Source organism: Anabrus simplex, chromosome 1, assembly GCF_040414725.1.
Source record: "Anabrus simplex isolate iqAnaSimp1 chromosome 1, ASM4041472v1, whole genome shotgun sequence".
NCBI classification, from domain to species: domain Eukaryota; kingdom Metazoa; phylum Arthropoda; class Insecta; order Orthoptera; family Tettigoniidae; genus Anabrus; species Anabrus simplex.
This window is the reverse complement of record NC_090265.1, coordinates 930,580,142-930,652,230: the sequence shown is the minus strand read 5'-3', so window position 1 is coordinate 930,652,230 and position 72,089 is coordinate 930,580,142.

Genomic DNA, 72,089 nt, shown 5'->3' with positions numbered 1-72,089 from the left:
ATTGCACGTATCCCTGGAAATATGTATGCGCCTTAGTTGCATTTGAAGGAGAGTTATTACGGTAGGGCACGTACGTAAGGGAGACTGTGGGCTCTGTGTGTTCATTGAGTGTATGTGAGAAATAGATCGTTTTTCATTACTGTATGAAAGGTGTAGTTTTAAGTATCTGATTTGGTTTTATTCATTTTGTTTTCTGGTTTCTTTTCTCGTCCGTGTCCACCACTTGGGGTTTTAATGTCTATACTTTCGACCGACTCTGTAGTAACCATATTTGTTTACCTTAATATTTTTAATCTCGTGGCGGCTGCCATATTGCTTTCGTCTTATGCGCTAGTCACTGCTTTTCCTCTCTTGCGTTTGAGACCTTCTGTGTCGTCAGTTTTTCCATTCATTCACCAAATTATTTCTGATTATAATTATTAAATGTGGGAGTGCGTGCCTCTATTGATTTTTTGGCGTGGGTGTAGTTTTTGCCTTGGCCTTTTCAGAATATATTAACTTTAAATTCTTGGTTACAAATCATAATTTCGATAGAACTGTATTATTATTATTATTATTATTATTATTATTATTAACTAGCTGTAGTACCGGGCGTTGCCCGGATAGTTTCTGAAGGTTTACCTTTAATATTTGTATTACCAGTTAGTTAAGTGTGAAGTGAATACTTATAGAATTCTTTTTGAGATGTTGATTTTTCGACTTATCATGTAGTTTTAGAGTTTTTTAGATGTATCTGACTTCAAGTTTTAGATTATTTAATATCGAGTAAACACTAATTTCGGTCATTTTATACTATTTACGTTTAAGCCCTTCTCAGCTCCTGCCTCGATTGAGGCTGAACGTGGACTTAAACGCTATCCAGAGCGTCAGATTTCGTATCAGCGACACATGAACAATGGATTTCGACATTAATATTGGTTATTTTCCTTATTTTTGCACGTCATCCCCTCTCATTCCCCAATACCAGGGGGGGCTAGGTGTATCTGACCTCTACAGTAATGTTTTCTATATAGTAAGTTAAGTTTGATTGAGAGATATGCTAGAACATACACACATACATCCTTAAACTCTGTCCCTTTGGACGTTTTCAATTTTTTACCAGTTCTCATCCGCCTGCCGAGTAGGACTGAGCTTTATCTTAAACGGCATCCAGAGTGTTACAGTTCATCTCAGCGACCCCGAAAACTATGGATTAGACACAAATTTCAGTCGTTTTCGGTTAATTTTTACATTTCGCCCCTACTTTAGAGGCTAGGAGTCTCTTACCCCAGACAGTAGGTCCAGTATACACACATGCATCCATTCTCTCGGTCATTTTCGAAATTTTGTTTTTCACTTTTTCTCACCGCTATGCGAAAGGAGGCATAAATTGGGCTTCAAAGAAAATTGGAGCGTTACTATTCATCTCAGCGACCCCGAAAAGAATGGATTCGACACAATTTTCGATTATTTCTACATCTCATCCCGTCGTAGGTGTGCTAGTGTTGTCATACCTCCACGCACTTTGTCTCCTGATAATAAGTCATAAGTGACCAAGTTTGTTTGAAATTGTTCCCGTAGTCCCGAAACGTATGGATTCAACACTAATATCGGTCATTTTCAGTCTTAATTACATTTCGTCCCATTATCTAAGGCCTCTAGGGGTGTCATTCCCCCTTTGTATTTTTTCAGGTAGTAGGTAATGTTTGTATTAAGTTCTGCTGACAGTTATACTGGAACGTACAAAAAACATCCTTAATCTCGGTCATTTGGATATTTTCTGTTCTTGACTCCTTCTCACCCGCCTGGCGATTGGGGATCAACTTGGACTTAAACGACAACCGGAGTGTCACTCCTCATTTAAGCGACCCCTAAAACCATGGATGTGACATTATTTTCGATTATTTTATATCTAACTCCCTTCCTAACCACCCACCACAAAAGGGGCCTTAATTTGGACTTTAAAAGTCCATAGTGCCACTATTCATCTCAGCGACCCCGAAAACTATGGCTTCGACACTAATGTCGATAATTTTATATACCTCCCTCCTTCCCCGATGGGGGCTGAACTTGGTTTAAAAAGACAATACATTCGATGATTTTTATATATCAGCCCCCTCGCCCCCCCCCCGCTCCTAAGGGCGCCTGGGGTGTCTTACCCTCACGTGGTTTGTCTCATGATACTAAAATTCCGGACTGCCCCTATTCATCTCAGCGACCAAAAAATCTGTGGATTCGACACTAATTGCAATTATTTTTATATATCACTCCCCCTTGCCCCCCACCCCAAAGGGGGATGAACTTGGAATTTAAAATTTCCCGGCATAACACTGTTCATCTACGCGACCCCGAAAAGTATGGATTCGACACTATTTTCGTTTATTTTTATATATGACCCCCCTCGACCCCCGCCACTAAGGGTTTCTGGGGTGTCTTACCTCCACGTGGTTTGTCTCCTGATACCAAAAATCCGAAGTGTCGCTATTCACTTTGGCGACCCCGAAAACTGTGTATTCGACGTTATTTTCGATTATTTTTATATATCACTCCCCCCTCGCCCCCACACCAAAGGGGGCTGAACTTGGACTTCAGAAAAAATTGGAGTGTCACTATTCATCTGAGCGACCCCAAAAGTATGGATTCGACACTATTTTCATTTATTTCTATATATGACCCCCTCGCCCCCGCCCCCAGGGGCGTTTGAGATGTCTTACCCCCACGCGGTTTGTCTCCTGATTAAGTCATAAGTGTATCAAATTTGGTTGAAATCGCTCCAATGGTTTGGGAGGAGATGTGGTACAAACCCACCCACTCACATTTATATATATAATAGCAATTGTACCCGTGCTTCGCTACGGTATTCCGGATTGTATACGGATATCGAAGCAAATTACTGTACATGAAGTTAATAATACATTTTAAATTGCATGTAAATTGGCGTTATCCGAGAAAAAGCATAGGGAGGTCCGCAGACGATGTTTCCAACGTAAAGTGCGAGTTGTGGAGTTGTGATGATAACGACAGGTGCACTTGTCTACCACAAGTCATTATGTTTTAGAAACGTTCAATAGGGTGAAATTTGTGTAAGATTTTCACACAGTGCATTACTTTTCAGCTACTTATGTGACAGCTTCAAACATAGAATTTGGCTCACATATGGCTACTGGGTTGGCCAATATTCCTGTAGAATTTGATGATCCCATCTTTCCTATAAGTGAATCAAACCATCAATTATACGTGTACAAAGTGCAAAATGTAGGTAAATCCAGAAATAGAGAAAAATTTAATGTATAAGGGATAGAGATACGACAAAAGGTCATAGGACCGAAGTTGTAGATCACTCTAAATTGAACGGAGAATGTGCCATCCGTTTTATGTTACGACTTACCGTTTAGCCACGAAATACATCGAAAGGAAGGACTGCACCGTCATTAAAATTTCCTCCATATTTCGATATTTTTCGGGAGTAAAAAAAAAATAATCATCTCGTAAATTTTCCGTCGGTTACGTGCTAAAAGCTATAATTTTGCAAAATTTCAATTTTCTAACTTGTCTGGAAGATTGTGCTGCGATCTTGATATGGGGGAGTGGGTTAAAAATCAGGACTTTAAGGAAACTTTGAAGCCCATAAAACCTGTAGGTATGTCGATGCGACGTAAAGCTCCTGGCAAAAAAAAAAAAAAAAAAAAAAAAAAACTCTAGGTTCTGGATAAATATCACCGACTGTGTTCTTATGCAGGTTTGAAACTCCCAGCATCTACCCCTCAGAGAATTATGAGAATTTGAGATTTTCTAGGGATCCTGAAGACCTCAGGTTGTCTGGTACCAAGTTTTAAATTTCCGAGATGCCTAGAATGGTCTCACTAATTTACGTCTTTTTTCATTTTTGTGCCCTAATTTATATAGATAGTACAGTATATAGAGATCGCGCCAAGCAGACTTCCATTTATTAGTGTGGATAATATTTTACCCGCTTCCCTAGTGGTTCTAGGGGCGTCTTACTCCCACAGTACGTTTTCCAGGTAGTGAATCATACTTGAAAGTCATACTGGAACATACACACGTCCATTACCTCGGTCATTCCTGACAATCTATTTTTTCACCCTTTCTCACCCCCTATGCCAAAGGGGGCTGAAGTTAGACTTTAAACATCCGGAATACCGAGCTCGATAGCTGCAGTCGCTTAAGTGCGGCCAGTATCCAGTAATCGGGAGATAGTGGGTTCGAGCCCCATTGTCGGCAGCCCTGAAGATGGTTTTCCGTGGTTAACCATTTTCACACCAGGCAAATGCCGGGGCTGTACCTTAATTAAGGCCACGGCTGCTTCCTTCCACTTCCTAGGCCTTTCCTATCCCATCGTCTCCATAAGACATATCTGTGTCGGTGTGACGTAAAGCAAATAACAAAAAAACAAAAAATCAAAAAAAACATCCGGAATGTTACTATTCATCTCAGCGACCCGGAAAACTATGTATTCGGCAGTATATTCGATTACTATTATATCTCACTCCCCCTTCCCCCACCCTAAAGGGGGCTAAGCTTTGAGTTTTAAAAAATCGGAATATTACTGTTCATCCCAGCGACCCCGAAAAGAATGGATTCGACACTACTTTCGATTATTTGTATATCTCAGTCCCCTTGCCCCCCTCCCCGCCCCTAAAGGTTCCTGGGGTGTTTTACCCCCATGAGGTTTGTCTCCTGATTCTAAAAATTCGGAGTGTCACTATTCACCTCAGCGACTATGTATTCGACACTGTTATTTCTATATATCATTATTATTTCCATATATCATTCTCCCATCGCCACCCACCATGAAGGGGGCTGAACTTGGACTTTAAAAAATTCCGGAGTGTCACTGTTCATCTCAGCGACCCCGAAAAGTATGGATTCGACACTATTTTCGATGATTTTTATTTTTCAGCCCCCTCGCCCCCCCTGCCCCTAAGGGTTCCTGGGCTGTCTTACCCCCACGTGGTTTGTCTCCTGATACTAAAAATCCAGAGTGTACAATTCGTCTCGGCGACCCCAAAAACTATGTATTCGACACTATTTTCGTTTAATTTTATATATCATTCCCCCTCGCCCCCACCCCAAAGGGGGTTGAACTTGAACTTTTAAGAAAATCCGGAGTGTTACTATTCATCTCAGCGACCCCAAAAAGTATGGATTCGACAGTATTTCGTTAATTTGTTTAACTGACCCCCCTCGCCCACCCCCGCCCCTAAGGGTTCCTGGGCTTTCTTACCCCCATGTTGTTTGTCTCCTGATACTAAAAATCCAGAGTATACAATTCACTTTGGCGACCCCCGAAAACTATGTATTCGACATTATTTTCGTTTAATTTTATATATCACTCCCCCCTCACCCCCCATGTGAAAGGGAGCTGAACTTTGGCATTTGAAAAATGGGGAGTGTCACTGTTCATCTCAGCGACCCCGAAAACTGTGGATTCGGCACTTTTTTCGATTATTTTTATACCTTGCCCCCCCCTGACCCCCCCAGCCCTAAGGGAGCTACGGATGGCTTACCCCCACAGTGCTCGTCTCCAGATAGTAAGTCATAAGCGTACCAAGTTTGGATGAAATTGCTCCAGTGGTTTATGAGGAGATGTGTCATTTACACACACACATACTTGCATACATCCATTTTTATATATAGTAAGAAGAAGAATATGCTTGCTTTATTATTACATAGAGAAATTTTATTTTGAACACTGCAGAGATCTAAACTTAAACTGTATATCCGAAGAAATTATTTGAATCCGAGGAATGAATATTACTTCGCTCGCGGCATGCACAATCATGAGAATGGCTTCAATAATGTTAGTCATCAGCTTCAGAGTCGTGTTCATTGCAGAGGGCAGGATTCATTTTCTTAAGAAGGATAATTGGTGCCACAATCGTCCGCTCTAAGATGTTCGAGGGTGCTCCAGGTGACTCCAAGTCTTTCGAAGCTCTGCCGTGTAGTCGATAGACTTGTAACTGTGTAGAACATCGGGTAATTCTTGTAAAAGTTGCTTATTGAAAAAAATGAATGACGTGATATATTATAGCAAGAAAGAAGAGGAGGAAACCCGGCGCCGGCACATATGCCACTCCTCTTTAATAGCTCAAGACTTAACGTCCCGATCCGACGGACGAATCATCATCAACACCGTCATATGCCCTCAAACCATATAAGACCAAAAACAGCTTCCTACGGCTTGGACGTAAAATGGCTCCTTGAATATTGTGTTCTCTACCTATCTTATGTACGTTGCCTAGCGACAGCGACTCTATGCATTTAATCTTGGTGACAGCACGTTGGATTGTCATATCCCAACGCACGTTTTCCGATGGTTTTTCGTTCATAACTCACCAACGAATGCGAAAATGAAAATTCCGGCTTCGAGGTGCATTCGGACCCCTTTCCATCTACCTATGTTCAAAATTTCAGATCTCTACGTGCTGTAGATTTTGCTGCGCATCGCGCACAGACACACACACACACAGACAGACAGACAGACAGACAGACAGACAGACAGACAGACAGACAGACAGATAAACACTTCCTTTTATAATATTATAGACTAGCTGTAGTACCCGGCGTTGCCCGGATAGTTTTTGAATCTTTACCTTTAAAATTTGTGTTACCAGTTAGTTATGTGTGAAGTGAATCTTTATAGAATTCGTTTTTGAAATGTTGATTTTACGATCTATTATGCAGATTTAGAGTTATTTAGATGTGTTTTATTTCAAGTTTTAGATTATTTAATTTTCGTGTAAAACTTTGTGCTTGTGGGAGCTGGAATTGACTCGGAAGTATTTAATCTGTCAGAAAAATATGTATTTACCCGTCGCACTATAAGTAATTATGATGTACACGATTTCAACTGTCATTTGGATTATCAACAATCAGCCTTGCAACACCCAAAGCAGTGGATTAAAGACTAATCTCTGTTATTTTATACTATTTACTGTACCCTGATGAGATAGGCTCTATCTTTCATGATTTGATTTTGATACGAGAAATACTGATAAATAGGAATATTAAATGAATACAGTGTCAGTTTTGTGTGGACGGGATAATTTCAACATAGCTAGACATATCGCGACTGTCCGTCGCCACAGTGTAAGCTTGTCATTAAGGGGAAAATGTTTCTTGGCCAGAAGATAAGAGGATTAAAGCTAGAGCTCACAACAACGAAGTAATGACTTCGAGGAAGTGAAAGAGTATATATTTCGGACCAAGGGCGAGCGTATGTATCACCAATACCGAGAATGTGACGTGCCAGTTTTTCCACGCCCGAGGCATTTGGTGTTGTCAACGTTACAAGGAAGAGATTTCAAACTAACCGAAGCGGTGTTGACCAATGAGAAAATTTATCACAGGCCCGCAGATAAACCAACATAAGAAAAACTCAGAGTGAACTCCAGTTAGCTTCTCCGATAACAAATATTAAATTATTCCAACCACATAATTGAATAGAGGGGAATTTTGTGATATCATTCCCATGTTGATTAATTGTAATCGTAATAAATTCAAGTAATGAATTCGTGGAAATGACCCACGCTATCTCGCCATTGGTCGAGATGAGCACGCCATCAGGGACGCCGAGTTAGCGCGCGAAAGGTGGAGGACAGAAATTAAGTGATATTTCCATGATCACCGAACGATAGGAGTTCAGAATACGACACATGAATGTGTATCGCCAGTGTATTAAGTAGAATAAAGCAAGAGATCCAAATCCGCCTGCTTATGCCGATTTAGGATAACCAACCCCCCTCTCCAGGAAAAGACCGCGGATGACCCCGGCGGGAAATCATATCGTCCATAAAAGTCCAGAAGCGGACCTCACATCACTCAGTTCTTACCAGTCACCAGTCGTTATCGGTCACCAGTCGTGTCAGTCGTAATGAAGTAGTTGAGACTCTGACACGTTGACTCTGTAAGTCAGTACCTCGGGACGCATTCGAAGTCAGTTAAAGCTGAAAGTGCGTGAATTATTAGGAGAATGAAGACGAACAGTGAAATTATCCATAGTACCGAGTGTAACTAATCAGTACAACTGTATGTTGAAGTTAATCAATGTCAGATGATTAAATAATAAATAACTAACGGAACGCCGATAGTACCTTTGGAAGGCAGTGTGCGGAGCCTGAAATAAACACCTCAAGATAGACGGTGAATAACTATCCGAGCAGGGAACCATAGGAGCTAGGCGATTATCAAGACGGCTTAGAAATAAACCAGGAAGTGCCGGTTGAAGACGCGATACGCGCCGGTTCAAATGAACGACATTTCGTCGTAATGTGTCACGACGTGTGTTTCGGGCGTATATGAAGATTATATTGTGCGAGTGTCAGGGATCTAGGAGCACCTATAAGTGTTTTTTTTTTTGTTATTAGTATTCCTGTGTAAAATAGTGTAATAAGGTATTAATCATGGGTAGTCACCCAGAAGTGTTTTATTGTGTTAAATTTGTATTGTGCGACATGATGGACGAGTAGATCACCATGAAGCCGTAAGGCCTATATCTCATCTGCTACGAGACAATGAAATTCTACATAGGAATGAGTACACAATTTTGATATTGGGGGATGTTATCGCGACTAAACGGGGTTCAGTGTAAATTAATTATGGTTACTTAACATGGTCCGCTTCCCGAGTCCATGATTTTATTTTTTTGTTAGACGGACGAACTAATTTATATTAACGTAATAATGGGTTAGATTAATTAATTTGAGTATTTGTTTGTTGTATATAATGTAAATATGGGATATATTTCTTTCAATTAATGCATGCTGTTTGTAATACTTTGAATTGAGTTCATTTCAAGTGTTAAATTCTTTTTTGTGCTAACCCATTTATTTGAATTTCATTCACTGCGGTGATCATTTGTATTTTAATTAGGAATAATTTCTATTAGACAGCCAGATTATGAAAGAGCCAGAGTATGGAAGATTTGTGTTGCGTACGGAAGGTAATTAAAATACTAATAATAATCATGTTTGTGAGTCGACAAAGGAAAGTAAAATAATAATAATAATAATATTTGGGCGTGTGCAAGTTAAAGTATAATAATAATAATGACGGTGCTTCGCGAGTTAGCCAGTGCAAATATAATAATCAATGTGGAGATGACATGTAGCGTTAAAGACTTTCATTCGCGTAGTCAGTTTGATTTTACGTAAATTTTTGATTTTACGTTTTTGGACTTTAATTTAACCATTAAAATTTTGTTTAAAAGCGATATAGGCACGTGAATTAGGATGGTCACGATATGTTAAAAGCCCAGAATGATTTGAGCCCATATTTAGAGTTGGAAGTCATGAGGGAAGAATATCCGGCGTGAAATAAATTGAGCCGTATTGTTTGTAATGATGAAATAGATGAATCTCAAGGCCTAAGATGATATAAATGCATATGCCGGTGTTATTAGTGGTAGAATCCACGCACCGAGGATTATTTTATGAATTAAATGTTTGAAGAGTTCCGATGAAAGGAAATGGACTTCAAATTTGAAGGAATAGTTTAGCAATCGCCGGCATTGGAGGTATTTGCCCAGCCGCGATGTGCCATAGGTTGTGAGATGTGTCTTGGGAGGACAGGTGTCCCCATATAAAATTAACGGCAGTACGAAAGTGAAGGTACGGTCCCGAATACCGTGTTGTCCCGACCGATATAAAGCAGATCTTAGTGGTTCATAACGGGATTTAACATATGTGACTAAATTCTAAAGAGTGGAAATTAAAATATCATCTTTCCATTTTTAATAATAATAATAATAAATAAAAACTAAGCTTTTTTTTTTTGAAGAATTTACTTTTTTTATATTTTGGACATAATAATGATGTTGGGAGTAGAAATGGAAAATTTGAGATTTTTAACTAATAATAATAATGAATAAAATATTTGAAGAAGGAGAAGAAGAATAACCAATGAAGCTACTTTTTTAATTTTTTTTTGATGAAATTAATAAGAGCGAGAAGTTGAAGTATTATAGCAAGGATGATTACGGGTTACGATAATCACGATTTCCACTAATAATAATAATAATAATAATAATAATAATAATAATAATAATAATAATAATAATAATAATTGAAAGTTGAAGGAGCAGAGGATAAAGAACTTGCAATAATAATTTGAGAATAATAATTATGATGAAAGGAAATTAAGATATTTAATGGGCGATGATTCATTGTTACGAATATCATAATAATAATAATAATAATAATAATAATAATAAAAATATTTATGAGGAAGCTGATCATTATATTGTGCGGATAAATTAGGAGGAAGAACGACCCTTCGTTTGAAACGTCGGCAAGGGTTGGCATATAATCATCCCGGATGACAAATGATAATAATCAAATACAGGATTATAATTGAAATTAATGATAATAATAAAATTAATTGATGGTAGTCAAAGAATATGATCATGATCAGATAAAGAATGGTAATGATATTATTTAATAATCATAGGAGGATATGCTAGGGACAGTCATCCTGTGTCGAACTGCTCCGAACCAGATGTTGGGTTTTCACGGGGAGATTGTTAGCAGTAGATACGTAAATAACCCACGGACGACACATGTTTTCATGCTCAGAGCATAGTAATGAACCTTTCCGTACGTCCTGTCGTATTGACAAGTGTAAATATTAAAGTAGCTTTTGAGTTAATGAACTCTACCTGGAGTGTTTGTGAATCTGGAAATAATAGGCTAGAGTTTGTCCGTATTATAAATTCCCGTTTTTTTCGAGGCGATAACATTTTCTACGGTGGGTGTCCGGCTCACCAGAATGTACATACCGGAAGTGTCTCATGTCCAAACGGAACGAGGAGACGACAGTAAAAAGTTACTGTCGTGCCTTCGTCTCCGAAAGAAGATCTCCAGCGGTGAAACGTCCAATCATACGGATGTGAATTCGATCCCCAGTAACCAATTGGGGCGAATTCACCAGATGTTTTACACTACCAGAGTAGTGAGGTAAAATCCAAGTATTATGTCATTTATTTTTCAGGATGAAACTGTCCCAATGTAAAATTGTCATCATGTGTAGTATGCAAAATAAGTGAATAAATTGCTCTTCATTGCAATTTCTATAGGAAACAGTTTCCATATCTTTTCATTGTAGTTAGTCCAGTATGCCCATGGAATTTAAGTTGTCACTTCCCAGTCCTATTGTGGAGTCAAAAATTTGTATCCATGAATGAGTCGTCCCCCGTAACCTTAAATTTGCATGCCCCGTTCATCCCTGTGTTCATTTGATGCGCCGATATATATTTTTTTGATTTTCTTTAGATAATTTTTTTTTATCGTTTTCGAACTGATCACCCCTGAGATAAATGCTAGTCTGGGACTCAGGAGGTGGGCGGGTGCTATTTACTTTTAAGCCTTTCTCAGTCCCCGTCTCAATGGAGGCTAAACGTGGACTTAGACGGAATCCAGCGCTTCACAATTCGTCTGAGCGATACATAAGCAATGGTGTCGACATTAATATTTTCCATTATTTCTACATGTCGTCCCCTCCCATTCCGCACCCTCAGCGCGGGTTAGGATGTTTCATCTCAATATTATTTTTCTCCACATGGTAAGTCATATAACTACCAAGTTTTGCTGTGAGCTATTCTGGAACATACACACATACATCCATAACCTCGGTTATTTTTACATTTATTTTCACCCCTTCTCAACCTTCATACTGATTGCGGCTGAAGTATGATTTGATCATCGAGAGAGTCAGTTCAACTCAGCGACCACGTAAAGAATATATTGGACATTAATATCAGTCATTTTCATTTATCCTTATATTTTACCACCTCCCCAAGGAGTGCTAGTGGTGTTTTAGCCCAACAGTATTTTTTCAGATGGTAAGTCATTTGAGTACCAATTTTGTATGAGTGGTATGCTGGAAGAAATACAAATACATCTGTAATTTCAGTCATTTTGGACTTTTTCTTTTCTACATTGTATACGTATTTGTACGTAATGAACTTCACACGTTGTAAGAGTTAAATGGCTCTTAGCGTTTCCCCAGGAACACCACGGGGTTGGCACCATACGTCATTTCTCATCTATAAATCCGCGTTGCGGAGATTTCACAATAATGGCAGGCCACCTTGCCTAATCCCTGTCACAATCGAACTGCAGAGTTCTCATTGAAAAGGCATACAGCTCTTCTTAATGCCTATCACCATCCAGTAGGGGAATTTTCATTGTAATGACAGGCCCTTGCCTACGTGCAGTCACAGCGGAGTTGGGGAGTTTTGATTAAAATGGCAGGCTCCCTTGCCTACTGCCGGTATCAGTCAAGCTGGGGAGGTTTCATTATAATGTCAGACCCCCGTTCATAGTGTCAGTCACAGTCGAGTTGGGGAGTTTTGATTCTAATGGCATGCTCCTCCTTCTTTACTGCCGGTCTCAATTAATTTGGAGAGTGTTCACTATAACGCCAGGCCCTTTTGCCCTCTACCAGTCAAAATCGGGCTGATAGTTTTCATTATAAAGTCAAATTCTCTTTCGTAGTGCCAGTCACAGTCGAATTGGGGAGTTGTCATTAAAATGGCAGGCTCGCTTGCTTACTGCAGGTCTAAATCGATTTGGAGAGTTTTCATTATAATGGCAGGCACCTTTGCCTACTGCCGGTCATAATAGATTTGAGGGGTTTTGATCATAATGCCAGATCCTCTTTCCCTGTGCCAGTCAGAGTCGAGTTTGAGAGTTCTGATCATAATGGGAGGGCCCCTTCCTTACTGCATGACCATCAAGTTGGGGAGTTTTCATTGTAATGGCAGGTCCCGTTACCTCTTGCCACCCAATATCAAGTTGGGAGTTTTCTTTATAATGACAGGCCCCTTGCTTCGAGTTCGAGAGTTTTCATTCTAAATGCATACATCCTGCAGTCATCGTCGATTGAGGAGTTTTCGCTTCAATGGCAGTATCACATCTAGTTGAGATGTTTTCATTATAATGGCAGCCTGTATTGTCCACGACCAGTCAAAATCAAAATTGAGTTGGAGAGTATTCATTGTAATTACAGCCTCATTAACCTCGAGTCACTATGGTGTTGTGTATTTTAATTATAATGGCAGGTCCACCTTTCTTACTGCCAGTCGCAATCGATCTGGGGAGTTCTCATTATAGTGGCAGCCCCCCTTGCCTGCTGTAAGTCACAATAGATTTGAGGAGTTTTCATCATAATGTCAGATCCTCTTTCGTAGTGCCAGGCACAGTCGAGTAGGGCAGTTTTAATCCTAACGGCAGACTCCTTGCTTACTGCTGGTCTCAGTCGATTTGGGGAGTTTTCATTATAATGGCAGGCCCCCTTGCCTACTGCCAGTCACATTCGAGCTGGTGGGTTTTCACTATAATGTCAGATCCTCTTTCGTACTGCCAGGCACAGTCGAGTTGGGGAGTTTTGATTCTAAACGCAGGTCCCCTTGGTTACTGCCAGTCACAATAGTTTGGGGGAGTTTTGATTATAAAGGCAGGCCCCCTTGCCTACTGCCCGTCACAATCGTATTGCGGTTGTTTTCATTATAATAAATGGCCCCCTTGGCTACTGACTATCACAGCCAATTTTGTGAGTTCTCTTTATATATCAGATCCTCCTTCCTAGTGGCAGTCACGGTTGAGTTGGGGAGTTTTGATTATGATGGCAGGCGCCCTTGTCTACTGCAAGTCACAATCGATTTGGGGAGTTTTCATTATAACGGTAGTCCCCCTTGCCTACTGCCAGTCCAAATTTTGTTATTGAGTTTTCATTGCAATTGCAGACCCTTCCTTACTACCACTCGCAATCTAGTCGGGGAGTTTTTATTATTATGGCAGGCCCCCTTGCCTACTGCCAGTCATAATCGAGCTGGAGAGTTTTCCTTATAATGACAGACCCCCTTGCCTACTGCCAGTCAAAATCGATTTGCTTTCAAACTGCAATACAACTCAGTTCAAGACTGCAATGGCTTAGACTATTCCAATGCTTGCTTATAAACAACATTTTTTGTCTTTCCTCCTGGAGCTCGGATAAAGAGGTGCTTGGGTGAGCCAACCCTGGAACATGCTACATAAAGCTGACCGTGGGAAAAACAGGGGGATTCTAGGTTAACTCCACACCACTTGACTGATTGTACTTGGGCCTTGTTAATTGTGATGGCGAAAGCAAGCCTTACAGGAAATTGTAAGCGCTTCAAACCGAATGGTAAGTCGGTTGGGATTAATGGTATCCGAGGAATGAAAACGTCCTGACCCTTCTCTTTTCCTGTTAATATTGTAGCTTCTATGATGTTAGCTGCCAGTCTTCTCACACTGAGCCTGGTACCATTGCAAAGTTTTGGTGGATCTAAATTACGTAACAGCATAATGACGGAACCGATTTTAAGCTGGAGATGATGTGGTGGCATACCAGGAGGGTCTAGTGAGCTCAAGAATTCAATGGGAAAATTCACTGCATCACCATTGTCGACTATTGTATCAATAGATCTATACTCAGTGTTGGGGCCTGTTATCATATCTTTAATTCGGCTGTTCAAGTCGTGCACAGCTTCGTTTTTGGCTGCAAGAATATCTCTCTCACATAACCACTCGTGATTCTTGTAATTTTCGACTATGCCTGGATAGATATTGTTGATCAGTTCTTCAACCGTTTCTACCTGAGTGCAAAAGTCATCCGGAAAGATAATGTCACCGTTTGATTCAGTTGGAAATGTGCCTTCACCGATTTGTTGAAGTGTATATGCAAAATTATTGGCAGTCTCATCTCCAAAGAGCCGAACCCTCATGTTTGTTTTTAACGTGAATCTTTTAACAAACTTCCATAATGGTGACGTTTTAAGGCAAGCGTTGATCTCATCCGCCGGAGTCGATTTTGGTATAACTGGGAGAGTTTGTCGGAAGTCACCAGCAAGTATCAGCAGAGAGCCTCCTAGCAACTGATCATTCTTTCTTAGGTCCCGCAGTGTCCTGTCAGGCTTCCAATGATTTCTTATGGGCCATTGTGCATTCATCCCACACGATAATTTTACACGTTTGTAGAACTTTTGCTTGCCCACTTGTTTTGCTAATATTGCAAATGGGATATTCTACCTCATTTAATTTTAGAGGCAATTTTAGTGCCGAATGCGCAGTCCGTCCACCACCCATGAGAGTAGCCGCTATGCCAGAGGAAGCCATCGCAAGTGCTATATTATTTTTTGATCGAATTTCGGCTAGTATCAAATTGATTAGAAAAGTTTTTCCAGTTCCTCCTGGAGCGTCTAAAAAAACGAAACCCCCGTTTTCTTTGTGCACGCATTCCATGATATGGTCATTAGCCTTCTTTTGATCATCCATCAACAATGGTTTATTGAATTCAACAAATTTTATCAACTCTGCGGTATTGTAATTCTTTTCGCGAAGAAGGTCTGCATCAATTGCATTGTCAAGATTTCTTTCCGGAGCCTGAAGACCCAACTGCGACAGACTTTTGCTACAGACTGATAGACATTTGTCTTCTAGAATAATGAGAACTTCGTTAAATATTTCTGCAGAGAACTGTATGTCGTCATTGACGCTGTTTCGGCGAAGTGTGGCAAGGATGTCTTCACTCATACTTTCACGGAATTTATCCCAAAAAGTACTGGGATTGGATGGATTACAGCTAGTCAGTATAATTGCAAACATATTTCGTATTTGATGAGGAGCTGATGTCAACGTTGCTTCGGAGATTGTTTTGTCCCAGTGTTCATCATCCTCCAGCAAACCAAGTTTTTGACAGGCTTCCTTGAATGTGTTACACACGTTACTATTTACAGTCTTAATCATTTCGTAAGAAGTTGGTCCTTTAATTGTATGAAGCAGCATTCTAAGGAAAAAGCATTCGGCATTATTTGGATGAACAATGTAAACACGTCCTAAAGCCTCACTCGCTACAACATCAGTGCCTAAAACAGTTACTCCGTTTTTTCTTTTAGAAAAAGCTTTCCTTCCTGAATCCCAGGAATAGTAGCGAGGAACTTCCGAATACAGCAATGTCCTTGCAAATGGATCCTGTTGACATAACTGAAAGAAGGCTGTCAAGGTTGTCCTGGGTGGCTCAGCGGCAACTGCTTGTGCATTTTCCTTCGTGAAATAGACTCTTTGTCCGTTCTCTAAGTGCACGCTAAGATGAACGACGGTAGGATGCCTCTCATGAATGGGAAAACTTAGTACTCGCCAGACAGCCTCGTTACTGCTTATGTATCGTCCCAACTGATAATTTGATACCTCATCATGCATATTTGCCTTCGTTAAACCAAAAGTAGCCATATCCCTGCCCTTGTTAATGTACGTACTTTATGGATTTGACTGAATTGCAGTATTCGACATTTATATGAGCCTGGAACATTTTACAAAGGAGAGGGTTGTACGCAACATCCCATTTGTTGTCGATTTCCTCACCTCGAATACTTAATTTTACTGTGTATCCACCATCTTATGGACTCCTCCTCCTATACTTAGGGTACCCATCATCCCCAGTTTGAGTCTCCTTAATCAGTTGTTTAGTGTATTTCTTGCTACATCTGCCATCCTTCATGCAAGGTGCATTCAGGTTAATGTTTCCACATGGCCCATGTATCATGTTTCTTTTCACTATATCCGTAAGAACTTCGTCCACATTTGGATTCGGTAACTCTGAAGATATAACATCATCTATTTTGTTAGGATGGATTTTTTTCTTTCAACCAAATTAAGTTATGAGAATGTGGAAGACCCCTCTTCTGCCATTCAATAGAATACATCCAACATCTGGTTTCCCCAAATATGTGAGTCTTGGTCAACATATTTATTAACTTTTGTTGTTTTTGTCGAAAAACTCTGGCTAATAAGTCGTGACGATCAATAGACCTCTGCCCATGAGTTAGTTCTTCCTTTACTTCTGACCATGCTGGATTACATGTAAATGTAATGAATAGGTCAGGACGTCCGTATGATCTGACGTAGGTCATGGGATCTTGTGCGTACTCATGCATTTGCCTGCGACTCCCTGTGAAAGTGGCGGGCAATATCACCATTTTTCCAATATCGTCGACATTCCTCTCTCTGGCAACGGCATCCCTTAAATGAATGTATTCTTCAGCTCGATACTTACTTTGATTAAGTCTGATGTAAAGGAGGCGCTGCGCTTCAATTTTAGCGTAAACGTCAACAATAAACTGATGAAACAGCCGCCGAGCCATTAAAATGAAATTAGTTGAGTTGTTTCGAATCATTATTCTGTATGCATAGAAGTTCATCATTGAAACTTTCTTGTTAACTGCGGACTCTGTATTGGGGTTATACTGCATGATGTTAAAATGATATCCGTCGGCACCCTGCCAAAATATAATGGGATACTGGAGAGCATCATAAGAGCGGTGCGTTTCTGAAATGCGTTGCAGCGGACCACCTCGTTTTTGAATAACTATGTCCCTTCTGTCACAGTCATTATCTGCTACGATGATTGCCACTTCATTTATTTGGGGTCTGTTGAAACGTCCCTCGTGCTCGCCAGCTGGCCTTTTATCGGCACGGATAACTACTTTACACTCATCTGAAGGCATGTCTTCTAAAGCTGTCTTAAATATTTTAATAAGCTGATTATGTTCTTGAAACATTCATTGAATATTCAACACAATATCACGTCTCACTCCTGCTATATTGTCACATCGTTGATCCACTTCCAGTTCTTCGTCTCTGATGAAATAAACTTGTAAAAACTTTGCATGTTCTCTTTCAAGAGGGAGGAGAGAGCCCGCTTTATGGTATATTTGACCTTGCACTCTGAACGTGGTTTCGAAAGCACTTTGTTGAACAGCGCATGAGGTCCCAAAAGAAGTCATTTGAAAACATGAATTGTATCCTGACATTCTTGAGGAAATGTTTCGATCCTGAAGTAGTCCCTGACATGTAAGGAAGTAATGGCTCAGGTGGCATTTCGAGTTCTGGTAGACGGACTTTCCCGTTACAACAGCACATGCCTGGAGGTTCGCCTTTATATCTCTTGGCAAAACAGTACTTACATATTTGGTCCATTCCTCCAGTTAACACGATGTTATGTTTGCTGTAGTCTTTCCTAGGATCGTAATGAAAACCTTCGAGAAATAAGCTGGAATGCCAGTTAGCCACCCGCGAAGTGGTAGCTTGTGTCCGCATTTTTTGTACACGATATTCACGTTGGAGTTGAGATTCAGCTGCCCGCGAGGTGGTTGCTTGTGTCTGCAATTCTTGAAGACGACGTTCACGTTGGTCTTCAGATTCAGTGGCTCGCGATGTGCTAGCATAGATCCGCTTAGCTTGCAGACGACGTTCACGTTGGTCTTCAGATTCAGTGGCTCGCGATGTGCTAGCATAGATCCGCTTAGCTTGCAGACGACGTTCACGTTGGTCTTCAGATTCAGTGGCTCGCGATGTGCTAGCATAGATCCGCTTAGCTTGCAGACGACGTTCACGTTGGTCTTCAGATTCAGTGGCTCGCGATGTGCTAGCTTGGTTCCGCTTAGCTTGCAGACGACGTTCACGTTGGTCTTCAGATTCAGTGGCTCGCGATGTGCTAGCTTGGTTCCGCTTAGCTTGCAGACGACGTTCACGTTGGTCTTCAGATTCAGTCGCTCACGATGTGCTAGCATAGATCCGCTTAGCTTGCAGACGACGTTCACGTTGGTCTTCAGATTCAGTGGCTCGCGATGTGCTAGCTTGGTTCCGCTTAGCTTGCAGACGACGTTCACGTTGGTCTTCAGATTCAGTCGCTCGCGATGTGCTGGCATAGATCCGCTTAGCTTGCAGACGACGTTCACGTTGGTCTTCAGATTCAGTCGCTCGCGATGTGCTAGCATGGATCCGCTTAGCTTGCAGACGACGTTCACGTTGGTCTTCAGATTCAGTGGCTCGCGATGTGCTAGCTTGGTTCCGCTTAGATTGCAGACGACGTTCACGTTGGTCTTCAGATTCAGTGGCTCGCGATGTGCTAGCTTGGTTCCGCTTAGCTTGCAGACGACGTTCACGTTGGTCTTCAGATTCAGTGGCTCGCGATGTGCTAGCATAGATCCGCTTAGCTTGCAGACGACGTTCACGTTGGTCTTCAGATTCAGTGGCTCGCGATGTGCTAGCTTGGTTCCGCTTAGCTTGCAGACGACGTTCACGTTGGTCTTCAGATTCAGTCGCTCGCGATGTGCTAGCATGGATCCGCTTAGCTTGCAGACGACGTTCACGTTGGTCTTCAGATTCAGTGACTCGCGATGTGCTAGCTTGGTTCCGCTTAGCTTGCAGACGACGTTCACGTTGGTCTTCAGATTCAGTGGCTCGCGATGTGCTAGCTTGGTTCCGCTTAGCTTGCAGAGGACGTTCACGTTGGTCTTCAGATTCAGTGACTCGCGATGTGCTAGCTTGGTTCCGCTTAGCTTGCAGACGACGTTCACGTTGGTCTTCAGATTCAGTGGCTCGCGATGTGCTAGCATAGATCCGCTTAGCTTGCAGACGACGTTCACGTTGGTCTTCAGATTCAGTGGCTCGCGATGTGCTAGCTTGGTTCCGCTTAGCTTGCAGAGGACGTTCACGTTGGTCTTCAGATTCAGTGACTCGCGATGTGCTAGCTTGGTTCCGCTTAGCTTGCAGACGACGTTCACGTTGGTCTTCAGATTCAGTCGCTCGCGATGTTCTGGCACGTTCCCGTACAGCCTGAAGCCGCTTCTGTTGTTGATCATTAGTTTCATCAGCTCGCAAAAGCTTTAACTTCTTCGTTTTCTGTTGAATTTGACCGATTGTCTTAGATTTCCTTCGACACTATTTTCGATTCTTTAATATCTCAATGCCCCCTTGCCCCCACCCCAAATGGGGCTGAACTTGGACTTTAAAAGTTCTGGAGTGTCCCTATTCATCTCAGCAATCCCGAAAAGTATGGATTTGACACTATTTTCGATTATTTTTATATCTGACCCCCGCCCCCCACCCCCGCCCATAATTGTTCCTGGGGTGTCTTACTCCCACGTGGATTGTCTCTTGATACTAAAAATCCGAAGTGTACAATTCACCTCGGCGACCCCGAAAACTATGTATTCGACACTATTTTCGATCAGTTTTATATATCACTCTCCCCTCGCCCCCCACCCCAAAGGGGGATGAACTTGTACTTATAAAATATCCGGAGTCTCACTATTCATCTCAGCGACTCCGACAATTAATAAAATATCCGGAGTCTCACTATTCATCTCAGCAACCCCGACAACTATGGATTCGACACTATCTTCGATTATTTTTTTATCACTCTCCCATCGCCCCCCTCCCCATGCTGAGCTGAACTTGGACCTTTACAAATTCCGGAGTGTCACTATTCATCTCAGCGACCCCGAAAAGTATGGTTTCGACACTACTTTCGATGATTTCTATATCTCAGCCCCCTCGCCCCCCGATCCGCCCCCTAAGGGTTCCTGGGGTGTCTTACCCCCCCCCCCCGTGGTTTGTCTCCTGATACTAAAAATCTGGAGTGTCGCTATTCACTTTGGCGACCCCGAAAACTATGTATTCGACACTATATTCGACTATTTGTATATATATCACTCCCCTTCGCCCCCCCCCAACCAATGGGGGCTGAACTTTAAAAATATTGGAGTGTCATTATTCATCTCAGTGACCCCGAAAAATATGGATTCGGCACTATTTTCATTTATTTTCATATATGACCCCACTCGCCCCCCGGTCCTAAGGGTTCCTGGGGTATCTTACCCCCACGTGCTTTGTCTCCTGATAGTAAATATCCGGAGTGCCGCTATTTACATTGGTGACCCAGAAAATTTCGACACTATTTTCGATTATTTGCATATACCACTCCCCCTCGCCCCCCCACCTCAAAGGGGGCTGAACTTGGACTTCAAAAAAATTGGAGTGTCACTATTCATCTCAGTGACCCCGAAAAGTATGGATTCGACACTATTTTCATTTATTTTTATATATGACCCCGCTCACCCCCCCGGCCCTATGGGTGTTTGGGGTGTCTTACCCCCACGCGGTTTGTCTCCTGATACTAAGTTATAAGTGTATCAAATTTGGTTGAATTTGCTCCAATGGTTTGGGAGGAGATGTGGTACACCCACCCACCCACCCACCCACCCACCCACCCACCCACATACATACAATGACTTATATATATATATATAGATAGATTGTTTATGCAAACGAGGTGAAATGTTGAATTAATGCGCAGTGCCTGCAAGTTTGTAATATTGCATCACAAAAAGGAAGTTTTGTACGACATGTTGATGCTCTTGTTGGAAGAAAATGAATGTATGACTGAGTAGATTACCTTTATCCTAATAATACGTTTTAGATTTCCTACTCTGATTCATTTCTATTTTTCCTTTGAATTTGTCTCAATAAACCTTATTTCCTCCCTTTATTATTTCCCTTCCTTTTAGCTAGTAGAGTAATTGTTACCCGTTTACTGGTTCGTGTCTTGATTTAGGGGAAAGGGTTCAACCTCAAACTTTTCTCGTTTGCTCTGGTCGGCGTCCATTAACTTGTGTTTTTAACGCAAACCCCTACAACGCTCATGCCCCTGGTGATACGGTTACATTATACCACTGCGTATCATGCTATATTCTGTCAACTAATTTTTTATAAGTGATTCTGTTATTGTGCACGATGGATTGGCTCAAGTTAGAGCAAAAGAGAAAAAACTTTCCACAACAGACTTGGCCTGGGGTAGTAAAACGGGATCTACATAGGGAAATAAGACAAGAAGGATAAAATCACGGGCACGATGAGCAAAGGCAGAGCTCACTTATATGGTCACCAAGGCTCCATGGCTAAATGATTAGCGTGCTGGCGTTTGGTCACAGGGGTTCCGGGTTCGATTCACGGTAGGGTCAGGAATTTAACGATCATTGGTTAATTTTGCTGGCATGGGGCTGGGTGTATGAGTTGTCCTCATCATCATTTCATCCTCATCATGACGCGCAGGTCGCCTACGGGAGTCGAATCAAAAGACCTGCACCTGGCGGGCCGAACATGTTTTCGGACACTCCCGGCACTAAAAGACATACGCCATTTCTTTTTACCGTCACCAAACGACGGATGGACGACTCTCAATGGGCAAAACGCATGTTTAATCAATTAGACTCGGAACCAAAAATTAAAATTCTCCCGTACGTAACGTTAAGAAAGACCTCGAAGGTATGTGTCTACAACTAGAAGACGTGTACGAACGAGACTTTTTCGGAACAAACGTCGTGATTATTGGGATTTTCGGAGATGAGAAACGGACAACTGGTGCAAAATGGTTGAATGAACGCTCTGATGATGGGAATGAGACTGTGTAAGGAAATTTATCGTTGTCCTAGATGGTCGATTAGCGAATAATAAATAAATAAATAAATAAATAAATAAATAAATAAATAAATAAATAAATAAATAAATAAATAAATAAATAAATGCATCTAGAAATATACAGTTACCAGGCTTAGAGGCTCAGACGGTGGAACGCAGGCCTTCTGTGTCCAAGTTGGCCGGTTCGATCCCGGTTTAGTGTAGTAGTTATTTGATGGTACTCAAATACGCCAAGCTCGTGTAGGAAAATTACCGGCACGTAAAATAAAGCTTGCCGGAGAAAGCTGCTAAGTAGTCAGTAGGACGTAAAATATATAAAATTATTCATACCACAATTGCACGTTCGCTAAGTTTGGATTCAATCACCGCTTACATGAGCTCATATCTATGTGTAAAATAATATTACGTTACGTGGAATCTATGTACACGATGTATAGCTTCGGGCATATGACTGATTTGATGGCTAACCAATCAAATAATATTCCAGATGTCAGTGCTTTTGTGCTCGCAGCATTCACACCAGTTCTTCCCACCAATGTTCCAGCAGCGTTAATATTATGATTGACATATACTAGATATACTCCCAGTTCGAAATAGATTAACTGAATGAAATTCGAAATTCATTCAATAAAGCAATGTCAGTTCATCTCCAAGACTTCGTAGCACTGATGTGCAGTTTTGTTGAATGTACTGTTACATCCAATAGGGTTGTCTGTAATTCCATCTGGAAAAAATAGCTATCCGCTAATTAAACGTTTTAATCACCTGATGTATGTAATATGGGCTGACTAATAGAGACGGTATAGGCGTTCCCGATTCACCCCAAAGGGCATGGGTTAGACTTCTCGTCAGAAGGTTGAAAGCAGGAACAAGATTTCTGCTTTTTGGGAAGCACATAGGCCTGAAATTCACTCTGATTACAGTAAAAATGAGTACCATAGTCCAGACATAGAAGTAACCAAGTTTTTTCATGGCCTATATTAAGACGGCTTCGACTTTTCTATATGGAATTACCGGGCAAGTTGGTCGTGTGGTTAAGGGCGGGCGGCTGTGAGCTTGCAACCGGGAGATAGTGGGTTCGAACCCCACTGTCGGCAGCCCTGAAAATGGTTTCCCGTGGTTTCCCATTTTTACACGAGGTAAATGCTGGGGATGTACCTTAATTAAGACCACGGTCGCTTCCTTCCCACTCCTAGACCTTTCCTATCCCCTCGTCGCCATAAGACCTATCTGTGTCAGTGCGACGTAAAACAAATAGCAAAAAAAGAAAATTATACATGGAATTGGAACGGCTGTCATTAAAATTGGAATTACAAATATTACTGTACTGTAACTTTTCAGACTTAACAGATACATTTAGGCAATATATATGGTGAGTACTATTACTTGTTGCCGGGATCAAAAGTTCAGACGGTATGTATATGGCTGAACCCTTGAGTTTGCGAATTCGATCCCAGCTCTGTCCAGTGGTATTTGCAGGTGCTGAAATATGTCGGCGTCGTGTAAGTAGATTTACTGGAACGTAAAACACATCATTCCTGAGAAATTTCTGGCATTTCAGTGTCTCCGAAAACCGTGAATATGTAGCTAGTGCAATGTACAACCAATAACAGAATTACAATTATTATTGTTCCTTTCTTTCTTCTTTCTTAATTCGCTTACCCTTCAGGGTTGCCTCTTCCTCGAATTCAGGGAGGGGTACCACCTCTACTGTCTCAAGGGCAGTGTCCTGAAGCGTAGGACATTTGGTCAGGGATACAACGGGGATGGAGGATCAGTACCTCGCCCAGGCGGCCTCAACTGCTATGCTGAACAGGGGCCTTGTGGGACGTGTTGGGGGGGGGGGTATCGAAATGGATTGACAAATAAGAGCGAAGGAAGCGGTCTTGGCCTTATGTTATGTAGCATTCCGGCATTTATCTCGAGGTGAATTGGAAAACCACGCAAAACCACTTCGAGGATGGTTATGGGGAAATCGATCGCCTCTCTACTTAGTTGATCCCCCAAGGCTGAGTGGTCCCCGTTCCAAACCTCGTACCACCTTTAAAATTTCGTGGCAGAGCCGGAAATCGAACCTGGGCCTCCGAGGATGGCAGCTAATCATACTAACCACTACACCATAGAGGCGGACATTATAATAATAATAATTGTTATTATACTTATTATTATTATTATTATTATTATTATTATTATTATTATTATTATTCTCAGACTATGCATTCTCATAAATACAAAGCAATACATTTACAGTACTTATAGATTGTTCTTGTGTTACAGTGTTATTTTATTGTCAATCAATGACATGGATTTGAAGACAAACACACTTTTCTTGTTTGAGTATTTGTAGAGTCTTTCGTGTCATTGACCTGGATATTGTTGTTTTCCACGAACGGTAGTTAATGCACTCAAAGCAATTGGCTGACTGACGCAGTCCCTTTTAACGTTCTCGGGCCCAATCAGGTGTAAGCCGCTTGGCCGGCGACCGCAGCTCTCACCACGCCGTGTAATCGCCTTCTCGACCAAGCCGCAGACACCACGTCAGACCTCCCGGCGAGCGGCGGTGGTGGTCAGTTAGTGTGGAGTGCGCAGTCAGGTGGTGGCAAGAAGCTTTCATCAGCCTTACATACTCCTTCTGTTGGTCATATAATAACAATGGGCTTTGTTCATAACATTTGATTTGTTACAGAAATGCCTAGTCTCCTTTGATATTGACTTTAGAAAAAGACACTCTTCGAAGTAGTTTTGTTTGTTTGTTTGTTTGTTTGTTTAATCTGTTTACCTTCGAGGGTTGCTTTTTCCCCCGGACTCAGCGAGGAATTCCACCTCTACCGCCTCAAGGGAAATGTCCTGGAGCGTGAGATATTTGCTCAGGGATACAATTGTGGAGGAGGATCAGTACCTCGCCCAGGTGGCCTGAACTGCTATGCTGAACAGGGTCCTTGTGGACCGGGAGTGGGGGGAGAGATCGGAATGGATAGACAAGCAAGAGGTAAGGAAGCTGCCGTGGCCTTAAGTTAGGTACCGTCCCGGCATTTGCCTGGAGGAGAAGTGGGAAACCGCAGAAAACCACTTCGAAGATAGCTAATGTGGGAATGGAATCAAACCCTCTCTTCTCATTTGACGTCCCGAGGCTGAGAGGACCCACTTCCAGTCCTTGTACCGCTTTTAAAATTACGTGGCAGAGCCGGGAATCACACCTGAACCTCCGGGGGTGGCAGCTAATCATGCTAACCACTACACCATAGAGGCGGACTTCCTCGAAAGGGCGCTGTGGAAATTATTTCTTCTGACATTCTTCCTTCTGTTCATGATTTTCTTCCTTTCTAACATTTCTTAATTATTTTGGATCAACACAACACACGGATTTGGCGCAGTTTTAAGATAGAATACCCTTCCTAACGCCGAACCATATGGAGGGATATATCGTCGTTGTGCCTCAAAATACCGCTACGTTACCATGTTGAAGGGAGAAATACTGACCCGCAGCACATGTATCACTTGTAATGGTTCGTTGTAATAGTGCATGCAATACTGAACCTTATCTAACAGAACCCTGAAATTCTTCCCCCCTTTCCGGAATACCATGAGTATTGTGTTGTTTTTGTAATGAATGAACTCCAAGACAATGCAATAAACAACAGTTTGGAAATCAACAAAAACAAAACATTACAGATGGTGTTCCGGAAAGGGGGAAGAAATTCAACCATAGACTACAAAGTGAAAAGGAAGACCTGTGGGTTGTGAACTCATTTAGATATCTGGGCATCACGCTCCAACATACAAGCACTTCATTTCAAAGTCACTTAAGAGAGAGATCCTTCGCAGCTATTAGAAGTATATACGACATCAAGGATCCTACGAGATTTTCTTTGAATACGGCCATGATGTTATATTGCGCCAAAGTCCTTCCAGTAATAACTTGTAGGCTGGAACTCATTTGGGAGTTTCTGTCAGTATCGGATCTATGAGTTACTGAAAATGTTAAAGCTAGGTTTTCGGAAAAAATCTTTGGATTTCCGAGACGTCTCTTCAAGATTGGCATATGAACATGCTTCAGAAACATTTCTACTGGAGGACTTAAAATTCAGAATGACACTCCTATCTATGAGGCAGGAACAAGAGCTTCTACATAACAGGAAGAGGAAACGAGTTGATATATACCGAGACTTCTGCTCTACAGACGCTCGATCGGAGATGGACAGAAAATAACAATATTGTGAGGAGTCCTTTAAATAGATTGGCAATACAAGGCTTTCACCATATGCTGTGTACCCGATCGGGCTTCCACGAATCGTCTCAGCGATTTGTATGTAAGCTTTGTAAAGCTTTGTGTAAACGATACCATTTCAGCAAATACATCAAAAGAGGATATTACAACTCTTAAAGACTTTCACAAGATGCCCAATCAAATATATGTCCCATTAACATCATTGCAACCAGCAATAGATAAACAAGTGCTTTGGCAGTGACGAACCGTAAAGCGCATTCTAAAGGTTCAACTTTTAATTGTTTACTCATATCCACAGCGTATCTTGGGTCGAAGATATTACGTAAATATACCCATACTTAAGAAATTTAGTATCAAAGAGGGATTTCTGGAGAATCAAAAACTAAATATTCTATCATAGCTAAACGACGAAGGGGGAGAGTGGAAAAACATAATTTTCAAAAGCGATGTTAGTGAGGTCAGTGTGGTATAAGGGGAAGTTTTCAAATCTTACGTGCACTCCACGGGTAATAAAACTAGGTGGATTCTTCGTATACAGGTTGGCCCACAATTTTCACCTCAAATATCTTCAAATTCATTGATGATAGCGATAGGTAGCTTTTACCTAGGTGAATAACGACACTATGAACACAAGAAGGAACTTGCATTATGTGTCCTGTGCTTCAATACACAACACGACTGCGATACCAAATCGTTTCGTAAGTGGAAATATCCCCATTTCTGTCACATAGGACTAAATAGTTGATCATAGGTAGCTACATTCAGTGGTACAATTATTTCCACAGTCAGACATATTGTAGCACTGGCGAAAATGAGTATTCGAGGGTGCACTTCTTCAAGTGTGGTGATGTCAGGAGTTACTACCCGCACGTCAAGAAAACAAGCGCTAAATAAGAACCATGCCTCGTTTTGATGTCATCGGAGAAAGTAACATACAAACCTCCTCCGACACATCACCCTTACTACGTTTTCGAAGTTTAGAATGTTGGTGCCACATTAGAAAGATTGCAAACTTCAGTACTTCTTTCCACCAGTACTAAATATCTGAATGTGGAAATATCATCCCTAAATGTGACTGCTTAAGTATAGCTATATACACGGCATATTTGGATATACTTCCGTATTAAAAGAAAGTAAGTTGGCATTGCTGCCTTGGCACTTATTTAAATATGGTGCATATATTATACGTACTTCTATGTGGCACTTATTGTTGTTTTTCTAGGCGTAAACTTCAACTTGTCAGAAGGAAAATGTAAGGGGTAAGGAGAAAAGCTGACGTGGACCACCATGTGTGCGGAACTCAATATGGCAAAATATTGGATAGAAATAAAGGAAGACCGTTACCAAGAATATGTAACTAATCAAGTTATTTGTATCACAATACCCTAAAGCAGAGTTAAAATTAGCCGGCCCCGTGGTGTAGGGGTAGCGTGTCTGCCTCTCGCCCGGAGGCCCCGGATTCGATTCCCGGCCAGGTCAGGGATTTTTCTCTCGACCTGAGGGATGGTTCGAGGTCCACTCAGCCTACGTGATTAGAATTGAGGAGCTATCTGACGGTGAGATAGCGACCCCGGTCTAGAAAGCCCAGAATAACGGCCTAGAGGGTGCGTCGTGCCGACCACACAGCCCCTCGTAATCTGCAGGTCTTCAGGCTGAGCAGTGGTCGCTGGGCAGGCCAAAGCCCTTTCAAGGGCGTTAAGTGCCGTAGAGGAGAGTTAAAATTACAGAGAAAGAGGATAACTCTGATTGGGGAGATAAACCTACATTACCCTCAAGATTCCTTCGTAAGGTGAACCGCTATATCTAGCCGATGTGCCTTGTTTTATTCATCCCGTTATTGGATTCGGAAGATAAAGAGTCCTAAATTCTTTGGGAACTAAAATAACTAGTAAATAGAAATGATATCCGACTTTAAAGAAAATAGAATATCACCAAGGGACGTCGGGCTCAGAAGATCTTATCAATATCAAAAATTAAGTTCCCAAAAGGGAGCTGTATTTTAAATCATCGATTGCGATTACTAAAACATTTACGAGCGCTTCACCGCAGTGTGTCAGACAGTTCGTTAGATGGATTGCCGGATCATTCCAACAAGTTGGCGGCTATTGTGCCGTTGAGACACCCCTGTAAACCTCCTTCGTAAGACGGGGCACTTGTATAAGTGCGCTCAAAATGTTCTTCTAGTACAGTAAAAGTTGGCTCTTCGCAAAGGGACAATCTCAGTGACGTGTATTTAGCCGTTTTTCCTTCTGTTCCCAAGGAAGCACGTTCGATCGAGGTTGAGACCGGACGTGTTTGATTGTGAATAAATGCGAAACATTCGTGTCGGTCGTTTCCGGCACGTTTAAGAACTCACGCAGTACTGTTTTCCAACTCTCTGGCATCTCTTGAAATCTATAATAGTTCTAGCGAAGTGAAAATAAATAACATTATTAACTTCGTAAAGAAATGAATACTGTAGAGATAAAGCAGAAATATTTCCTCACTACCGGGTGAGTTGCCCGTGCGGTTAGGGACGCGCAACTGTGAGCTTGCATCCGCGAGGTAGTGGGCAGCCCTGAAGGTGGTTTTCCGTGGTTTCCCATTTTCACACCTGGCAAATGCTGGGGCTGTACCTTAATTAAGGCCACGGCTTCTTCCTTCCCACTCCTAGGCCTTTTGCTATCCCATCGTCGCCACAAGACCTATCTGTGTCGGTGTGACGTAAAGCAAATTGTAAAAAAAAAAAAAACCCACTAATACAGTAATACATTATCGATTCCAAAACACCATAACAGTGTATTTTTTCTGCTTAAAGGATAGCACTTCTTTCGCTATTACTTGAAGGAACATTAAAAAGGAAATCAAGTTTAAGTCCTCGAACATTAAAATCCATGTCAGTACATCATCAGACAATGGCTGAGTTGTGAGCGTCATTTCCTTCGGGCCACGCGTCTCAGGGTTCGATTCCAGGCTGTGTCGTAATATATTTGTACCGGGCGGTACACCTCCACGCCGCTAATTTAAAATGTGCGCCAGTTGAAACTCCTCTGCTGGAGGAAGTCTAAACTTTATTGACGGTATTAATTTTCAAGTTTCTCAGAAGATGTCACTACCTGGAAATTTTAGAGTTTTTGAACTGTGTCATTTTCGACGTATTTTTGTTTCGCTTGTAGAAAGAAGTGTGAACTTTCTCTTCTAGAGGACACTACTGAAGATCAACAATAGTGCACCCTAGTGCGGAGTGAAAGAACTGTTTTTTTGGAGAAAATTTTTATTTCAAAAGTTTGTTTCTTGTTAAATTTCTTTCTGTTATTGTTTAAGTTGGCGGTATACCCCTCTCTTTCCCCTTGTTTTGTATTTAACCAATCCCGAATTTCTTTTATTAATTTCTGACCAATCAGAGGTATCTTCCCCCAACTTGAATATGTTGCTGTATCCTACCCAATAAAGAGTTTGTGGGAGGGTGTTTTCATTCCCATAACGCCTCGAACCTTCCGCGAGAGGATATAAACTGCTGATTTTAGGGTCTCCGGGCCACTTCTGTTCCATCTTTCAGTGTGTAATGTACATAGCAGGGGGCGGGAAGCGCCTCTTTCTTCGGCAGCGGTCAACAACTAGGTAATGGCCAATTAATAACTTCTTTCTTTGCTAGCTCAGCAGTTTAACTCTCGGGGCGGGTCCGAAGTTTTTTCATTATGTAACCTTCTTTAAAAATGTAAAGAAACTTGTATCTATTCTATCTTTTAAACTACGTATTGGGATAGAGAGTGCGTAACCCTCTCGAGCTCCCACACATATTGTTTTGAGGTGAACTTATTTTCTCAACCTATTCTTCCTTAACATTATGTAAATTTGTTCTTTTCTAAAGTCACCTCTGTAGTGTGGGATTAGCCCTTGCATTAGTGGCCTAGAGCCAGATTAGGTTTTAAAAACAAAGTGTATTAGGAGTGCAGATCGCCTCCTCTCAAATTGTTATTTTGGAGGTCATGTAATTACCCCTTTTCATTTAATAGACCTCAGTAGGTTGGGTATTTTACCCCTGTGTCTATGTCCAGTGAGGACAACTTGAAGGTGGAGTTTGGTGTGGCCTTTGAGAGGCTTAAAGTTGAGAGCATGTGGCTCTTTTTCGAAAATTGAGTGTTGGATGCCTCGTGGAGGCTTTTCGGTGTAATTTGGAGCAAGTGCTCCTGAGCATGAATGGGGTTTTCTGCCCCTCTGTTAATACTCATTTTGAAGTAAGGTTGGGCTGATTGCCCAAGCATTGTGAAGTCAGGGCTCGAAGCCCAAATTCTGTAAATATTGTAATTACCCTTTTGACTTGCTACTCTGTACCTGCCATGTTTGTTATTTCTTTATTTTAAAAAGAAAATATAACCTTGTTAAATTTTACATTAACTTTGATTCCGTAGTTTGAGACCCGTTCACGCCCGCACCTTCTTTCACCTCTACCTACCACTAAAACACGGTAACAATATTAATCGCAAACACTTATTCCCTTATCTCAGGGATCGGGTGTTCGTATTGCCCTCAACATTTCTGAAACTCATACAATACACACAACACTGTCCGTCATCACAATAACGTGCTGACTCCTATACACTGCAGACACCGCCCACCCTCATCGGAGGGTCTGCCTTACGAAGATTGGAATGTAAATAACTATTTAAGATATGCATCCCAAAACTCCTTCAGTCCACCTGCAAACAATTTTAAGTTACGGGTAGCAATAGGTCTCCGAAATCATATTCTCTCATATTGTCAGAAAAAAATATTTTCGTAAACTCGGTCCCTGACTTTGAAATTCACATTTGAATTTTCCGATGAATCCGTAATCCGTAAACCGTGTCAGTCCATTGGTCAAGACATTTAAAATTTCGTCCAGTCTCAGTGCTGAGTCAAGGGTAAACCACCTTTCTATTTACCGGGCAAGTACATTGCCTAAAATATATTTTGATAAAGCATAGAATGCTGAGAATTTGATGCAGTTTTGTATTGTACGTAATTCCATAAGAAAGTTTTACAATGATAATTTTGTCTGGTGCAGGTACAATTAGGGGCTGCCTGGCCGAGGAGGTAAAGGCGTGATCGGTTAGCCCGGAAGGACGTGGGTTCGAATCCCCGTCAGGAAGTCGTAAAATTTAAGAAACGAGATTTCCCCCTTCCGGAGGTGCATTTATAGCTCTGAGGTTCACTCAGCCTGCACCAAAAACGAGTACCAGGTTAATTTCTGGGGGCAAAGGTGGCCGGGCGTAGAGCTAACCACTCTACCCCATCACGTGCCGAGGTAACGAATGGTGGAAGCCTATACCTTCCACCCCTCCAAGGGCCTTCATGGCCTGTACGGAGATGACTTTGGTTTTTTGCAACTCCGATATGATGGTGTATGAATAAAATCTGTGTAATTACTGATATCCACTGCCGTTTGACTCATAAAATAAATTTTCGCAGAAAAACTTCATAAACTGAACTAGTTGTAAATGTTACGGTGCAAACTATGTTGGAAATTGTAAAAGCTTGTTTTTTAGTTCTGACATCCATTGACTGTTAGTGTGATGATCTAAGTTCTGTGCAACAATCATTTTATTATCTCAATCGATGGCTAAATGGTTAGCGTGTTTAGCGTGTTAGCCTTTGGTCAAGGGGGTCCTGGGTTTAATTCCCGGCCGGTTCGATGATTTCAAGCTTCATTGGTTAATTCCGATGGTTCGAGGGCAGGGTATCTTCATCATTAGAATTCATCATAGGTAGGATTCCATCCGTACAGACGTGCAGGCCGCCTATACTAGAATGACGTGCACGAGGACTCTTCGGAGGCCACCTCCTATTATTATTATTATTATTATTATTATTATTATTATTATTATTATTATTATTATTTAATTAGGGCAAATAGCATAGAACATCCGTGGCTCAGGCGGCTGTGCACTGGCCTCTCACCGCTGAGTTCCGTTGTTCAAATCGCAATCATTTCATGTGAGATTTGTGCTTGTATTAGCAGATGCGGAACAGGTTTTCTCCGGGCACTCCAATTTTCCCCGTCATCATTCATTCCAGAAACACTCTTCCAAATCATTTAACTCCATCTGTCAGTCATTAAACATTGCCATAGAGCAGTGCGAGAGGATTCGGCAGCCGGCATAATTCCTATCCTCCCTGATAGGTGGGGGCTTCATTTAACCCATTTCTGTCCCGGTCGAATGACTGGAAACAGGCTAAATATTTTGTTTTGGAGCAAATGGACTAATTCATCAGTAACAGTTTTCTCAGATTTCCTGGAAATATATTTGTCTGGAATAAAGGGTTCTGGGATGCAGTGATTCATTTCTTAAATATCTACGACTCATTCTCAAAATGATGTTTAGTTAAGAACTAGTTATAATATTTTGTACTATTACAGAGTCATTTCTGATTTAGAACTCCTACAGTGCATTCTAGTGTTACAGCATTTCCTTCATCTAATGGATTACCATCGTTGTATTAAGAAAATCATGCTAGATTAGTGCTAAAGTATGAATGTATGTCATTATGCTCCAAAGCCAGAATCTATAAAGAGTTTAGTTGTATTTTAACGATGTTTATAATAACACGTAATACATTATTAGGTAGAGCCCTATAGAAAATTATATTTCCTCAAAAAATAATTCAGGTTTTGCTTGGATTAAATGATCACTACAGATATATTAAATTTAGATGAGCCCTAGATGATTTTATCGTAATATACGGTACTGCATTTCTACCAGATTTCATTTTTGTATGTTTATATTTTTTAAACTTACTCTGTGGGTTAACGCATGATTTGCTTACGTTTCTTTAAATGAATATTTTGATGTTTGGTTCCGTACATTGGGCCTTAAGGTTCGATTCTCGACAGAGTCGTAGCATTTTCATTGTGAATAGTTAACTCTTTTGGCTCTGGGAGTGGGTTTTTGTGCCGTCCTAAATATTCCTGAAATTCATACCACACATACACATAAAACTGCCTTCCCACTCTATTAATTCGTAGTTTGCCACATACCAAAGACGACACCCAGACCAGGCTAGCAACAGCGGCACAATATTATTATTATTATTATTATTATTATTATTATTATTATTATTATTATTATTATTATTATTGAAGGGTAATTCTAAGGAACATGTTATATATAATCATAGTTTATTGATTATGCAGTGAAATTTTTAAACAATAAGCGAAATCATCGTTATTTTCATCACTATCTTCACTGTCAAAACCTGGGGTGAAGTGACAAATTTATTTTGCATTTTTCAAAATACTACAACATTTTTACAATAAAAGAATTCCAGTACCGCATTGGTGGTTAAGTTTTAGTCCAGAATAGAAGCTCATATTTCCCACATTTTAAAGACTGATTTCAGTATTAGAATTGAGTGTAGTGTTGACCAACAAATTTCCAAGTTTAACGTGTACCTCAACTTGTATGCTTTATTTGCACTTCGATGTTATGTTATTGACGTCATTGAAACGAGTGTTTTGTTCAGTCTGGCACAGAGTTAGCCTGAAGCAAAATTCCTCCATTGTTTTAAACAGACCTATCAAAATATTGGCACAATCAATGAGTGATACACTTTATAAGTGCTATCAACTCGCATTTAGTTTTCTCGTAGAAGACCTGATATTCCTCTTAATCCCACGATAGTCATGTGTTCAATTCTGGAAGCTAATAGAGCGTTCTCTCCATCGTACTTCATTTATGTTTTTATTTATTTATTTCCTCATTAATTAATATTGACTTTTCATTTATGAATAAAAGGGAAAGTTCTTCTTTATATTCCTAAAATTAATAGTCTCCTAGTATGAAACATTCCCAAAAGTGTTGTAACTAAAATCGAATGCAGAATATTTAGTGAGGGAAAAATTATAACAAATTTTACATGTTAGTGATTACGTTAATATTGTTCACTACTGTAGCAAACATCTAACTTATTGGTGGACAGTCTATGACAAGGAAAGCACGGATTACAACGTCGAAGTACGACTGTAAAAGGGAAGTTACATGCGTTACAGAAAGAACATGTTCATGTCTCTCATTCATAACATAAGTCTCTACACTGAAAAAGTGTGCCGTTACTGTCTGCCGATTTTCCTACTATCCTTATAATGTTCAATACTTAAAACTGAACATCGAGCTGTACTATAATTAGTTAAATGGTTAAAGAGGGAAGAGTAACTGCAGCAGTGCATGTACAATTATAGATGAATTAAAGATAAATAAAATTTTCATCATACTGATGTAATATAAGATATTAAAGGCTATATTATAGACATCATATATGTATTGAATAGGTATGTAAACATGATATTACAAAAGGGAATGAAAGATCTGACCAACGTACCAAAGATGCTACAATATCCTCAGACTCACCGGTAATATCTGATAAGTTCTCTAAATTATTTAGCAAAAAGGCATTGTAGACTCATATGAAAAATAAAATATATAATATTCATGGATGTTGAGCACAAAACGCGAATGGAATACCGATTTGTGCTTCCAAAATACTAAAATCGACTGAAAATTCATAATACATCTTCATTATAGACTGTTATGCCTGTTCAATGTTCAGTTTGCAAGACGCTGTGAATTAACTAAACGCTTCCACAAATCTCTATTTTAAACTCACATTTCAAAAACATCCCAATTACAGACACTAAAACTTTTCGAGAGAAACATTAACTGGATTTTATTAAAATAGTTACTGTAACAAAAACATTTTAACCCCGTATAATAGTCATCCATGCCCACTTCCTAGAAAACGGGATTAAAAAAAAAGTTTTGTCTGTGACCGTCGGTGAGTGTACAAAGCAAGTGGGCATGAATGTTTTGAAATAAATGTTCCTTATATTTAAGAAATATGAGTTTTAGTCTGCTTGAATAGTTTTTATTGCAAGATTGTGCATTATTAAAATAAACAGGAATAAAAATTAAATACTTGTACTGCTGTTCTGAGTAGACTAAATGTACACCAAATAGTTTCAAACATAGCTTGTGCACAATTCGCAAAGCATTACCTAACCATAGAATGAATATCCTGGGTCCATAAAATATTTCAGCAGTTCTTCACTCAGAACTCTCGTGCATCTGTATATTCTCTTATTATATTTTCGTTGTGTCATCCATTGCGAAGTAACACTCCATTTGTTTCTTCTTTGGAACAGTTTAATTGATTTGATTTTACACGACGAGTTTACATAACATGGGTCCGTTGAGCCCTTATAATTCTTGTTGTTATGGTTCCAGGTATGAACTGTCTTGCCACCTACATTCATGTTGTGAACTACTAGAAGGTGATGTGCAAGAATGAGCGATAGTAACGGTCTCCTTATGCATTTTTTTCGCCTACAATGGGATAATTACAAACCTTTATTTGAAAGGAATTGTGCTTCGGTTTTTGTCTTGATGGTTTGTCACAACCTTACTTTGTTTCACACAAAACCAAAGGAGGCGTGGACGTAATGGATCAAAAACTAGCCAACTGCAAGAGAAAAATTTGTTGATCGATGACACTGTGGTGTAATATTTTGGATGGGGTCGGCGGATGCAGAGGGGGTCTCGGCCCACAAGAGGCCACGCCTGGTCGGTGTACCCACAGCTCTGCACTCCGACCGGCCAACCGAGCAGAGGAGGGGTGGCCGCGGCTCTACCGTGGCTCTACATCTCTGTATTTTGGAGGTGGAGAGGAACAGGTCCATATCGTCGGCTGTTCTGAGACTGGTTTTCCGTGGTTTTCCATTCTTGCGTACTGAAGAGAATGCTGGGGCAGTTCCTAGTTTAGGCCGCGGCGACCAACCCTCTCACCTTCTCCGCACATCTCCTTCTCCGATACAAATTCTTGACCTGTAGTAGTAGTAGTAGTAGTAGAAGTAGTAGCTTGAATGTGTCATTTCTGAATGCGTCCATTCTTTACTGTGTGCTACATCTCTCGTACCATTAAGGTCTTTCTTATAAAGGGAGATTGTTCATCAATCATCTCTCAAGCGAAATGATCATGCCATGCATAATCCTAAAATCTGCCAATCCGGTTATCCTGAAATCTGTTTATTTGGATATGGATAAATGTTTTACCATCCCTGCTTTAGCAGATTGTGACAGGAAGAACCAGCCGGAAACGTGACGTTAAGATGTGCATACTGTCCATGAAAGGCAAGTGTTCCAAGTGTTCGAAGAGCGTGTGCTAGGAACATAGCTCATTAATGTGCAAACATTACACAGGATGAGAAACTGTAATCGAGCTGGAACGTTACGCGCCACACTGCATGGGCGTCAAGTAAGTCAGTTACGATTTTTAGCAATGTTAAGCAGTATACAGTAGCAGAACTGTGATGCGACATTTATTGATTTTAAGGTATGTGAAATACTTCGAACTAAAATAAATTTGTCAATGCATTGTACCTGCCGGGGAGAGTAACTGAACCTATTCATTATATACCTAATACCCATGTAAAGCAATTACTTACGGGTCCAACAAACCCGGTCTATGTAAATGTGTAGGAAAGAGATGGTATGTACACTAGGGATTATTCCTTCACGACTTTTCTGCTACAGAACCATAATCTCCGCCCTCGTCTTCGTTACATGGTTGATCAGATCCAACAAGTGACTTAATGAACTTCACAGCATATGGTTATATATACTTCATCAAAAACTTAACGCCATCAAGTTTACTTTTTCTTATTTGTGATTGCTTTGATGTAAGCCATACATTCAAGGATTATCGGCTTCATGTTAAATTTTAAGATGTGGAGGTACCCTGGCATCATTCATCTCATTATTTTATCTATGCTAACGAAGTTGTCGGCATGGGACCAAGAGTTTGGTACATTTTCAATTCCTCAACATGGGATTCTCTTGAAATGAATAAAACATTCAGTTGCCGTTATACAACGCAGTGAAATGCGAAGTTAGGTAGTTTCTCTCATCGCTGTATGCCGTCCACTTCATACAACAACATGCCGCGGAAAATTCACTGCGGTAAAAACAAGGACTGGCGATGCTTTAGAAACCACCGTTTCATTTGTAACTAGTTCTGTGGTCTCCTATAGTTCCATACTGCATATATCCCAGGTCTCGACAGAGTACTATGTATAAGATTGCTTCACAAATATTCCATCGGATGGAAATCTTATGGATGAAGAACTTCGTAAAATGGAATCCGGGCATCCAAGTCCCATTCTCTCTACTTTCAACCAAGACAATGGCTACGCTCGAGAGCATACGGGTCAGTGGTCCTGTTCATTAAAGTAATGCGCACAAGTAATCTAAATATCTTGAAAGTAGGGCACTATAATAAGTGGAATACGCTAATCTACTAAATGAGAAGAATAGATTTTCCCAAATTCAAAATCACAATTATAATCACCGAGAGAATCATTTTTGAACATTTTTTACACACGAGAAATGCCATATAATGCCTGTGTAGCAATTTTAAAACATAATTGATTGAACATTATCGTATGGGTAATGCCATAAAATGTCTTTATCAATCGTTGATCACTCCTGAATCTCATTCTGGCATTCCCAAACCAAATCACTAAAAACTGAGTATATACACTTTCACTATAAATTGACAGGAATCTGTCCCTTTTACCTTAACACTGATACTACGTGAATATCCACTATATTATAACATAACTTAGATAAGGAAAAGATGGCATTCTCGTGAGAAAATAAAATATTTTAGATCGTTATCATGTTATTGAGAACCTTTGACACGTACATTCCCTTTCTTCTACATAATTATCTAGTCATGAAAATCACGTCGTCACTTTTCATTGATAATGTCTACATTATCACATTAAATATTATCACAATATCAGTTATACATGTTCCCCGGCGGTAATAACTTACTGTAATATTTACAAGGTGGACACACGACGTTGGTTAGCCTGTAATTCCACTGAGATCAACATACACTTGCACACTACACAAGTATTAACACATAGTATGGTGGAGAATTTTCCCTGTAAATACGCCATAAGCACACTTTAATGCTCTTCAGAAAATCTGTGACCCCTTTCACGATTCCTGTTCTCGATATAAGGATATGTATACCAGTCGGGTCTCAAGGCAACTGAATGTGTATCAATTTTAAAACATAATACACTGAACTTTATCGTATGGTTAACTCCATCAAATGTCTTCAATTCGTTGATCACTCCTGAATCTCATTTTGGCATTCCCAAACAAAATCATTAAACACTGAGTGTATACACTTTCATTTCCTTTCATTTCATTTTAAGTTGTAATTCATCCATAAGATTTCCATCCGATGAAATATTTGTGAAGCAGATCTTATATTTAGCCCTCTCTCGAGACCTGGGACGTGTGAAGTATGGTTCTATCTGAAAACCCCTATTACGATTTTATTTAAATACCCTAATTGGAGGAGTATATCAACTATCGACTTTATGAAACACAGCCTTGCGATCGTAAAACAAGATATTAACAAGTGAATATTTCAGTACAATGTGAAATGAGCAACAATCTATACAGGTTACACTGTGCAGGCTGCCTAAATATATCTAACGGGACAAGCAGCTTGGGGTCTAGAATTCACTTTCTTCTTCCCTCCATTCTACAGTCATAAAGCAATTGCTTCGAAGACTGCGGAGCTTTCCGACGCAGCTGAGCAGACACACACTTTCGTCGGGAACAACACGTAATTCTTAATTCAATTATCGTGGGCTTTCCGGGCATATACCCTCACGAGTACTCTTCACATATAATAAGTTTTATCTCAATATCTCGGCCAATTTCAGTGCTGACTATTCTCAATATTGTTATCATTATTCCTCATTCCAGTCCTGCGCGATATCACATATCTCCTTTACCCTCAATTTCACACACATGTACATAATATCCACATTATTCAGTCACATTGAGATGATCTTAACGACAGGGACTTAACATTCACACGTAACAAACTATGAGACCTTATACATACATTACACTAGTTCATGCAAACTCCCGGATATAACTTTGTGATTACCCACTAATCACTTATAAGACAAGAAATATAAACTAATAAAAAAAAATTCTACCACAACGAAACTCGTATATACCCTTACCTACACATTATGCTGCTAAATTTTATTTACAATTTTAAATTTACATCTTAATTCTACATGGGCTGATGTTCATTCTAAGATATCATTGGAATGTACTTATCATTTTGGTGTGTAACCTGCTATCATCTGGCGGAACCCGTATGGATTTAGTTATCCGCATTTGCCGTCTTGCTAGTAGAGGGTCCTGAGTTCATCTCGTTCCGTAATGACTCCATGATATCCTGGAACTTTTACCTCTAGACGCTGAACGTTCCCCATTGTCTTCACACAGGATTTCCGCAGGCACACAGGCACAATCTCGATGCTGTGAATCCTGGGTTCGAGGAGCACTCACATACGTGCGAAAAGAATGAGAAGTTGGGTTATTTGAAGATTTGTTTATACGACTTCAAAATAATGCGACACTGGTAGATCCACTCATAGACTCGAGATGGACTACTACAAGTATCGATTACTGTCCCTAAAGTCCGCCACTCGATTCCCGTTGGAGTCTTGGACGTCTGACCACAATATAATTATTCAAGAGACCTTAAATTGTTCCTAATATACTGTTACAATCTCGTACACAATATTATTTGGAAAATATACTCCATTTCGGCTATTTTCAATTACTGTATGCATTAATTTAAGATGTTGCTTTGAACTGATAGCTGTGTTAACATTTAGGCTAAAAGCCTGAGGGAGAAATTATGTTTGAATTTGAACGTTCAAATGATAAAGCGTAGCGGAATGTGATATCGGTGTTTGATGTTTTATACGGACGTTTGATCATTTGTACTTCCTCTTAGAAGTATAATCGCCACCAATAATTTCGTTGGATTAAGGGGCAAAATCCAAGTTTATCGTCATATCTTCCTTCATCCGCGAGATCTTGGGAGTCTTTATTTTCGCACCCTTCGTGACCCCCTTTCTTTTGCAAATACCTGTATTCTACGTTTCATTAAGGAATGACATTAGTAGACGAATACATTTGAGTGCTGATTTTAAAAGTAGGGAAGATAGGGAAGATCACAATATAAAGATAAAGTTGGAATTAAAGAGGACAAGTTGAGGGAAATATTCGTTTATAGGAAGAGAAGTTAGTGATTGGAATAATTTACCAAGGGAGATGTTCAATAAATTTCAAAATTATGTACAATTTTTAACATAAGGCTAGGTAAAGAACAGATAGGGTATCTGCTACATGAGCGTCTGCCCTAAATGCAGATCAGTTCTGATTGATTGATTGATTGATTGACTGATTGATCGATTGATTGGTTGATTGATTGATTGACTTGATTGATTGATTGATTGATTGATTGATTGATTGATTGATTGATTGATTGATTGATTGATTGATTGATTGATTGATTGATTGATTGATTGATTGATTGATTCCTCAAATATACCAATATATCAATATGCTTCCATTCTCGCTTCCTTATGGTCGAGCTTTCACAATCATATGTAAGGGTAGCTATGGGAAAGACTAATGCCTTAACCATTCTGACTTTAGTATGCAAAGATACATACGAACACTTGAAGATCTTATCCAGGTCTTTGAATGCTACTCTTCCAAGGGGAATTTCTAGACTGCTTGCGCCACTTCTATTAATGGATGATCCCAACAAACAGAAACCGTTCACCACCTTCATTAACTCATTATTTTTTATAATGTTTGATGATAAACGTGTTGTAGTGATTTTGGTCTTGTTGATATTCAGGTACAGACCCATGTCCTCACTCTGTTCTCTAACTTTCATTATGATGTCCTCGAGCTCTACCTTACTTTCAGCAACCAAAGTGGTGTCATCTGCATACCTCAAGTTGTTTACATTCAATCCTCCAATCTTAAAACCATGAGACGACTCATTCAGTCCAGATTTCCTCATGGTGTACTCAGCATACAGATTGATAATGGCGACGATGGGGAACCATTCTATTTCACCATGCTCAGTTTTAACGTTGGATTCTTGTCCAAAGTAGAGGTTACACATCAGGACAATGAGATATGCAGGAATGCCCATCTGTCTGAGTACAATACACATCTTCTCATGACTTACGTTATTATCCAACGGAATACTACAGCCAGAAATCAACCTGGATCTCAGCCAAAACTTCTCGGTCTATGTTGGTGTAGAAGGCGTCACCGTTCAGATATGCAAATATGCCTCCCGAGTTTCGCTTATCTAGCACAACTCTTTCTTGGTATCATTTTTCGCCAATCTTCACAAACTAGAGTGGAGGGTATTATAAATGTTGTAACGCAGTCACGAATAAAGCTTTGTGATATGATAACTCTGAGAAACATACTTATTTTCAAATGATCTAAATTGTCCATAATACAAAGGGCTATTGGTGAAATATTTTTGAAGTGAGACAAACTGCAAAAGTGAGAAACTACAAATATTAATAATTATGGCATACACAGCCTATATGTAGACGAACTGCAGTGTCGTCTATATTGTTCCCAAACGGTTGTTGCTAATACTGGAAACAAAAATGATCACTTATTGCATCTAATAAATAAATAAATAAATAAATAAATAAATAAATAAATAAATAAATAAATAAATAAATAAATAAATAAATAAATAAATAAATAAATAAATAACAATTCTAATTTTCTAAATGTAGGAATATTTAATATTGACTACCAATATATAATTTACCCTCTAATCACATAATTATATATACAATGTGTCTGTCTGTACAGTGGCTATATTGGCTATTTTTTCATTCAGTTATTCGTTTCAGGTGTAATTATGACCATCTAGCATTTTTTTGCTTTGGGGTCTCTCTGTCTGTCTGTTTGTCTGAGTTCATATAACTTGAAAACTACTGGATATATTTCTACCAAACTTCATATTTATAATCCTCCTGTCGTTACGTAGGTTTCAGGGCCAATATTGTTTCTAAATCTCTGAATTGACTGAGGGGTTTATACGAAACAGAAACCTTGATTTTGCACTCCCACGAAATATGCACAACCGAACGTAATGGAAATCTATCTGCCTTAATGGAAATAAATTTTTAAAACATATTTCTGATGTGCATCTAATCTATACGACGATTAATAAGCGAGATATCAATAACGGACCGTTTTCCGCTCCAAATTGGAGCGGACTTTGCCTAAAAGCGGGTGCGTGTGAAGCACATCACTTATTACTGCAAAACTACTGGATATATTTTAACCAACCTACATATTTACCATCTGCCTGATCAAAGGCAGCTTTTAAGACCACTAGGATTTCAAATACCTGGCATGCACTCGGGGTTTATAGGAAACCGAAACAGTGATCTTACTCTCCCCCAAAATATACCAGACCAACCTGGATGAGAATCAACCAACCTTGATGGAAATCTACTTCTAAAACTTATTTCTCATGTGCATTTTTTCGATAGGATAATTTATAAGGAAGATACCATTAACGGATGGGTTTACAGGCTAAGTCCAGTGGACATAGCCCAAAAGGTGTTGTACGTTGATTAGATTCCTTATCTATATAAATAGAATACTGCCTGCTGTCATTTCTTGGTGGATACAGTACTTTTGCATTCATCTCTTGGCACAGGCCAGAGTAAAGTGTAGCTTCCACTGAAGTCCCAGTCAACATCCATGGCTGTGACAATATGGAAGTTGCTGGGGTATGGGTAGTGCTGAGTAATGACATTTGGAGCATGACTAGTGCATCTGAGTGTTATGAAAGGTGCTGCTCATAGGGTCAGTCGTGCTGCAATAGTACTTTCTGACCCAGTGAGGAAAGCAATGGCAAACTACCTCACTCCTCATCTTGCCTAGTACGCCTCATTTTGGTGCTGCCATTGGTTTTTGGGGTTTCCTTATAACCACATAACCTTTGGTGGTGCTATTTGAGGATCCAACCAGCCTCTGGGCTGATGACCTAACAGACAGACATAAATAGAATCGTAAGGACCGTGTGTCTGTACTATTTTGGCGAAATTTTCATTCAGTTATCCGTTTCAGGAGTAATAATGACCATCTGTATACTTTTTAGCTTTGGAATCTGTTTGTTTCTTTGTTTGTTTGTTTGTTTGTTTATTTGTTTGTTTGTCCGAGTTCTTATAATTTGAGAACTACTGGATATATTTCTACCAAACTTCATATTTAGAAGCCACCTGTCCTTTGGTGGGTTTTATGGCCAATATTGTTTCTAAATCCCTGAACTGACTCGGGGGTTGGACGAAACCGTGAATTTGCGCTCTCACAAAGTATACACAACCAAACTTAATGGAATTTTACCTGCCTTAGTGGAAATGAACTTCAAAAACTTTTTTCTCATGTGCATCATTTCGATACGACGATTTATAAGGGAGATATCATTAACGGACCGTTTTTCAGTCTAACTTCGAGCGGCCCTTTTCTTAGCTTTTGTGAAGTTTTGCCAGTTTGTCCGTTAGTTGAGTTCTTACAACTGGGAAACTGCTATATACATTTCTACCTAACTTTATATCTGTCCTTGGGTAGGTATTAGGGTCAATATTATTTCTAAATCTTACATTGCTTTGAAGGTTTATTGGAAATCGAAACAGTGATTTTACTCTCACACAAAATATATATGACCAACCTTAATGAACAACTACCAGCCTTAAGGGAAATTAGTTTCTATTTTTTTTCTCATATGCACCTTTTCTATAGGAGGAAAATAAGGGAGTTATCGCTAATGAACTGTTTTACAGTTTGTCGTGTCATTTCAAGTTGGGTTAAATTGTTTAACTAAAGAGCCATTTTACTCTTTTCGATAGCATAGATAACAATGGAGGTTATCGGCAACGATTGGTTTCATGATTCTTCAGCCACAGTGCCACTTCCGGTTTCAAATGAACAACGATTGTAACGGAGGAATAGAAAGAATTACGCACAACTTCGGACCAGGAACTGTATCGTTCAATAAACTATCGTACTTCACTTGCCACCTGCTTTCGTAGAAGAATAACATTTTAACATGCCGTATTAAACGTTTCAATACAGGCATGAAATTATTTTCAGCTATCGGAAACCTTTCTAATCATTCATTATGTTCAACTCGTGGGCTACATTTTAAGCGCAGTGGTCTTCAGTTCAGAGGATCCCGGTTTCGATTCCCGGCCGAATCGAAGATTTTAGCCATGACTAGTTAATTTTTTCCTCGGGGACTGGATTGGACTGGATTATTTTTCACTTTAATGCATACCTCTTCATTCGCATACTACAAACCGTACAGAGACACGCAATAGCAAATACACCCCTTTACGTAGGGTTGGTGTAACGGAGGACATTTGACCGTAAAAGAGGGCTAAGTCCATATTTGCGACACAGTTACCACTTACCACCCCACCAGAATATGGGAAAAGAGACAGTAGAATCATCATTCTAATCATAGACCACCATAATAGATTCTAATATGTGTGAAACCCTTAATCGGTAATGTGAAACTAGATATTAAAAAAAAAAATTATTGATCAAAATTTGACCAAATATTTCATTCATTTTCCAATATGTCATCGAAATGGGAGCCTTTCCACAACCTTATAATAACTGAAAGGAGGGTACAGTCAATTAACGAGTTAAATATTTTTAAAAACTGAATTTCAACCCTTTAACGGGAAAGACATCACAAGGGAAGTATATAATGAAAGAAAGGGCATCTCAACCATTTAACGGGAAAGATATCACAAGGGAGGTATATAATGAAAGAAAGGGCATCTCAACCCTTTAACGGGAAAGACATCACAAGGGAAGTATATAATGAAAGAAAGGGCATCTCAACCCTTTAACGGGAAAGACATCACAAGAGAAGTATATAATGAAAGAAAGAGCATCTCATGTCAAGGAGACGTGATGTGAGAACTAATGGGGCGCTTCAAGGAGAAAAGAGAAGACAAACCAGATTACCCACCTTAGGCAGTATTATCTCAGGATACATCCAGTAGTTATCAGCCCATGTAAGAAAGGTAATGGTCCATTCATTTTTCTATAATGCCTTTAGTTCTTCCCCAAATACGAGCTCGCAAATTTCTTGATATACATTTCAGATACAGATTAGTTGCATTCAAGCCTTCCCAAATTCAAAATTCTTGGAGTTGCACCTGTAATCTTGGGGAAAGAAGAACAGTTATTAACTGAATGCGCCTCTGAGATCGGTAGGGATACTGGAGAGGAAAGTTTCAATCACTGTTTGTCAACACGAGCAAAAGTTAGTTAACTTCAATTTTGAATTAACAAGTTTTTATGGAATTACGTCTTATCAAATATTAATCTACAAGTACCAAAGCATCATTTTATACCCACTAAACAACTTCTGCTTATGATCGGAATTTTCTGGTTGTTGAAGGTATTTTAAGACGAGTTTTTCATATATTTGTTACTCACAACACGGCTTCTTTACAGCACTTAAAGTGTATCATTATTACTTTAACTGAATACTCTTACGTTATTGTATTACTGATGTCTGCCTCTGTGGTGCAGTGGTTAGTGTGATTAGTGCCACCCCCAGAGGCCCGGGTTGGATTCCCGGCTCTGCCACGAAATTTGAAAAGTGGTACGAGGGGTGGAACGGGGGTCCACTCAGCCTCGGCAGGTCAGCGGAGTAGAAGGGGTTTCGATTCCCACCTTAGCAATCTTCGAAGTGATCTTCCGTGGTTTCCCTCTTCTGCTCCAGCGAAATGCCGGGATGGTACCTAACTTAAGGCCATGGCAGCTTCCTTCCATCTTCCTTGTCCATTCCTTCCAATCTCCCCATCCCCCACAAGGCTCTGTTAAGCAAAGCAGATCAGGCCGCCAGGCGAGGTGCTGGTTCTCCTCCCCAGTTTTATCACCCGAACCAAAATCTCACGCTTCCTCCAGCTTATGCCGGATAATTTTAGGGTCGCTGGAGCCACCCAGAATCACTTTAGTTTTGGCTTGGGATTTGAGGCCGGATGCACTTCCTGACGCCACGCACAGTTTGGTTGAAAAGTACTACCCTGTATTGACCGAGATTCGAACCTCGGTCGTCCGAGTGAAAAGCCAGCAGCCAAGCCACTGTGCTAACCACGCTTCCTGACGGATCGAGTATATCATTATTTAACATCTTTTATTTGGAAATTATGAGTCAATGAAATTATTTTACAATGTTTTAGATGTTATGATGTCCAAATTTTAAGTTTTAATAGGCGACCGGATGTCCATGGAGTCATTTTTACGAACTTCACTGCTGTAGGTCTGTGGGCGGGGAAATTTGAAAGAAAAAAATGTCATGTTTCCCCTATTATTGACCCTAGCTATAAATCCTGTCTTAAACCACATCGTCCGACAAAATGAAGACGATTTGAACTTCATGTCATCTAGTACATACAGAAACGATGGTTCATATTATTTTGCTAGCATATGTACCCGTTCTTCGCACGGGAATTGGTAATAGATTTCACGATTCCTTCATTAATTTATGCGAAGTTATTATTCTGTATTCAAACGTTTAATACGACATGTTAAACTGATATTCTTCTACAAAATCAAGTGACAGTAGTCTAACGTGAAGTATGATAAAACTGGAAAAATTAGGGACAGACTGAGGATGATCAGAGAGTTTATTGAACGGTACAGTTCTTGGTCTGAGGTTTTGCATAATTCTCCATAGTTCTCGGTTACATATTGTTGTTCATCCGAAAGCGGGAGTGGTACTGTGTCTGAAGACTCATGAAACCAATTGTTGACGATAACCTGTCTTCTTATTTGTTCTATCGAAAAAGTTAAAATGGCCCTTTAATTAAACCCCGTAACCCACCTGGAAATGACATGACAGCAAGTATAATTCCGTTAAGTTTGGTTGTGTATATTTTGTGTGAGAGCATAATCACGGTTCCGGTTTCGTATAACCCCCCAGTCAACTGAGGGATTTGATGATGATGGTGCTTGTTGTTTAAAGATGCCTAACATCTAGTTCATCGGCCCCAGTTCAGGAATTTAGAAACAATATTAGCCCTTAGAACAACCATAGGGCAGGTGAATTCTAAATATGAAGTTTGTTAGAAATATATCCAGTAGTTTTCAAGTTATAAGAAGTCACACAAACAAATAGACAAACAGAGAAACAGACACCAAAGCAAAAATATATGCAAATGGTAATTATTACCCCTGGAACAGATAATGGAACGAAATTTTCGCCAAAAATAGTCAATGTACAGACACACGGTCATTACGGTTTTATTTATATAGATTTCTGAGAAACGGATATAAGATCTAGATGATGAAGTTTCTAATCACATACAATTTCAGCATTGATACATGTTCATTCTGTCTAAGTTTATTACTCCATCTCCCGCGAAAACTACAAGGGCGAGATACAAATTGCTCAGAGAAAGAATACAGAATTGAATGAAGAGTGGTGCACTTTATAGCTGGGATTAAAAGAAGGTTAAAATAAATGAAGCCTTGAAAGAAAAATATTCAAAGGCAGAGAGAGAGACTAATTGATGCCAGCCGCGCTATTATGTCATCAAGGAGGAAGTGTTTATTGCTTCTCCTTCATTGTCCTCGTCCTCAGTGCGCCTTACTGTTCTTGTTGGTCTGGCTGGAAATGCAATAAGATTGCAGGATGATTAGCATGAGAAACTTCTCTAATGCCAACTTGGAATTGACTCGTCTTCCATGGACTTAAGATTGCGTGATAGAAGCAGTGAATGTTGATAAGATACTGCATCGAGCAGCGCCATCCAGGGGGAATGCTATTAAGTTCTCTTTGACGAGAGTATTAGACCTATACACCCCTTCAAAAGCATACGAGACAATATCGCCGATCCATGCATGTACTGTAATCGGGTATATGAGACTCCAGCATTCAATCGATATTATTCGTATTCGAAAGCAAATACTTATGCATAATGAGTCAAGAAGGTAAACACTCGTACTAGGTTGTGTTTTAATTGTCTCTACAAATAAAATATATTTTTAGTCTATACATTATAAAAACTGTAATCTTTCGGTAGAAACCTCATTATACCATGTAAAAACCTTAGGGAGCACTTGGTTCCACTTATATGTGCCCATATAATTAATGTGTATGTACAAATATTGCGTGGAATCGGCTAGGCTTATTTTATTTACAATTTTTTTAGCTTATATGCTGGGTTGGGCCTAATTGTTATTATGATTTTTCAAAGAAATAAGGAGTCTTAGGAAGCACATGAAATTGTTTCGTCCTGATATTTTGGAAAAGATTCATTTTATTTTCATTCATTCTTCATTCATTCATCCATTCATTCATTTCTTCATTCATTCATTCATTATTTATTTATTTATTTACCATAAATCTTTACAGTATCTATGGAAGGCCAGCGGAAAAGGACAGACCCCCTACACGTAGTGTTAAAAAATACTTAAAATTTTATTTTGAGTATTTTATACAATTACAAAATTTTGAAAGAGCCTGCCCTATGTGACGTATGACCCCCGCTGACCGCAATACCGACCTGACAACGACGTGGTGGGGGTGATGTACGACTGGGAAAACACAAAAAGGTATTTACTTTCTCTGATGGGAAAATTCTATTTATATGATAAACTAGTATATCAACTTGTCTCTGACAGTCAAAAATAGAAAGTGTGAAACAATGGAAAATATGTAATTAATTTGTTATGTTGGTGATTATCGGATTCTAATTAACGTATTAAATCGCTTATTGTTGTGATGACGTCTGCTGCGCAACCACCTACAACGAACCTTCAACGATCGTCATTTATTAGGTATTCCTCTCTACAGGATAAAACTTCAAATCAGTTAAAAAGTCTTAATTCAGTCTCATTGCTGTAGATTACATGCAATAACATAACAGTATGATATTACTGAGTGAGACACATTTTATCAAGGAAGAACCAAGCATGTGAAATTCCACCGCACCCGGATTATATTTCTACCATGCGAATACTTACAACGAAGCACCCACGATCAAAATTTGGCAGATGTTACTCTTCGAACTCAGCGGTCAGTGTTTTGTCTCGTGGTTATATATTGAGATAATACCGTTGCATGCGTCTAAAAGAGGAAGATGATTCATTAGCTTTACTGAAAGAAATTACTTTTCACTTAACAGTTCAAGTATGATGGACAGTAGTGTGTGGTTCTTGCAACCTGTATCTGATGCCAATTTAGCCTTTCAAATGTGCTCGTTTTTGCAATTGCGCTGTGAATGGCGACAGAACTCAGAGATGGACATAGCCCGAATTTCTGTGTGTGTGATCATAGCGAATAAGGTGTACGTATTACACAGGCAATTCACTGAGAGAAACGTATTTTGCTTTAAAGAGTGAAAAAATCGTGACTGTAGGAAGGTTATTGGATTTTTCTTGTAAAGTGGTGATAATTTGTGTGTGGTTCAGATTAATTATTATTACTATTATTATTATAAATATTATACAGGATACTCATTACATCCAACAAATGCCTGTTAATGCACTTTGTGTGTGTTTTTTTACGTGTTTAATTTTGGACACCAATGTATTTCATTTTTATAAAGTATAAATTTTCCTAGCAAACTTTGGTTTTGGTGACATCCACACATACAAAATTAATGGACCATTAAGTTGATTAAATTTGCTAAAATGGCATCCAACAAGCTATTGAATGTTCAATAATGCCCTTATATTGGATGATTTTCGGTCTTCTATGTGATACTTTCATTGTCTTCAGACCTTAAATCGGAGTTTTTCTATTGTAACTTCTATAATTACACATCTTATGGTTATGTTCACCTATTCATACTCACGTGTCGACGAATGTTACTGGGTAACTGGCGTTCTTCCATTCATCTGAGTTCAATGAGAAGGCTCCAAGGAACGTCTACACTGTGTGTTCGGTTTTTCATCTTCAGTTATTTATTTCTTCCGTTCTATCAATGTAGTTACGCTAGACTTTACAGCATATTGTACAATGCTCCCTACAGATATTCTTAACAATGTTTTCACATCTAGTTGTTGATTCTGTATCATTTTATCGACAGATGTTTATCATTGTTAATGCACTCAAATTGCTAATCAATTATTTATAAGTATTCTAGTTTGCATCATACCTCGCGTTCGCCCGAATGTAGTACCATCATCATAAAGTACGTAAGTAAATAAGTAAGTGTGTAAGAATATATTTATTTTTGATACAAGTGGCTTTCAAATGGTGGCAGCATAAAATGCACTATACCAAAAGTACAAAATAAAATTAAATGCATAAAGTACGCTATACTAATTCTGGATGACAAGCGAAGATAAAAGTAATAATGGTGAGGATCCTTTATATTAAAATTATATTAAAGATATATCCAATAATAGTTTTGCTAACAATACATATAAGGAAACATTAGGTAGGAAATATTTGCTATAACGATCTCGCTGTGAAATGAAATGTCGTATGGCTTTTAGTGCCGGGATATCCCAGGACGGGTTCGGCTCGCCAGGTGCAGGTCTTTCTATTTGACTCCCGTAGGCGACCTGCGTGTCGTGATGAGGATGAAATGATGATGAAGACAACTCATACACCCAGCCCCCGTGGCACTGGAATTAACCAATTAAGGTTAAAATCCCCGACCTGGCCGGAATCGAACCCGGGACCCTCTGAACCGAAGGCCAGTACGCTGACCGTTCAGCCAACGAGTCGGACATCTCGCTGTGTATTGGCATGGATTACTTCGAATAAAATATTATATTTCAAATTGTTTTAATATTTTAATTCAGTTATGTAATGAATGTGGTTATAAAATGACTTGCCGGGCTGATTGGCTCAGACTGTTGAGGCGCTGGTCTTCTGTTCCCAACTTTTCAGGTTGAAATCCCGTTCAGTCTGGAGACATTTCAAGGTGCTAAAATACGTCAGGCTTATGTCGGTAGATTTACTGGCACGTAAAACAACTCCTGCCGGACGATATTCCGGTCCTCGGCATCGCCGAATAAAAGTCAATAACAGCAATTAATTAAACATTGACTCAAAGTTCGTAATTCGTTCTTTGGTGATGATTTGGTAATGGAAAGGATTATTGATTATGTTCTTGATAAGAAAATATTATCTTTATACTGGAGTCAAATTCACTCATTTTAAATACATATAAATGTAAGTTAATCATTTATCTTTGATTTCAAATATAAGGGAAGAGAATTATGCATTAGCTCACGAAAGCTTTGCAAAGTACTGAAAATGTTCAACAAGTATCTCAGTCACTGACATTAAATTGTAGGGGAGGCTCTGATAAATCCTCAGTAACTGAAATATGACTACTTTGCAATGGCGCTATCCACCGTGAGGGGGAGGAGGTCATATCGGCTTATTACTTCCTATAAACATCTTTTCTGTGATGGTAAAGTATTTGAATTGTGCAGTGGATCCTTTTGGTGATAGCATCAGTAAACTTCAATGGAATCAGTTTTTAAAATTAATTATTAGTAATATCAGAATTCTGCATAAATTGCGCAGTTGTGCAGGTTAGGTATTTCTTAGTATAACCAAATATGTGCAACGTCCCGTATAACGTGCCTTTCGAAATGTTGTTGGTTATTTCAACTGAATAAAATCATTTTCAAAGGACCACCGGACCTGATCAGGGATGCTAAAGAAATTCTGAAATATCTGCAGCTTGATGATGATGATGATGACGACGATGATGAGGATGATGATGTTTGTGGAGTTTTCTATAGCGTGTTTCTTTAGCAGTCGAAGAATAAGTGATCACCAAAGATGCCCATCGTAAACTTATTGATGTTTCATTGTATCACCAAAGTTTTATTTGAAAGTGACATCCTTCAACTTAACAAGTGAAGGAGTGGTCAGCCAACATTTATCGCTTGTGGGTTATTTCAGTGAATACCATCCATGTACAATTTTTAAAATGCTGCAAAATATATAGCCGTGTATTGCCTGTAAGCAATGGGCACGGAATTTAAGACCAATGGTAGTGAAATCAAGAAATTGTACGGCGTGCATCTAGTAATGTGCTACATCCCACACCCTCGTATGCAAACGTAATGTCAGGCTGGAATTTCACTGACCCTTATGACAGACACTATGCCAAACGATCGTTTATTATTCAGAAACTTCCTTCACATCGTTGATTAGTTAATTACTGCTGAAAATCGAACCAGATTGTGAAAAGTTCAGACTGTAGTAGATGCATTTCGTAACGCATTTCACCGTATCGAAAGTTCTCCTGACAATTTCTCAGTCGATAAACAAGAGGCCCACACCGGCATGCGGTCATAAACACAGTAGGTTCCTACTGTTGTACCTATGCTGGGTGGCGTGAAGAATCTTGTTGTTACTACATCTTAAGTACTCACGATTGATTTTGAAATACACCAGGATATCGAAAACAAATTACTGGTGAAGAAATCTTTAGGTCTTTAAACTTCTGTGGTTCGTAGATTATTTTTTTTATTTTTTTTGCTAGTTGTTTTACGTCGCACCGACACAGATCGGTCTTACGGCGACGATGGGTCAGGAAAGGGCCAGGAGTGGGAAGGAAGCGGCCGTGGCCTTAATTAAGGTACAGTCCCAGCATTTGCTTGGTTTGAAAATGGGAAACCACGGAAAACCATTTTCAGGGCTGCCGACAGTGGTGCTCGAACCTACTATCTCCAGAATACTGGATACTGGCCGCACTTAAGCGACTGCAGCTATCGAGCTCGGTCGTAGATTTAAAAAAATCATAGTACATTTCAGTGTAATCTACGAGGGCTGTAAATAAAGAAGGGGAAACATAGTCAGACATTCGCAGGACATCGGGCATGCGCAAATAGGATATGGAAGTGGTCAGGTAGCGCTGTTGTCGATGTGTAGAGTGCATTTGACGGGCATCCATTTGCAAGTGTTGTGCCGTGTTGCATTCAGGTGAAGTGTGTTGATTTAACCGCTCTAAAGCATGTTTTCAAAAGGTGAATCAGCATTCGTGGGATTAAAATCGAGGTCGTCCGTGGAAAAAATGCATCAGAATGTTATCGAGGATTACGTGAAGCCTGCGGCGAGAATGCATTACCGTATAGGATGGTTGCACGATCGGTCAAAGCGTTTCGTGCGGGCCGGAATGAAGTCTTGGAACACCCTCCGTACTCTCCAGACATGTGTTCTAGTGACTTCGACCTTTTTTAAAGTTGAAGTACACTCCCGTCGTCCGAGGACGCCGATTTTCTGACTGGCATCTGTACTCCGAGCAGTAGGGCGCTCCGTCGCTGTTATCAAAAGGGAAAGCCTTGCCAACGGTACTCAACGGTTTCCCGACATTTGTGGGTGCCTGAGTTGAAGGAATATAATGCGATTATACTTGTTATTTCATTAAATATTGCGTTGTATCAATACTGCCAATACTTCATTTACAACCCTCGTATTTTCACTACTACTGTACTACAGTACCTCTGATTGGAAGACTCTATAGATAAGTTTTATGCTACTGGAACAACAATGATGGACAGACTAAAGAGATTCACTTTAAGTCCTTGTCATGATCTCATTAGAGGGCAATCCAAAAAATCTGCTATTCTGACGGGATGCTTATAGAAATGAAATGGAAGTTCAATAAATGCTCTGCATTACTACCGTCAGTAATTGGAAGCTCACTATTAGGCTTGGTCAAAAGATGGCAGAAGCTTTACCATAATTACGTTGATGTCCAGTGACAGCCATTGTTACAACAGGTGGGAGATGTAGACCTCCCCGATCACTTGAACAATTCTATGGAATATAGTTCAAGACTGAAAAGTGGACAGTCAAAAGTATAGTGTATTACAATTCGTACATCTTGCAGTTGCAAAAAACTGGTTTTAGTACCACGAAGATAGCAGGAAAAACGATGATGAAGACTCCAGAATCATAGACTTACTCTAATTCAGGATGGCCTTACCTGAAATTCTTACCTCCAGGTCTGAACATCCCAGACGCTCTTGGCACGATTACCAAACTCCAGTCACGTTTCCACAAAACATACCTCAAAACTGGCTAGTGCCGTTGCCAGGTACGGTCAAAAGAACTTATGGCTATGAACACTGGTCTGTTTTTCGATTATTTATATAAAGGGCTTGTCGAATTTAAATTTATACATCACAACCAATAGTACGATATGAAAAATGCAAGGTGTACAGTATTTGTATCTAACTCAGGACAAATGTTATTTCAAAGGGCACGAATAATTGTGAAAGTAGTCTTTAAAATGAATGTTTTTAAAAGTTGGAAATAGACTGCATCTGTTAAACATCTGTGAGTGAACCTTCAGTTAAACAATACTTAGTTTTGCCTTGTTTGATAGATATGACCAAGCACATAAGTTTGAAACTGACATGCATTATTCTGTTCCTGAATATTTAAGTTAAAATTTTAATTATAATTCGGCTACTTGTTAAATGTGACCCATTGCGTGGATAGGGTGCTGAAGCTGAAATTTTAAGTTGTGAGAATTTTCGGGGTTCTAAAATTGGCATAAGATACTGATTATTAAAAGAAAAGAAGAAGAGTTCATGCTCCTAGGTTCGGTACATCATAAGATTTTTAATTATTAACTGTTGCTATTAAGAAAACTGTATTTTGAGAAAAACGTAACAGTTTTCACTAACTTTATTACCATTTGTGCATAATTTTCATGACATCGAGTGGTGAAGATTTGAACTGACGTGTAACATAGTTTCTTAAGAAAACTCATAGGTGGCGCAAGAAGTCAAAACATAGAAATGCAATTTTTACGCCATATACACTTTTGTTCAGATCTGCTGTAAAATTTCCATTGCCGTCTTTTGGTCCCTCTCAACCCAACGGGTCACAAATAAAGATTTCGCAAGTACGGTCTTGCTTCAATAATCAAAAACCTGATCTTTGGGAAATTCATAGCATACGCAATTATTGTCTAGGTTAGTTACATATATAACTAGCATGCAGAAAAGTGCAACATTCTTCAGTACATGTTGTTAGTTGGAATGGAACTGGAAGAAACATTGAATGTAAAAAGAAAATTGTTTCTGGACTGGGAGACATCAAAATTTGCAATGTGCTTGGTCTGAAATGGGTGACCTAAGATGAACTAGCGTATAAATACTTTTGATTATCATTCCAATTATACATTATACTGTGGATTTCGCCGAATATACCCTACGTTAGTGAGTTGTTTAGTTTTTAGAATGTATCTATTTTCATTTATAAACTGTTCTGCCATTTTTCATGTAAACAGGGCTCTCCTGAATATATAATCCGATCCTAAATTAAAAAGAAAGGTATTTTGGCATTTGCTGTCATAAAATTAGGATCTCTGACATATCTGTCATAAGCTGCGTAAATGTTGAAGTCATGATTCATAAAACTAATTTGATTATAATGTGTGTTTTGCTGACCTTAAAGCGTCATAATTTGCACAGCGGTAGTGGAAGCCGCAGATTGAATTCATGACAGACCACATGCGGTTTGCTGTTCTGTACTGTGATGTAAACACTTGTTTGTAGTGCAGCAGCAGGTGCTCACACATGTAGATCATATATTTTGTTCGTTGCGAGTATCACCTACTGATTAAACTGAGCACTTGGAATTCACATGCTGTTTCACATTCCTCTCCAATCAAAAACAATCGAAATCTTGTCATGTTCCCACGGAATTTCGAGTATAAATTCCCTGTAATAGAAAATTATTATGAATTTTTTTTCAGAATGTACTATACCATTGTCTTGATGGAGTAATATCCCCAGAGTATTGAGTGAAGTCAGGAACGAATTTATTTAGACTTGTCAATTACTACCTGTACATCTGCTGGAGTCTTCCCCTCACTCAACGCCAGATACAGCTGTTCATGTGCTAAGACATATAGATTCTAACTGAAGAATTTCAGATATTATCTAAGTTTTATGTGACAGGTAATGCATGAGTGAATTAATGAATAAATGCATGAATTTACTATGACGAAAGTGGGCGAGTTTTATTTTTACCTGGAAGGCGCGTAGGGCTTTGGTGATTTGTTTATATGGTCTTCGATTTAACCGTCTTTATGTCGATGCTGACACATTTAAATAAGTAAAATTAGTGGTCGTTATTTGGCCAGAAACCCATTTTTATAGAAAGGTCATTTAATTTTGGTCTATTCGCAGCCACAAACAGAACAAATACTAATTTCTCTGTCATGGCGTAACAAAATAGGGTTCTCTAGAAAAGGCAATTCTGGTGAAATTGTTCCGTAATCTTCTTAGAAAAATCGACATGATTCAAGTTTGAGTGTCCTTTCCTTGAAATTAATTGTACTTAGAAACAAGAAACAATTCTTCCTTCTCCGAGTCCAAAGAAATTTCCCCAAATCAGAAATTCCATGCAAGGAAAACGTTCACGTTTTAGGGCCACTGGCTTTCTAGAAACCGTAACATCTACAGTTAATATAGGAATCAGTAACCGTATGAGAATATTTACATCTGATACAGGACGCAAAATTGTAACTGTGTTACGAAATGTCAGTTACTGAACACCAGAGAGAAAATAGAGGCAGCTATGAGAATTTGAAGAACCAGGAACATTACAGATTTGATTGAGGAGCACTGACTGGCTACAGATATACACATTGTATTTCTGATGAAATTGGGGGACATTTAATGAAATTCACAACATCCTAATTTCAGAAATGCAATTAATTTGAAGGTTTTAATTAAGTCAATAGTTAAAATAGGGACGTTGTCCACAACGTCCACCTCTGAAAATATAATGAGGTTAATAAACCCATCCTCTGGACAGATAGTAGTTAATTAAGAATCACAAAATATTCTATTCTAAGGTAGTTTGGAATTCTCCTGCACGACGTTCTAAATACGCATAATGGAAGAGAACATTTTCAATAAAGTGATGAACTGAAAAGCATTATATTGGAAAGGGATAAGACCTTGTATGTGTTTATACAGCTCGCGTTTACAAATCCTCAACATGTTTTCGCTGTCTATGCAATAAACCTCACAGAATTCTTATAAATTTAGGCATACCTGCAGAACAGTCGATTATTCACCGTTGTCCATTTCCTAACAAAGTGGATTCGCTCCCGGCTGACGTCGGTTAAATAAATCTTGAAGATCAAGCTTCCGACGCTCCGATGGTTACCGATTAAGCAGCCATTCAGAAAGTAATATTATGTATCTTATACATTTGAAACATTTCAACACCGAGAGGCTCGCTATATATGTACACACTTCTGAGTCTCATGCATCCTCTTGCGCACTATGGCAACAAGTTTGTACATCGCTAAGCTCTCACTATGTACAGTATGAATGATATAATTTTGGTGTCCTGATTCCAAAATAGTGGATTCAAACTCGGCATAGGTAGTTGAAAAATTTGAGATATGGAAAAAACAAAAGTCCATTTTTCACTTCATGCCTTACGATATCATCATGGAAAAATTCTTTGGTGACACATTCAGTTTTAATAATAATAATATTGATATTTTGCTTTACGTCCCACTAACTACTTTTACGGTCTTCGGAGACGCCCAGGTGCCGGAATTTAGTCCCGCAGGAGTTCTTTTACGTTCCAGTAAATCTACCGACACGAGGCTGTCGTATTTGAGCACCTTCAAATACCACCGGACTGAGCCAGGATCGAACCTGCCAAGTTGGGGTTAGAAGGCCAGCGCCTTAACCGTCTGAGCCACTCAGCCAGGCACATTCAGTTTTACCCGACATAAATAAAATTAAGCCATGTCGCCGAATAGAGTTCTGGTTTTACAGGTTCAGGAAAACGGAATTTAAAAGTTGTTAATGAGCAGTCTAAATGGTGGCAAATTATAATGTAACAGAGGCAATACGATTATTATTATTATTATTATTATTATTATTATTATTATTATTATTATTATTGCTTTATGTCGCACCGACACAGATAGGTCTTAATGTGACGATGGGATAGGAAAGGGATAGGACTGGCAAGGAAGCGGTCGTGGCCTTAATTAAGGTACATTCCCAGCATTTGCCTGGTGTGAAAATGGGAAACCACGGAAAACCATCTTCAGGTCTGCCGACAGTGGGGTTCGAACCCACTATCTCCCGAATAGATACTGGCCGCACTTAAGTGACTGCAGCTATCGAGCTCGGTATTATTATTATTATTATTATTATTATTATTATTATTATTATTATTATTATTGTTGTTGTTATTGTATATATGCATATTTTTCATCCCCCATGAGATGTGATGGGCCTTCTGCTACAAGTAGCTTCCTCATTTGGGACGGTGACCTTGTGAGTGAGGTTTCTCCCGCGCTCGAAGTCAACACTTTAACAATTGCGTGAACTGTGTCATGTAGGAATGTAAAAAAATATCTTAGCATGATAAAATGGGTGGACCAAGGACATTCTCCTTGATATACAGTGTGGTTTATTGCAGTAGGAGAGATTTATAAAGTGTTGTCGATAGATCCTTGGCATTTATTGGCGATAACCCGATGCCTTACAGAGTGACGCATGGCCCAATAAAAGTGCGTCCTGGCGCTCAATCCGTCACGGCCGATACCACGAGCTGACGTATTAATTGCCAGTGAACGTACGCTAGCCGGATTGTAACTGTCGGTGCGTGCAAATTATCGCGGGCCAGTCTGCCCCTTCGTGCAACCATCATTCGTCATCACATGTACTGACGCCTAGGGAGAGCAAGTGCGTTCGTTAAGAGATATTATTCTTACTTATATCTCTGAGTTGTCTTTTACACTGAACAAGGATATAAACAGTCATGCAAATAAGAGGGAACCCAGAAATATCGAGTAAACATTGCTGTAGATTCCTTCTCCAAGTCAAGAAAAACTTATACCCCGTTCTTTCACGCATTACTAAAGACACAACTGAGACACCAGCTATCATTACCTTTCGTACACAAATACATTATAATATTGTTTAATAATATTGTGTTTGGGTTTTTATGTCCAACTAACTAACTATTTATAAGGTTTTTAGGATCACCGAGGGACCGGAATTTTGAACCACATAGAGTTTATTTACGTGCCATTAAATATATACTACCATGATGTGACTGGCATATCTGACCATCTCCAAATACTTTGTTTTCTTCTTTTGAAATAGGTTTAACTCCTCAATAACACATGGTAAGTTTTTGGCAAGACTAGGATCGGAAAAGGCTTAGGACTGAGAAGGTACCACCCGTGGCCGTTGTGTAAAAGGGGAAACAACGGAAGGTCACCTTCTGGACTGCTGACGGTGGTATTCGGACTCATCACCTCCCGAATGCAAGTTCACATCTACGTGACCGATAAGCCACAGCGAATTCGATCGGTTCTTCAAATGCACCTGGAGTGGGCTGTGAAGGCCAGCGCTTCTCTCAACTGAGTCTCTCAGCCCGACACAAAATTGCTTTAAATCACAAATTTTATAAAAAGAACCTATTAATAATGTATAATTCTTATTCAGTCATTACCGCTACGTTTGTAATGACATAATTTTACATTTTTAAACATATATTAACCTCTGTGATAGGCAATCCTAGTTAACAACGGAAGGGCATAGGTAACAGTAAGTGGCAATGTGAGAGGAGTTGCAGAACCTGGTTCTCCTCACCGCGCCAATTAGCTTCCTCATTTGTCTCATTCTTCAATAGTAGTGATGCAGCAGCATGCTGACATTTTGCATGTCTAGTTCCATACAGAGAGGACTTTTCAGTATTTTAGGTCATTTGACGGGGTTATAGCAACCTTCACAACAATTTTTGCTTGTTGTACGCCACGTGTGTTCATATTTCTGGTGAATAACCTTATGATCACACGAGTGGATTAGGAAAAAAGCCAACAACGCTTTCTTTGGAACTCGATAGGTGACGAGGATCTGGATCTCTTGACGTCCCGATTCTTAATGAGTGCGCGAGTAACAATGGCACAGCGGTTCTGTTTGGTAGAATTTACGTTCTTCCAGACAACTTAAAATTAACACATTTAATTCAGAGGTATAATTAATTTTATTGAATTAAATATTGGAAAACACACTAAAATTTAAAAAAATGGTGCCAAAAGTCCCTTTTCGAAAATCAAATTATCATAAATATGTCTTTCAATAAATGAAACTCAAATAAATAACGATTAATTTATTTATATCTAAAGAATTGTTTTCAAGATATATCTATGTATGGAATTTGGAGTCGACAATAGAATTCAGCGCATCGAAATGGAGAAACTGACTCAGTGCCTATGAAACTACCATGAATGAAATTAGCAGTTCTGCAGAGTATGATGAGATGAGGTAACTTTAATAAAGGAGCCTTCTATATGTATCCTAATCATGGCCATCCATCAATGCTTCACATCACAGTCTGCTCGGTTGCTTGGTAACATCGCGTCACACATTTTGTATCGATAATTTCGTGGCGCAAATTTTCGTATCAAACCCAGCCATAAGACATATTTATGTCAAAAACATCTGTCTCACTGTATCTTATTCACACAAAATTTCCTGACATTCAACTGCTGTATAGATATAAGGTGTGATCAAAAAGTTTCCGCTTGAGGGCGTTGTTGCAGCGGACATAGGGTATATAAGCACGAATATCTAGGCAAAGTGATTGGTGTAGCAGTCGTGTCGTACCGAGTTGTGTGCCTTAAATGCGGCTACGTGAACTATGGCGACGTTATTGCCAAATGCGTCCAAAGAGGACCAACGTTCTGTTATTCTGTTCTTGGCTGCCGAAGGACAAACACCAGTGGACATCCATCGGAGAATGAATACTGCGTATAGGGCAGCATATCTGTCGAAAATTACCGGTGTGGAATGGTGCACCATGTTCCGTGCAGGTCGTGCTTCGACACAAGACGCCGGTCGATCTGGGAAGCTAGCTTCATCCATGACGGACGGCAACAACAAGCGGGCGGTGGATGAGGCCCTTTAGTCCTGATCTCTCCCCATGCGATTGTAACGCCTTCGGGCCCCTCCAAAGGCCTTGAAGGGTCGACGCTTCCTGTCTGATGCGCATGTGCAGCAGGCGGTTACGGACTTCTTCACGCAACAAGACACCGTGTTTTACCACACGGGGATCTTCAACCTGGTGCGTCGGCGGGATAAGAGCCTCAATGCTCTCGGCGATTTGCCTGATTGGCATCCCGATTCGGGACTGTACGGCCGTCGAACGGAAACATTTAATCGCTCCTTATATTTATCTCATCTCCCCATTACAATTATTTGCCACTTAATCGAATGTTCTTCTGTATTTTCTCTGTTATACTGTGAATGTGCAGTGCATTCACCTCAGTGTGTTATTCAACAAAACTGGTGTTTCGTACTGCAGATGCCTGCGATTTACAGTCATGCGCCTTTTGATGTTTAGCAACCATGAAACTAACAGATGGTTAAGACGGCATCGCTCACTTATCCTTCGTAGGTACAATACTACGAGGGGATGAAAATTATCCTTTTATACGAAGTTATCACAAGTGCCTAAGAATAAAGTCTTGGTAAAGTAGGCAAATCTGGCACATCTTAGATTTTTAGCAAAGTTATAATACATGTTACCGAAATACGCAAATGAAGGTACGAAATATGCATGTTGTATAGTGTGTTTTGTATATACATTTAAACCGTGTCCAGAAATAATTTTCTGCAGAATTTGAACACCCTTACTGCTAATACAAGCATGAGCGTATCTCGAAGTACTTCTCTCAGGATTCAAAAATACAAAATAAAAATATATTCTTATAGATTCATAAGTTCATGCCCACGGATGATTTATCAAATATATAGAAGACGTGGTCATAAACGTATAGTAAGGACTGTATTGTATTATTCCCCGTTGCTGCCTTTTACGTCGCATGATGATGATGATGGTGGTGAAGGGGGAAAACAGTGACCGTAGTCTTGATGTTGCTACAGCGGTGAGATTCTAATTTCCGAATAAAACTACATAATCCGTACGCGTATCAAACTAACCCGATTTCTGTCTTATTCCTGCATTTATTGTCATGATAATAATCATAATGTATACATATTTATTTATTAGAATACATTACCAGAATTATTTCTTCACTACGTGTTTCAAATGTGAAAATTTGTTTAGAACCGACTTTTTCACCGTCTGTTTTATTTTGGTTCGAATTTGTTTCCGAATTATTATTTTGTCGTGGTATAGTCTTCTTCTTTTCTTCTTTTCCTACCGCTTTTTCCCACACCTGTGGGATCGCGGGTGCGATCTGTGTCGCACATGTGGATTTGGCCCTGTTTTACGGCCGGATGCCCTTCCTGATGCCAACCCTTTATGGAGGGATGTAATCACTATTGCGTGTTTCTGTGGTGGTTGGTAGTGTAGTGTGTTGTGTGAATATGAAGAGGAGAGTGTTGGGACGGACACAAACACCCAGTCCCCGAGCCAGAAGAATTAATCCGAAGCGATTAAAATCCCCGACCCGGCCGGGAATCGAACCCGGGACCCTCTGAACCGAAGGTCAGTACGCTGACCATTAAGCCAACGAGTCGGACTGTCGTGGTATAGTAATGCACCTTAAATTTAATTTGGGAAACATTGTTCCGGTAAAGCACACTACAGTACATGTAATTCCCTAGACACGACCAGTTTCGTCTAGAACAGGATAGAAGAAGGTGAGAAGACTGTCCCATAGCTCATATCTCCTAGTGGTGTTAAATGTTAAACCTTTAGGGGAATGAAATTGTGAGATGTATGTATGTATGTTGGTTATTCATCCCGAAGGCTGGTTTGATCCTCCACAGTTCCACCAACAGCTTTCATAAATAGCCTAGGCGTCACTGAAGAGGCATACTAGGGAAATGAGGAGTGAGGTTGTTTTCCGTTGCTTTCCTCACCGAGTCAGAAGTTGCTATTACATATCAGTCTGCCAAGCTCACTGAAATGCATGTACCAACTGACCCTTTGAGTGACATTTTCACACCATTCATAACAGGGACTGGCTGAATAAGGAATTGTATTACTAGGATCGCTCATACCTCGGTCACCTTCATATTGTCAAAGCCAAGGATGAGACTGAGACAAGACAATGAAAGTAACAAATTTATTCTAGCCTATACCAGAAGATATAGTGCACTATAAACACTAAATCTTGCCAGCAAAGGTTTAATTGTGAGATAAACGAATTTTACGATACATGGACTATGTGCACGATGAGGGTAGCAATAGAAGCCTTTGAGGTTATTCTCAAATTTCTAGCACTCGCTTAGAGAAGGTAGAACAAATAAGCATGGTATTTCACGAGAAAAGTCATAGGCCTAATTGGAATATAATTCCGACATTCTGATATATGTTGAAATCTATATCAATTGAAAAGTAGTTAAACAAATAACATTGCATTACTGTTGTATACTGTGCATGTGGTAAAACAAATAGCCTGTTACTCCCTCTAGCTAAGGAACTCTCCACTGTGCTAACTCAGGCATTGGCAATGTGTTCCCTCACTGGGTCTGTTTATGAATCCCTAACTTACCCACTCGAAGCTTCTGTTGTGATGTGTGCGAGTAGGGACGCACTCATTTGCACCAAAATGTGTGGATCTTCCACATTAGAAATTAGATAATAATCAAGGGTGCATTTTGCTTTGCTCCACAGTATCATTCTGTCATCAACTTGGGTAAAATTGCAATATAGATAAAATTCATTAATTTCATGGTTTTCTTACAAACAGTAAAAGGGATGCATGAGTAACCACTTCTTAAGCTTACTTATGAAATACTGTATTAGATGGTAGTTCTTTTAAATCTTAAGTTTTTAACTTTAAATAAGGTAGTTTATCAAACATCTTCAACTGAGCAATGAAATGGCTTGAAGCTGTCTTTTGTAACCTGTGACGAGGTCCGTTGACTTGTTTAGCTGACCTAGTATTATAGTTATGAACATCACTTCTGAGCGTGATTTTGTCCGTTTCAGCCTATACTTAAGAAGTGCATTATATATATGTTTGTGTGTGTGTATGTGTGTGTGTGTGTGTGTGTGTCCACAACAATGATAACGGAAAACTTAATAAGTATAGTGGGCCATCTTAGGTGATTTTGTTACAATACGTAATGTCCATTTATGGAGGAGTAAAATTTCCTAAATCCGGCTGGAGTTTCCACAAAGGAGGATTCCATATTGAAGAATAGGCCTACTGTGAAAGAATGCAAAATAGAGATTTACAAGATATTTACTTCGAACTTTATCTCTGATGGCTATCAAGAGATACACTACTTTTGCTAATTTATTTGAAATAAAGTGTATATAAGTTAAAAGAAAGTATAAAATGGTTCAACCTTTCAATACTATTAAAATAAGAAATGTAAGTTTAGATTCCTATTTAATTAAAATTGGTGCCCGTTTCGACCAGTATTCTTGGTCATCATCAGCGGATCACAAATAAGAGTAAAACAATGCATAGATAAATAAATTCCGAAGAATGAAGAATTCTGTAGGTTGCTGATAGTGAAGCACTGAAATATTTAGGGAGTACTGTGCGTTGAAATATAGTCAATCACAAATAAGATGCACAGATAAAAATATGAAGTTTAGATGATACTGTCAGATTCGGTTTATGAAGCACTATAACACAATGTTATGAAAAAAGGTCTAAAATCAAGTACGTATTTATCAGCTGCAGTTTACAAGGCACTGTATAATTTTAAAAATCAGCATTGCGTGTCAATCATAAAGAAGTCATGGATCAAGAACGTTACTAAGGCATAAGCATTAGAGAGGAAGAAGTCCAGAATAAGATACGTATCCAAATATAGTAATGAGCAAATTCTTGAAGAGTTCAATGGCGGTTTATGAGGCACTGTATAATTTTAGGAATTAGCAGAGCTTGCCGATAGATCAAAAAATTATGAAGAAAGTCGCAGATCAAATATATAAATAAATTACGCAGGGAGTCCCTGAATAGTAGATCGGCACTGTGCTTCCAAAAGTTTCGTAAGTTTGGTAAGTTAAGCGTAAACTTATGAATGACTGGCAGTAATTCACTTTTGATGTTGTTTACTGAATGCATCGTAATGAGAGACATGTTCATACAATGGTATATCTACATCAGTTTCTCACATCACTTGAGGAAGGAGAAGGCGGTCTATGACCATATCCTCTCTATGTAAACAATACCAGCTACGTCCAAAATACGTTGAGTAAGTAAATTATGTCAACTTCTCTCCTACCAGAGTCAGCCTAACTTACGCCTGTGCCAACTGCTCGCCTTTCTGAACACTCTCAATCTAAGAAACTGATTTATGATTTCTCTCATCTTGAATGTAGTGGAATTATGTTTTAGAAGGATACAAATATTATATGGTATCTGCTAAAGTTTGGAAGCACAGTGCCAATCTACTCTTCAAGAACTTGCTCCGTAATACATTTATATGTCTGATCTGCGACTTTCTTCATAAGTTTGAGATCTATCGACAAGCAGTGTCATTCCTAAAATTATACAGTGCCTCATGGACCGCAGCTGAACTCTTCAAGAATTTACTCCGTGCTACATTTAGATACGTATTTGATTCAGGACTTCTTCATACACAGTGCTTTCTAACACATCTAACTCACGGGATTTTTAGATGCACAGTGCCGATCTACTCTTCAGGAACTTGCTCCGTAGTACATTTGCGTATTTGATCGGCGGCTTCTTCATAATTTTTGGATCTATCGACGGGCGGTGCTATTCCCTAAACGTATACATTGCCTCATAAACTGCAATTGAACTCTTCAAGAATTTGCCCAGTACTATATTTGGATACGTATTTTATTCTGGACTTTTTTTCATACAGTGCTCTCTAACGCTTATGTCTTACTAATGTTCTTGATCCATGACTCCTTCATGATTGACAGACAGTGCCGATCCTTTAAATTACACAGTGCCTTATAAACTGCAGCTGATAAACACGTATTTCATTTTAGACATTTTTCATTACATTGTGCTGTAGTGCTTCATAAACTGCATCTGACAGCATCATCTAATCTTCATACTTTTACCTGTGCATTTTGATTGACTATATTTCAACGCACAGTACTTCCTAAAGATTTTAGTGCTTCACTATCAGCAACATACAGAATTATTTATACTTCGCAGTTTTTCTGTGCATTGTTTTACATTTATTTGTGATCAGCTAATGATGACCAAAAATACTGGTCGAAACTGGTACCAATTTTAATTAAATAGGAATGTAAACTTACATTTCTTCCTTTAATAGTATTCAAAGGTTGAACCATTTTATACTTTCTTCTAACTTATTAGTGAAATCACGTCAATACGGAACAATAAGAATGTTTTATCTCCTAATATACATTGATACACCTTATATATAGATATACTTAGTTCGTAAGTGTATAGGTTGTTCATAAGCCCATTCGACAAAAATCATACAATATGCGCTTGGTATAGTAAGCGCAGACTTATTAATGACTGGCAGTAATTCACTTTTGATGTTGTTTACTGAATGCGTCCTAATGAGAGGCATGTTCATACAATGGTATATCTACATCAGTTTCTCACATCACTTGAGGAAGGAGAAGGCGGTCTATGACCACGACCTCTCTATGTAAACAATACCAGCTACGTCCAAAATACGTTGAGTAAGTAAATTATGTCAACTTCTCCCCTATCAGAGTCAGCCTATGCCTGTGCCAACTGCTCGCTTTTTCTTCCACTACTCAATCTAAGAAACTAATTTATTTCTCTCTTCTTCAATGTAATGGAAATATATTCTGGCAGGATACAACCATTCTTTGGTATATGATAACTGTTTCATTATTGTCCCTGAAATCTCTGAACATAAAAACATTCACTAACATGACTGTAACTAAAATAGTGCCGAAATGAGTGGCTCAGGCGATGGAAGGGCTGACCTTTCGAGTCCAAGTTGGTAGATTTACAGGCTCATTAAAAAGAGTTGCGAGAAAATTTTCGTACACCTAAGGTCATGAAAGTGAAACTTAAAATAAAAAAAAATTATTATTGCACATTTCACAAACATAGGCTGATTCTTTGAGCTGCTCAAACTATGAGAAATTCACAGTTGTTGAGTTATACTTGTAGCACATCATTAAATTAGAATTCCTCGATTCCAGGGAATTTCATCTAATTCATCCTAATACAACTGAAATGGAGCTTATAATCATTAGCAAATAAACATGAGACTTAGTGCTTCATTTCGGAGACCACACAGTGATTGGTGGCTCAGGTTTCCGTGCACTTGAACCTGAGTTACGGGACGGTAACACATAATTGCATCACATTCCGCGCCGGATGACGCTCACATGCCGAGGAACAGGAAGACCTGGCTACCGTACATCGTGAAGTATTATCCGTCACGGTAGCTGAATATGGTTTGATTTAGTTACACGCAATCTGCCAGTTTAATTGGTTAATATAATATTGTGTGCAGGTAATTAAGTCTGTAATGCAATTATGAGTGGAGTTGGCCAGATCTGTCTCCCACTTCGTACCTAATTTATACCTCGCATCGATGCCTATCCATACTTCGACATAACAGCCGCAATGCGGATACAGAAATAGTGGGTGGATGCAGTGAGATGACCACATACGTAATTATTTCGTGTTTGATCCCTTGAAAAAGACGGTTTCCTTACATAAATTGCACTTTTATGTTCGACAAAGGCAATATGCCATTGTTTCTAAAAAATCGAAATGAATTTCAGAAGACATCGTACTGGGTTTATAACATTTTCTTCTCATGAATTAGCCCCTACAGGAACATATGGTATATAAGACCTCAACAGGAGCGCTTAGAATGCAATTTTTAAATAAATTAGTTCCCTGAGGAAACATTAAATCAGCCCAGTTATAAATGAATATTTTTTCTCACTTTTAGGAGGAATATGACCGTTGTATTGCTGGTGCAGGAGAACTCCGTCAGAATATGTAAGTCCATACGGAAAAAGTTGTATGATTTCGATAATAACCTCGAAAGGCTAGATCAAGCGGAAGGGAAAACTTTCTGGACAGTAATAATCTTAGAATAGGAGGTAAAAATGAAATGAATATAGTTTGGCTAAATCCGATGAACTCATAATAGATCTCAAGGAATCACTGGACATGTGGAAAGAATATTTTGAAAACTTTAACATCAAAGAAAATCAAATACTTCTGGAGACGACACAAAAAAAAGGTAATGGGGAGGAGAACAATGATTTTTGTAAAATTACGTTTAAGGACGTGGTAAATAACCTCCATTGCCATGAAGCAGCAGGAGTGGCTGAAGTTAGACCTGAAATGGTGAGATACAGCATAGTGGGAAGTCAGGGTGTGAAATGGCTTCATAGAGTAATACGATTAGCAAGGAATATTAGTAAGGGACCTCCTGATTGGATGAAAGCAGAAATTTTATCTATCTATATGTAAGGGAAGAGGAAGGATTGCAACAACTATCGAGATATTTTACTGATCACTACACCAGGGAAGGTGTTCACAGGAATTTTGGAAGGGATACTATCAGTCGTTGGGAGTAAGGTGGTTGAAAATCACTGTGCTTTATACCACGGAGCGGCTAAAGACCACGGAGAGTTAGGTTTTCAGTATGCACTAGGCAACTGTAAGATACTACGAGAGGAAGAGAGTGTTATGTTTATGTTTCGAAGATCTAGAGAAGACATATGACAGAGTACCGAAAGAAAAGATGGTCTCTGCACTGGCAGACTAAAGGATTAAGTGTATATTATTAATAATGTATTTTTGGCTTCACGTCCCACCAATTACCTTCTCATCGGTTTCCGGAGACGCCGAGGTGGTGGAATTTAGTCCTGGCGGAGTTCTTTTACGTGCCAGTAAATCTACCGACACGAGGCTGACGTATTTGAGCACCTTCAAATACCACCGGACTGAGCCAAGATCAGAAGGCCAGTACCTCAGCCTACGTGATTAAAATTGAGGAGCCATATGACAGTGAGATGGCAGACCCGCTCCAGAAAGCCAAGAATAAAGGTCGAGAGGATTCGTCGCACCGCCCACACGACACCTCGTAATCTGCAGGCCTTCGAGATGAGCAGCGGGCACTTGGTAGGCCATGACCCTTCGGGGCTGTTGCGCCATGGGGTTTGATATGGCTTGATAATTGTAATGAGTTCGTTGTACAAGGTCTTTACAGGGTTTAGAAAAGGATGTAACCTTTCACCTTTGTTGCTCGTCATTTACATGGATCATCTACTGAAAGTTATAAAGTGGCAGGGTGGAATTCAGTTCGGTGAAATGTAGTGAACAGTTTAGCTAATGTTAACGAATTGGTCTTAATCGCAGATTGTGCTGAAGCCTGCATTTTAATATCTTGGAACTTGAAAATAGGTGCAGTGAGTATGATATGAAATTTCTTCCTATAAGAGGCATATAATTCCTCTAAGTCTACATGTACCTCCCCCAGCCATCGAGGATGTGTTTTACAGTTTTCTTGCAAGGTCAGTATCTCGCCGGTCTGTCCTTCCAGGCTCATCCTTTTGACGTCGTCCAGCAACACGAAAGCGATGAAGTACCGAATAGTATTAGGTCAGTCGTAGATAAGGAATAATGTAGACAGTTTTGTTGCATTGAAAGAGGCATCATAACGTTAATAACATTTTACACATGCGTACTTAAGCATTTTGATTAAAGTCGTCAGTAAATGAAAACATGATTTATGTAATCATATATTGTATATACACTTAAAGGTAATTGACATTGAAATCCCCGAAATCCGTCCGCAACAATGGATATTTTGAATGCATTTTCTTCCTTGTTCTGCCTTCCGAGAGACTTGATAACATTCCAGATATTGAGTACTAGAGCACTTCCAAGTATTGTAACCAATAATATTATAGTCATGGCCACTACACTAACTATACAGGTTAAATCAATCAGGAAACTCAAAATATAAAAGTCCTAGTATTTCTTCCCAGTGTGGCTTGGGTTCCTTCAATAGTACGTCGGCACTATATTTGCGCTTACCACAGGATAGCTTACAGTGGCGTGCTAGCCTGTCAATGTCTTGGACAGGTGCGGTTTTCAACTGAAGAGCCCCAGCCGCAATGCTAAGAAACACTGGGACTTATACGATTGAGTTTCCTGAATTAATTTGTCTACCTCAAACGAAAGCCATAATTTCTTTTTCAACAGTGCAGTTTGTCAGATAGTTTCTACATTGATGTAGGCTATACATGGGCAATGACCAAAAATTGAATCAATCTATCATTACGATCAGAATTTATGGTTCTCGTCTGGATGGCAGATTCCATATTAGATGTTTACCTGGCCTTTTCTTAATTGATTTCAAAGAAGTTGGAAATTATTCCAGTAACTAATTCCTCTTCCTATAAACGAATACTTGCCCCATTTTGTCATCTTGATTTCCAGCTTTATATGCATATTCAAATCGTTCCTACTTTTAAATACTTCACAAAAGCGCATTTGTCTGCTACTGTAATTCAATGCCATGCGTTTAAAGGTGGCATATGTATCCAAATTACCTTGATCCTTTAGAGAATAGATTCCTTATGAATTCATACTCTAATTCTGAGAGACGTTATTTCCTGACATTTAAATAAATGAAACCAGTATTTTGCTTTCTACTCATCGTTTCACTCAGATAAAAATGTATTTGGTACTTGCTCATTCACTATCTATTAGATATAATCGTGGAATGAATGTTTATAATTAAATTTTGCCTATTCCTCTTTACAACCTTACAAATACACTTAATATATTAGGTATCGCCGATTCGCTACTTTCTTCGAATAGGCAACCCAAATGGCAATATAAGAAATACGCAAAGCCACTGGTACAAGACCACCACTGTATTACCGGTACCATTATGTTACTAGCTTCCGTTTCAGTTCTTTTGTTTAAAACTCTCTCTCTGGTACTACTAACACGGTCACCGCGTACGAAGCAAGAGCATTTCGGCATACTGACAATTACATTTGATTATTATTTCGATCTAGCCGTTGTATGGTCTGGTTGTTAATTCTTGTAATCATAAAATGTTATTTGATATGATTACTAATTACATATTCACGAATAATAATAATAATAATAATAATAATAATAATAATAATAATAATAATAATACATCTCCTCCGTTATGAATTAGGTATCTCAAGATAGTTAGCAAGTGCGACCTCCTCACTTGCCTCTTTAATTTATGTTTGAGTGACTAGAGTTGCAGATTCCTAACGGGGAGTTCGCAGGTTCGAATTACAATCCCGCGTAAAGATTTTTCAGTCTTTATGTAATGCATTTACTGTGTCTACGTAATTATGTACGATTTCTTGACATTTTGAGAAATATAGTAGTATTATTCTATAATAACATGTTTGTAGAATATTCCCATCGTCTATAAACGTGATGATCCTCTGGTAAGATAGTGTCTTACAACAGCTATGCAATAAACAATAAAACTGAATAATGTACAACATGTTATAAGTAGTTGGTGAAGCTGTATGAAACATTAGCACTGCTCTGGAAGTAATCTGAAAACTGAGGCGGGTGTAACTTTTCAAAATGATTAATTCTTACAGGATAACGACAAAGCGTCCGGCTCCATGGCTAAATGGTTAGCGTGCTAGCCTTTGGTCGCAGGGGTCCCGGGTTCGATTCCCGGCAGGGTCGGGAATTTTAACCATCATTGGTT